Source organism: Pollicipes pollicipes, unplaced genomic scaffold (assembly GCF_011947565.3).
Source record: "Pollicipes pollicipes isolate AB1234 unplaced genomic scaffold, Ppol_2.1 Scaffold_6686;HRSCAF=7923_pilon_pilon_pilon, whole genome shotgun sequence".
Taxonomy (NCBI): Eukaryota; Metazoa; Arthropoda; class Thecostraca; order Pollicipedomorpha; family Pollicipedidae; genus Pollicipes; species Pollicipes pollicipes.
In genome coordinates this window covers 27,364,451-27,434,011 of record NW_023596921.1, presented here as the reverse complement: position 1 = coordinate 27,434,011, position 69,561 = coordinate 27,364,451, and the positions used below count along the sequence as shown (strand labels likewise).

The following is a 69,561-nucleotide window of genomic DNA, read 5'->3' as shown; positions in this document are numbered from 1 at the left end:
CAGTTAATAGGTGGCGACCCCGTCTCCGGGTGTCGCTTGGTAGGCAGGCGGGCGCGCTCCCAGCTGTTCATTGCGGCATAGCGCTGCCATCCCTCGCTGGGCCGGTGAACGTGGTGGGCCCACCCGCGTCTCTCCCGGCGCGGCCGGTGGTGCGCGGCCGGCCGGCCTCCGCCGCCTCCACGGTCAGCTGGTGCCCCTCGTTATGCAGGTAACAGCCGGCCGCCGCCTGGGCCGACGAAGCCTGACGAACGAGCCGCGCGGGCGTCGTTAGTGGTGGCGGCAGAGGGCGGGCGGCGGCCGCCGGTCAGGCGCCTCGCAGATTCACGGTGTCTCACCAATCCTACAAGCAGATCGTTCGTGAGGGCACACACGCAGATCTGCCAGTACCAACACCTGAATACCTCAATGGAGGAGTCCCGGGAGGACGGTTTTGCAACTTCCCTGCACTTTTCTCTTACCAGATCGTTCTCTCAGCCGTGTGTATTGGGGCTGCTTTGGACAAAAGCTTGTATGAAAGTGATATGTACGATGGTGTGCTAGATTTATCTTGAGTGCATTGGTCTGCCGCACTGTGTCGACATCTTGCAATCCGCTCAGAGAACAGCATTTAAGAGTCAAGATCCGTGCCTTCCATGCGGGAGCGTGCTCCAACATCAGCCGTGTGGCAGCTGGTGCGAGACGCCGTTTGCCGGCTGACACTGCTGGGTGCTGGGGGAGAGACGGGGCGTGCAGATGACGGCGGGGTGGCGGCAGGTTTCAGAGCCGTCGCGTGGGCCGGCGGCCGCGGCGCGCGCGGGCCATCGACGCCACCATGGCCAGCTCCTCTCAGAGCTCCTCCGACCTCTCGTCACCGAGCGAGTCGTGCTACAGTTTCGTGCGGCGGGCGCTCCAGGTGAGGGCCCGTCTGATACCGGTGACCGCACCCTGCCGGCATCGGCTCCAGGACGCGCACGACTCCTCAGCTGCGACGCCACCACCGAACTACAGATCGCTGTCAAGAAACTGGGAAACGGTTGGGGGCTAGAGCCGCAGTCGTGCGCACGATGTGCTTCAGACGGGGCAGTAACTTGAAATCAGGATTTCAACTGCGCAATCGATTTGAGTGACACCTTGTGTAGCCACACATTCGTCCATGGCCGCGGTATGCGTGGATCGTACTTGGGAGGGTGTACAGTAGGCACCAAATCGGACGTTCATCAAACCATATTAGCATGCAATGCTCAGACAATCAACTAAACCGCACCCCGTCCTCTAGCGAATAGCGACAGTGAAAAACTGCGTCATTCTATCGCGTGCGCTGGTGTATCATTATCCACTCATTATCGATTGTCGGCATAAATATTTCCGGATCCAGTCATTGTAAATGATAGCCCTTTTTTATTTTTGCATTAGATAAGTGGTGCACAGTTCGATTCATTGCATCGTTGATTCAGTTTGTTCATTGTATCTTTAGCCTACAGTTCACTCATTGCATCATTGATTTACACTTCAGTCAATGTATCATTGATTCATAGGGCACTATGTATTCACCGCACTTTTCATTTGTTTTTCATGCATTGCGTTTTACACCCTAGCAGGCATTTGTGATCCATTCATTATAGCATGCACGCATTAATTGGTGTTTCAATCAATGTGCATTTGCGGCCGTTTGTTCTCGCAGAAGCTGGCTCGGCGTCACGAGATGGAGCAGGGTCCGTCACACCTGCTCACCGCACGCCCGAGCATGCTGGACGCCAAGGCGGAGAACGCGGCGGCTGACGACCACCAGCTGATCGAGATCCGCCTGGACGATGACGTCACGAGCCTGGAGGAGGCGCGGCGGCGGAGCCACACGCTCGACGGCGAGCTGCCGGCGGCCGGCCACCAGCCGCTCAACGCTGGCAAGTCGCGCAGCGTCGGCGACGTGTGGAGCCTGCTGACGGCGTCGATCCGCGCCGGCCGCCGGTCCGACGGCGCTGACGGCCCGTGCGCGCCGCCGGCGCCGGCCGACCGACCGCACAGCTGCCCTTTCGACGGCGCCCGGCTGGAGCGTTCCGAGAGCGGTGCGCCACTCTTCGCGACGGCGCACGCCGCGCGCCCCAGGAAATCGGTCACGTTCTCGACGAGGTCGTTGACGCTGCCGCGCGAGCGGCCGGCTGCCAGCGCCATCACGGAGAAGTCGAAGAGTGACAGTGTGCTGGACGCACGCGTGCGCTCGAGCGAGCTGGCACGGGGTTCGCTGACCACCGTGCCGGAAAACGCGGCCCGCGAGGCTGGCGAGGAGGCGGCCGAGGTGCCGGTCCGCCACAAGCCGGCACTCGTGCGCCAGCAGTGCTGCCAGGAGGCGCCCCAGCAGCCTCGCCAGCAGCCGGCCGGCCCGCCCGTGCTGCCCGTCATCAAGCAGACATCCTTGAATGAGAACCTGATGCGGCGGGAGAGTAGTGATGAGCGCGAGGCCATCCAAGCGCAAATTCGGAAACAGCGAAGTCTCAACGAGAATGCCATTTACGGCAAGCTGGCGCACACTCAGCCGGTGCCTCGCGGGGGTTTCCTCGCCAATTATAAACGGTTGAGGATTATCAGGGATAGTTTGGGTAAGCTGAGCGAGAGCTTGGAGCGAATCACGGAGAACGAGCCGCCAGGCCTGTCGCTGAAGAATGGGATGGTTCAAATGGAGCGTCAGTGGACTGATGAAGGTGTGCTTCCAACAGAAAACGAGAGCACCTGTGCCATTCAGCTGGATCATGCCCCGAAACAGGAACGCCCAGATGGCGTACCTGACGGGGCAGAGCCAGAAATCACCAGCGACGAGACACCTTCTGTAAGAATCACCACGGACATGGACGATGCGCAGCCTGCGGATCCGGTTTCCAAAGCCGGTCTGGTGCCGCCCTGCGCCCGGCTGGACCGGCGCTCGCTGTACCGCTACTGCTCGCGGGAGCGCAAGGCCTCGCGCGAGGAGAGCTCGGACAGCTCCAAGGAGAGCAGCTTCCAGAGCGACACCAGCCTAGACTCGGAGGACAGTTGCGTGTCCGTCATCTTCGTGCCGAAGCCGGGGCAGGCGGAGAGCGGAGCCGAGCCGCGCAGCCGCTCTCTGTCCAGCGAGTCCTCGGACAGCTCGTCGCCACGCTCGCCGCGTTCCATGACGCTGCCGCCGTCGCCGACGCGCGCGGCAGTGCCGCTGTCGCGGCTCGGCGCGCTGCGCGCCCTGCCGCGGCCCGGCGCGCCGGTCGGCGCCGCGCAGGGCCGCTTCCCGCTGCTGGACCCGCCGGCAGGGCACGGCGCGGCGCCGCCGGCGGCCACTCAGCTGGACGTGCCGACTGCCTGCCGGCCCGCCCGGCTGAGGCAACCTTCCCCGCCGGAGCCGCCCGCCTGCCGCCAGCCCACCGGCGCCCACTGTGCTTGGGTCACCTGCCAGGCGGGCGTCGACAACAACAACAGCTCGCGCACGCTGCCCTGCGCCGGCCAGGGTGAGGTCGGCTGCGCCCTGGCCAGCACGCTGGCGGCCGCCGGCCCGCCAACTGAGAGCGTCATCAACAATAACGTCCGCGTGGAGATGTGTCCGCCGGCCGGGCTGGCAATGCTCGACCGACCCTGCCTCAACACCACTAATGAGGCGTCCACGCCGACCGGCATGGAGCCGGTGCCGCGGCCGGGCGTCAGCGGGCTCGTCTCTTCGCTGGTCCTTGACGAGAGCATGGAGATCATTCGCCGACCGGGCGTCCAGGGCGTGCGCGGCGCGGCGGCCGCGCGCCGCGCCGCGCCCTCCCTTCTCACCTTCGAGGTGTTCAACCCGGAGACGGACGACCTGGACAGCGAGAGCTCGTGCGCCAGCAGCAGCGCCAGTAGCGCCTGTAGCGTCGTCAGTCAGCTGGCCGACTGGCCGACGGCGCAGGAGCTGCTGGAGCTGGACCGCGAGATCGAGCTGCAGGCCTGCCACGGCACGGAGCTGGACCGCGAGACAGAACTGCACGGGCCGGAACTGGACCGCGAGACAGAGCTGCGCGGGCCGGAGATGGACCGCGAGACAGAGCTTCATAGGCCGAGACTGGACCACGAGACAGAGGCCGACCGTGAGACAGAGCTGCGCGGGCTGGAGCTGGACCGCGAGACAGAGCTGCGCGGGCCGGAGCTGGACCGCGAGACAGAGCTGCACGGGCTGGAGCTGTACCGCGAGACAGAGCTGCGTGGACTGGAGCTGGACCGCGAGACAGAGCTGCACGGGCCGGAGCTGGACCGCGAGACAGAGCTGCGCGGACTGGAGCTGGACCGCGAGACAGAGCTGCGCGGACTGGAGCTGGACCGCGAGACAGAGCTGCGCGGACTGGAGCTGGACCGCGAGACAGAGCTGCGCGGACCGGAGCTAGACCGTGAGACAGGGCTGCGCGGACCAGAGCTGGACCGCGAGACAGAGCTGCGCGGGCCGGAGCTAGACCGCGAGATCGAGGTGCTGATGTTCCAGGAGGCGACACGGTCGGCACAATCCGGGCCAGGTGAGGATTAAGCCCCATGCACATGTTTGCCAGCGTGGCGATGTGTGGGCAAATGCCGCCACATGATATTTGACAAGGCTTCTGGTGCTTAGATGCTCCAGACGTTTTTCAAAGTACGGACTGAAGTATTCCCCGAGTATGACACAGGAATCTACATCCCATTACAAGTCTGCTTGTGCTGCTTTTTATCCATTCTCTTTCGCCTCTCGCGCATAAAACACACACTGCGTTCTTGTCAGCAGGTCATCGGGTGATTACTAAAGATGCAAAGGCCGTCAGTCAGATGTGGCCTACGTTCTCACACCGCTGACGCCGTTTCCAGGTCCTGACCCGTCAGGAATTGGGGCGCTCGTCACCGCCGGTCATCCCCTGCCGGCGTCAGCAGCCAGCGTATTCGACACTGGCAGCATGGTGACCAGCGCATCGGAGTCCGCGGCCCGCAGGACTAGTGACGTCGCCGGGTGTACTGCCGTGCATTGGGTGTCGCCTCGCGTGGCAGATGACGTCTCTTGTGACGTGTCCGGTCTCGTGACGTCTTGCGAGTTGGGGAGCGACCTTTGTGCTCGTGCAGCCCTCTCCGGTGACGCCTGCATCCCCGACAATCAAGCTTCTCTCGCGGAGACTCCTGGCGCGGTGGCTGACGCCTCTATGGTGACGTCACTGCAGCATGCGACGCTCAGCCATGCTGCCACTTCAGCAGCGCACAAACACATGGCATCGCTCGTCACTGATGTCAGCGTGGACACATGTCAGCACGTGGCGGCGCCCAGCGACGGCACCTGTCTGGAAAAATCCCAGCATCCGACGGCGAGCAGCGGAGCAGGCGGGAGCACGGGCACCTGTCCTGAAACGGTCGCACCGCCGGTTAGTCCGCGCGGTCGCCGCAAGGTGACGCTGGCGCGGCTGGACGCGCCGGCGCTGGCTCAGGTGCTGGAGGAGGTCGAGCCGACCCGACAGCCGGAATTACGGCATAGGATCGCTGGCCTGGCAAGCCGCGGTGCCTCCAGCCTGACTGACGGACCTGGAACAGTCAGCCTGACAGGTGGGCGGGCCTCTAGTCTGAGCTCCGACTCCAGCCTCACAGATGGAGCCAGGGCAGTTAGCCGAACAGGCGTACGGGCTTCCAGCCTGAGCTCAGGCTTCAGTCTAGCAGACGGATCCAGAGCATTCAGCCTAACAGGCGGACGAGCCACCAGCCTTAGCTCAGGCTCCAGCCTGGTAGACGGAGCCAGGACAGTCAGTCTGACAGGTGGACGAGCTTCCAGCCTGAGCTCAGGCTCCAGCCTGGTAGACGGAGCCAGGGCAGTCAGCCTAGCAGGCGGACGAGCCTCCACCGTGAGCTCAGGCTCCAGTTTGGTAGACGGAGCCAGGACAGTCAGCCTGACAGGCGGTCGGGCCTCCAGCCTGAGTTCCGGCTCCAGCCTGACGGACGGACCGAGGACAGTCAGTCTGACAGGTGGACGAGCTTCCAGCCTAAGCTCAGGTTCCAGCCTGGCAGACGGATCCAGAGCAGTCAGCCTAACAGGCGGACGGGCCTCCAGCCTGAGCTCAGGCTCCAGCCTGGTAGACGGAGCCAGAACAGTCAGCCTAACAGGGGGACGAGCTTCCAGCCTGAGCTCCGGCTCCAGCCTGACGGACGGACCCAGGACAGTCAGTCTGACAGGCGGCCGCGCCTCCAGCCTGAACTCCGGCTCCAGCCTGCCCGACGGAGCCAGGGCAGTCAGCCTGGCGGGCGGCCGCGCTTCTCTGGCCTCCAGCCTGAGCTCTGGCTCCAGCATGTCAACGTCGGATAGCTCGCGAGCCGCCAGCCTGTCCGGCTCGAGCGGCCCGGAGCGGACGAGCAGCGTGGAGAGCTGGGCAGCCGGCCCGCCCGGTGCCGCCGCCGCCAGTGCCGCCTGCCGGCGCGTGCCGCCACTAGCGCCGCCTCTTACAGCCGCTCTCCTCTTCGACCGCGCCGAGGCGGCCGCGGTGGCGGTGGCGGAGGCGGCGGATGCAGCAGCGACGACAGCGGCGGCGGCGGCGTGGGAGGGGGAGGAAGAGGAAGGGGAGGAGGCGGGCGGACGGGAGTCGTCGGGCGGGTCGCCGCCGTCGAACCAGGGCGGGGCATTCGGCCACCACCGCTACTACCACGTGTTCCGCGAGGGTGAGTTGGACCGGCTGATCGAGAAGTACGTGGATAATCTGCATATCATCTCATCCTACTACGATCACGCTAACTGGTGTGTCGTGGCCGAGAAGGTGCAGGTGTGGACTATCTAGCATGTTGGGCGGCCGCCTCCGAGTCAGCCTACGTCCCACGGCCCCGGTGTTGCGGTGGCAGGATTCGTCAGCACTGGCTAGATGGTGGCGTTGTCCCATGTGGATCAGAAGAAGAAACGGAACGTGAAGCGACACGGGTATCCTCAAACAAATTTCAAAGGTCTCAGCAACTGAAATAACTGAGCATATACACGATTGTGCCAGCTTCCGTTGAATCAACGGGAATTTCTGTTCGGGACCCGGTTTTAGACGGAGTTTAACCGGTCAGGTCACGCTTGCCATACCGATAACCGGGCTGCTCGGCCATGCGCTGTGTCTCTGCTGGTAAGATCCAATGCGTCTTCGTTATAAATTGTGGTCATGCTGTACGGCGCGTGAGTAAATGCTTACACTGATTGAAGGATGTGGGGCCGAAAAATGGCTGGAGCCTCCGAAAAATGACAATAAGCGGCTGGAATCCTGTGGTACCAAGAGCAGGATGCTCAGCATGAGCGCGTGTCCCAGCTAGAGATATTTTACGCTGAGAGCTCCCTTTGTGTTTACCCTCCAGCGTTGTCAGTTAACTATACCATTGCACACATAAGCCAGGCGTTAGAGGAGATACGCAATAACTTGAGCATAAACATCACGACGCTGAGGGCACGGACATGGGGTCGCCTACTGGACACTCGCCTACACCTACGCCTACGCCTACGCAGCCTGGCATCGCAAGCCGACCTCAGCCTTTTAACAGACCTGGCCTCAGGGCTCAGTTCCTCATTGGCAAAGTACCGTTACCTATGACGTCGCCAGTGTCCACGTCACAAGCAAGCGATTGTACCCCAAGATGTAGGATTTGTTGTGACGCACCTTCCTTTGGCGTTATAGATTATTACTTGTAGATAGCATTTGGCAATGGAGAAGGTGGCCGCGGCCTTTTTAAAAGACAACATGACACACGTCGTGGCGCGCCCTGCTATGGAGACCCAACGACTGCAGACGTCATATCAGCGCTCAGGAATCATGGTGCAACCGGGGTTCGAACACGGGCCCTCCATGTGGGAACTGATGACGCCACCACTCGGTCGTTATGCCCCCGGCCTAGGGCGCCACGTCACGTGAACGACGGAAGAGACACGCCGCCCGGGTAAGCACATATCCGGTCATCAGCCCTCCCTAGCACAGGCGGCGCGGAGAGTGGCCGCCGTCCAAAGCGCCCGGTGACGCAAACGTCCGAGTGGTCGGGACTCGGAGCGTTCGATTCCCGTCACAGGAAGCTTCGCCCGAACATTTCGGTATCGCTGGCACCGGTTTCCATCCATTGGGCAATACAAGGATATTTTGAGTTCTTACGATGGCGCAACCGAGGTTCATTGCACCAGGAGGTAATGTCTAAGCAACACGCCAAGTAACTAATGGAACACTGAAAAAACAATAGTTAGAGAGCATGTTGCAACCGTGGCTTGACATCTCCATGCAAACGGCACCTCCTGGTGCATTATGGGGCAGCCATTTTCAACATAACCCAAGATACGCCAAAACAAGGAGGCTTCTCAACATACGTGACGAGCCTCCCTGGACCCCAACGGCACCCTCTGCCGATCGCAACTCACAAGCATAGCCGACGGACGGGGGGGGGGGGGGCATCGTGCGTTGTCGATGCTGTGTTAACCAGACGTGGGCGTTATAGAGCTGTGCCTGGCGGTTAAGATACGACAGGTCACATGCAGCAATAGCAGAGGTCAGGCTCCGTTCGCAGCAGGGATCATGTACGCCCACCTAGGTCCACGTCTTACCTGGGAGTGTGCTACACAATAGCAGAGGCCAGGCTCCGTTCGCAGCAGGGATCATGTACGCCCACCTAGGTCCACGTCTTACCTGGGAGTGTGCTACACAATAGCGTTTTCGGTCGGGCTTAGTGCTGGCGCCCAAATTCATGAAAGTTTCTTGAAAATCGACTGGGGACTGTCTGGTCATTTCAGTCAGGGAAATCAATTGGTTCCATCGTTAAGCGTTTGCGATGAATGCGCTCTGTGGTTCAAACACGCAAATCTGTGGCGGATAGTGGTCACAGACGACTGGGTTGGACGCCTGTGCAGTTTTCATACCCAACCTCCGTTGTATCGTTGTCAAACCTGTCCACCTCTGTTGAAACTCCGGATTCGCGATAGGGAGAGACCGTTATAAAAATGGTGGCATTGATCACTATTCAGCTAGGTGGTGTCATCACTATTGGCCGGAACTTGCTGGGAATGGACTCATCAGCAAACCCTAGGACGGGGAATGAGTTCTAAAGCCACACAAATTACGTGCCACAACAAAATGGATTTGCACTCCGCGGTGTCACGGCGCAAGAGCATCCAGTGCCGATGTTTGTTCTTTGTTTTTGTCGACATCCGTAACTGTGACATGCTCAATCGGTTGGTTCAAAACACATACATTGCCTATAGCCGACAACTTGCAATCAGACGGAAAGTCTCTGAGCCCCTGGCTTTTCGGCATTGCGAGTTTTCATGCTGAGGGCAACTTACCTTCGGTTTACCGGCATACTGGCAGGATAATATACTGGGCAACGGTCAGGATACATTATGAGAAAGCCTAGCCTTCAAGCGGCGTTCATGGCCACGAGTCACTCACTCCACCGCCTGTTTAGATAGGGTCAACAGCTGTCTCACAGCTGACAGCAGCTGTCTCACCACTGACAACAGCTGTCATACTACTGACAACAGCTGTCTCACCACTGATAACAGCTGTCTCACCGCTGACAGCATCTGCCCTACCGCTGACATCAGTTGTCTCACCACTGACAACAGCTGTCTCACCACTGACAACAGCTGTCTCACCACTGACAGCAGCTGTCTCACCACTGACAACAGCTGTCTCACTACTGACAACAGCTGTCTCACCACTGACAACAGCTGTCCCACCGCTGACAGCAGCTGTCTCACCACTGACAGCAGCCGTCTCACCACTGACAGCAGCTGCCCCACCACTGACAGCAGCTGTCTCGCCACTGACAACAGCTGTCTTACCACTGACAGCAGCTGTCTCACCACTGACAGCAGCTGCCCCACCGCTGACACCAGCTGCCCCACCGCTGACAGCAGCTGTCTCACCGCTGACAACAGCTGTCTCACCGCTGACAGCATCTGCCCCACCGCTGACATCAGTTGTTTCACCACTGACAACAGCTGCCCCACCGCTGACAGCAGCTGTCTCACCACTGACAGCAGTTGCCCCACCCCGCGTGGTGGAGCCGCTGCTGCCCCACCGGTGGCTGGCGACCGCCAGGGGACTCGTGCCTCTACGACACTACACGACCACTGCATCATCGGCTCAATTGCCGTGGAGGAGGATGCGGACCTTTACGACCTGGTGCGTCCGGATGGCCTGTTGGGAAGGGATTCGGGCACGGCGGGCACCGGGGCCAGCGCGTCGGCTGTGCTGCTCGACCTGCCATTCGCCTGATAGGCGGCGAACGACAAGGACGAGAGGCAAATAAAGAGGCAAACGACGCCGCAACCGAGGAAGGGGCCCATGGGGCCTTAGCCCCCCCCCCCCCCCCCGCCCGTCTGGTCACGTTTGAGCGCGGTTCTTTTCCACGTCACTACTCTGGATGATTCTGGAATCTGGTAATCAGGAAAGCTATTTTTGTTTTAGATATCACAGACGCCGCGATGGGTAGTGACCCGTAGAGCCTAACAAGGCCGGCGGAAATAACAAGTAAGTAGTAGTTGGTAAGTAAGTAACTTAATAACAAGGCCGGCGGAAATAACAGGTAAGTAGTAAGTGGTAAGTAAGTAATTTAATAACAAGGCCGGCGGAAAGCCGAGTGAATTCATGTGACACGCTGTTAGCTGAAACAGCTGTTTAACAGCTGAAACAGCTGAAACAGGCACCAGGACAAACCAACATCGGTAGCTCATTGATGTGCTAGGTGCAGCAGTTATCAAGGTTGTATGGTCTGTTACTACGTTGACGGTTCACGGTCCTGTCAATGGATCTGGGACTCGCGCGTTAGAATACCCCACCCCCCTTCCCCTATCCCAAGTCATGATAACCCCGTCTCCCCGCCCACCAGTCGCAAATACTTGCTGCGTCCCTGGAGGCAAGCGGTGGGGGAAATGAGGCAGGGGACGAGCGGCAGGGAGCGAGAGGTAATCATTGGTGCACGCAGAAGGCACAGGTGGCATGGGCCCCTCCCCTCTAACAGGAAGAGCCCGATTTGCAGCCCGAAGGGCTCTCACTGCCCCACTGCCCCCGGCCCGCAGTGCCGGGATATCAAGTGTCTTTCAGAGGGATCTTTGCACCGATTGGGGTCCCCCGAGTCGATGAATTCAGGCGCCATCAGTACCGAACAGTCGGCTCCGCATCAGTTTGAGCCGGAGTGCCCATTTCCGAACCATGGGCAAGGCTGGACCTGCAGTTTACGTTAGTCGGCGCTCTTAAGTCGATGAGGTGCCTCTGTGTCCGCCAGGGACCCCTGTGTCGATCAGGCGCCCTTGTGTCGACCAGGGGCCCGCAGTGCCTATCAGGGGTCCAGTGTTGGTGAGGGGCCCCGAGACGCCCAGGGAAGCATGTGCTATCGCCGGAATGGCAATCTGTAGGCACCCCGCTCTGGGGTCAAAATGACCTCTGGCCCTGCGTCCCCTGGCCGGGAACGATTAGTTGTTCCCTAGTATACTACCACGCATCCCCTTACCCGAAAAAGGTAATGGGTATCATTTCTGCTCAACAGGGGGATTGAAATAAGGCCAAAACTGAAAAGGCTGTCCCATGTTTTACTTAAAGACGTCCATCCTTTCGCTGAATCGGCTAGTGAAATGATTTGCATAAACGAGTTTTGGACCTGCGCGCTTACAATCTGAGAAGCAAGAACACCGGTGGCCGGGGTAGCAGCTTCCGTCAAACCGACAAACAGAATCGCTACATTTCCTATGTCAGTTCCCCCAACAGATTACAGCACCGGTTCGCGGTGATGAAAATGCCTCCCGTTCCCCACTTTTACCAATCCAAAAATCGCACAAGTGAAACATGCGGCCGGACTTCCTTCTAAACGTACGGATTAAGATCCAAAAGCGTGTAAAGCTGCTCTTTTCAGAGGCGTCGCCATTTTTCTACGCACGTTGGCCATCGCCTAGCGTAGGTCGCGGCGCCAACTCCCGCGGCCTATGGAGACTGCGACGTTGGGCGTCCGGCGTCTGTTTCTAAGACACTTCGGGGCGCTGGCTGTGGACTCCGGTGAAAGCACAGACGCCTCTGAAGACTGCTGTCCGCAGAATGATGTCCAGCCGGCACACCGCACAAGCGTGGCACTGAATGCCATGTCCGTGGTGTCGGACACGAAGCGAGTGATGTTCTCTGGCCGCCGCGTCGCACGAGTTACATATTATGCTCCTATTCCCATCGTGGTCAAGAATACAATAAATATTGTGGTTATCTCTTCCGTTGAATTTATTTCAATTCACACTTAAAAAAGCAAGCAGAAAACATCTAGGTCACGATAACTTGTCGACAAAGAGAGTAAGCCGTAAACATGAGGAAAAAAAACAGCACTTAGTCCGAGTCTAGAAACACGTCTGCTCTCTTGTTTGCAAAGATCACATGACTGCGTTTGGCAAATTCGTTTACGTTACGGAACGGCAGCACTGCCGTCCTACGTACCTACAAAGGACTTAACAAGATCTCGCCCTGCTCTCCTCATGAAATGGCTCCAAGAGAAGAGTCGCGCTGATTTGTCTCATAGTCTGCTTTCTTGATTTCATTCCTCAGCTTGTTTGACGGACTGTCCATCAGGATCACAATGTTCAGTGTTACACCAGATCACCATCAGGGGCCATGTTATGTGATCAGCGATCATACGATGTCCGCAGGTAAGCGTTGAATCAAAGTGATCTGTTACACCAGTTTGTTCAACCAAATCAGCACAACCGCTACTTCCAAACATCAATAAGGTTTGCAGTCATGGAAGTCGGACGAGCAGAAACACTACGCCCATGTGAGGTGACGTGACATTTGACCCGGTATGACCTCTTCCATTAGTCCATTTTAATACGACCATTCTGAGGTGCAAGAACACTTTCGTTTGTCTGGCGCTGATAACAGAATCGCGTAGCCATCAATGAGGATGGTGGAGGGCCATGAACCCGATCAAAAACTTGGATTAGGCTATTTTGCGCGATCTGTGGTGTCATCAGGGGTACTATCCATGGCACCTAACGGATTCCTGGGGGCGTCGACCAGGGCTATCGATTGCTGCTCGAACCATTGCGATAGACGTGCCATCTTTTATTGGTGTCACCCTTTGGCGGCGCAAAACTAACGGTAGCCTGCCTGCACATACTTTTTTGTTACATGACCACAATACGGCGGCCGAAAACAGACTTATAACCAAACTGAAAGATTGTGACTTGATGTCTATTGACTTAATTGTCTTGGTGTCCACTTTTTAACACAAGTGGGCAATCAGCCGCCAATGCAACATGCTCGCTTGATGATGGTTTCAGTTTGTTTGGGACATCATTGTCTAAACGTCTACTTTTTAGCACTGATATTGGGCAAACAGCCACCAACACAGCATACTCACCCGATCATGGTTTCAATTTTTTGGTCATGATAAGGCGGCTCCAAAAATATTTGTGATGACACCCGAAAATGGCGGTCGTGTGCATTCGATGGCACACGTGTAGGGCTGTCAGTTGCCAGTACAGCACACTTGTCAGCTTTTGTTTCGATCTTTTCAGCAGATCTGATGACAGTGCATAACTCAATGCTGGCTGGTCGATAGGAGTGGTGGTTTGAACAGATACGGCATCCAATTTACAACACGTTTGCTTGTCCGCAGAAACTATAACTTTGCTCCAACGATGTCATCGTGGGACACTACCGGCCGGCAGCATGAAATTTGCATTGGTAGATGTTATCTTTTTGTTCAAATGAGCCCATGACTATAAACCGCTAACGGCGGCCGGTCAGCACGTAGAGTGATGACCATCACAAGGCGGCCCGGAAACATACTTATAATCTAACCCGAAGATTGCGATTGTGTGCATCTGATGACGCTCGTGTAGGGTTATCAGCTGCCAGTACCGCACACTCGCCCGATTTTGGTGTCGATTTTCTAGTCACCCCCTCCCCCCTCCGATAGCGTATCACTTGATGAATAATGAAAACGAACAGTTACAGCGCCCAATTTGAGCCAATTTTACTTGTGCACGGAAGGAGGAGCTTCGCCGTGACGTTGCTATTTAGACAAGACCTTTGTGTATAAAAGTACCCCGAAGACTGCGATTTCACCCCCACTTATCGGTCGACATAACAACGCTGATTGAGAGCCAATTGACGGGCGTTTTGTCTGCAAATCGTGCTCACGAATGCCGATTATGAGCGACTCGACAATGATCTCTTTCTTGGCCTTGATCAGCGCATAGACAATGGAATGACAGGATTTAAATGACCCTATTTTGACCTTATGCATTCCAAGGTGACCTTAAAATACTCTCCCTGAAAAGTCCCCCATATTTGCAGGCGTGTGGCTCAGAAATTAGAGGCATTAATGTCATAGAAGGGCAGGGCCGTGAGCTGCATCAGAAGGTCTTCAATGTGGAGATTTCAGTTTATACCCTTATGCAAACGTGGAGCACTCCCCTTAAAGAAAGTGGCCACCTTAGGGGTATATTTCAAAAGCGTGCCATAGGGTAACCTTACGACCTGGTGCGTCTATTAATAGCGGTGGGTGGTGCCACTGCAGCGCCGTCAAGGCATAATAAGTATGTTAACTTTAATCATCTTCGAGTCTAAATCACACTGACAGCGCGTTGTAACACCACTTCGCTTCCTACCTGCAGTTGCGGCCACCGTCGTCAGGACAACCGTCGTAGTGTCTCGACTGGTGCGAACAACACGTTAGTGATTGGTCCAGCGGTCGGCAAAGCGCCTGTTACCGAGACGCGCGCCGATTGAAGTTTGGGCCAGTACGTCACTATGAACTATGTGGTGCCCCCATTGTTCTCATTGCAAAAGATTAAGTGCGCCTCTAAAAGAGTCACTGTAGTAAACACCACAGGGGAGAAATCAAAGACACATTGCAACGTTCCGTTGAATCCGCGGGATAATAGCCCCATGTTGCATTTCTTCTTGTCTGAAGAGAGTGTTTCAAGCTTTCATAGAATTCATCACATAAACCTATTGACGTATTAGTATGTTGCAAACGTTACCGAACACACACGTTGGTAAATAGCAAGTGCAATATGTTACTTTCATGGTGGTAAGCAGGGAGTCTAATGAGCTTTTTCCGCAGGAGCAGCTGCTTCAAATCGATAATGTGAGCAAATCAAGAGGATTTCGAGAAAACTGGTACAAACTGGTATATTAATAAAATCATATGCGTGTGATCTAACAACATGTGAAAAGTGCAAAAAGGTGGGATGATGCTACCTTTAATCTCGGTCAACCTGAAGCTCAACTAAGTTGCTTGCTGCGAATGCCTTGGCATTCTACACTGCTTATTAACCCCGTTCTGAGACGTAGCCTCCTATGGCGAGGCTCATGGCATCGCAGGTGTGTTCACGGGGCTGAGTTGAAATAAAAGCGTCACTATATAATGCGCATATTGTATACAATGTGCCACCAGATGAACTATGTGCTGCCGTTACATATGTGCATACGTGCGGGAGTGTCGATTCCTATATTTAAGGTGGACTGATCCCACCCCCTCTCCCTCGATGCTAACCAGAGCCCCCTTAATGCTCGTCGGAGCCCCTCCCATCCCCTGAACGCATATGACCAAAACAAGTGAAATACCGGGCCAACAAAAAACAGGAATCGTCTGAAGTTCTGAAAGCTCCGTTCAGACTCTGAACTGGTGGTTAACTAGATAGCTAAACGCACCACTACCCATAACATCATCATACATCATCATTATCACCATCAGGGCTGCGCACGGGAAGTCATTCCTCAATATCAGAGTAATTTCGGAACAGACAAAATCTATCTTCTTATATCAATTTTTCGATTAGGAACACAAACGAAAGCGTCCAAAATCCGTGGAGGAATCAGGATTTGTGAGTAGATTACGTTAACTTCATTGGACAGGCCAGCCCGCCTCCCCTCCCCCCTCCCCCCCCCCCTCCCCCCCCCCCCCCCGCTGCCTAACCGAGTTTAAAATGTGGCATTCCTGCATACGTGCGTGCATGCAAATAGAGCAAAACACATTTGCATTTGTGTTGGACTCTTAGTCCAATCGCTGAGTGAAATGCCCGCTGTCCGACAGATTACAGATAAGTGGATGAATAATGCGATAAATCACGCAGTAGCAAATCTTAGGAGCGACGTCACCACATAGTCTGCGCCAATAAATGCGAGGGCATCCGAGCGGGACCACCTATCGTCGTGTACTCACTTGCAGGGGCGTTAGACTTCCTAAATCCTTGGGGGACGAGCCGAGGGCCCGAAAAGCTAACCTCTATCCAGCTTTGTTCTTGTCAAGGAATTAAGCTCCCTTAACCTTGACAAGGACAATTTGTGTTCTTTTTTATGTCATTTCTTTACTGAAAGCTTGTTGTCCTTGATTTAAGTCATTTGGTCATAAAAGTCCAATTATCTCTCACAGTAGTCATGACTAGCAAGCAATCCTCAAAGAGCCTAGGCTCTGTGTGATAGTTACCTTTTCCCTGCGCATTTTGTAACGTTCAAGCCAAAATATTGGGGAAGGAAGGAGCCAAAATTGGATGGCTCAGCACAACACAATGGAGGCCGGGATCCTTGGAGTACAAATACAACGAAACGAACGGAACAGACGGAATACAACGGAACGGAATACGAAGCGACACCCCCGTCCAGGTACTACTTTACCGTGCGTTAGATGACGCTGTCGTAAGCCATTGTGCCAGTTATAGGTGGCGGTAGGCTAGATGCTGGTACAAAAACCAAGCTCCGCTAGGCGTGATCTATGGCGTGCGAAGAGCTTTTCGAAAATCCCTTTTAAAAGGGCTCTATTCACCTAAAAAGCGGTGAGAGAAGTGCAAAGTGATATGTCTAGTTGATTGGGCAACCTCTTTATTCTTAACCCCATCTGTTAAAACCTGCCGTTTTAGAATAAATACGTCGCGGTGGACCTCAACCATGTGCGCATCTGCGTCTAACGTGGCGCCACCTGCGTTTCGCATGTCACCAGAAGAACCGGGCATAGGTGGCTCACCATATCCCCGTGATGAAACTTGCGTCCAACTATATGTAGGTACTGACTACAATGAGTCAGTTGCAAGGGATGTCCCACACGTAGTGGGGGATATTACAATAAGTTCCCAGCTTCCCCCGTCTTGCTAGGCCACTTTTCCCTTGACATATACGTTGCTCCAAATGCATTTTGTTTTGATTGATATATACGCAACAAGGCCACGCATGCAGCGACTATGAAGAGACGTGCACTTAAAGGAAATGCTCTGGCCGCAAAGCCCAAGGGTAATAACTTGCCTTCTTGTGTCACGAGCTAATTAACCATTCAGCTTCAAATTCGGCACGTCAGAAACGGCTCAAATATTTTCTTATTACACTAGCTGCGAGCGTTGCAAAAGTTGTAAGGCATGCTGGGACAGCGGGGTCATAGGAACGTCACCAGTACGTGGGCCACCCAAACGTCTTTTGAAGCACGCAGCGCCATCAGGGTCTGTAGAAGCGGAGGCAGGGGAAGCGAGGGGGGGGGCAGCCCTACACACCTGCAGAAGATCGACATTGACGCCAAGGCGTTGAATGAAAAAAGAGGGAAGAAATATCGCGTTCCCTGCCCGAAAATCCTCAGAGTATCTACTGGAGCTGGTTACCGCCAGGAACGTGTTCACCGCCACCCATCCAGCCTTCCCATGGGCCGCTCAGGCTAAGCAGACCTGCCGATTCGGTGAGAGCACTAATCTCCGCATCACAACTCGGCAGGCGTGACGTATAAATTGCTGCAGTTGAGCTTTTGTGATTTCGTTGAAGCCGGCAAACAATCCTTTACTCACCATTCACATTGTTGGAAGATTTCAACAGCTCCCTGCCATTGTCACACTTCACGGTGACCAGGCTGGAGCAGGAACTCCATTATGTTTGCGAGCGGCCGAGTGCATTGACACGGATAGTGTTGAGACATTGCCATCGCTCCTGTTGTAATGACTTAAATATCCTTAACTGCACTTTCTTCTGTGTAAAGGTGTCCTGTATAACAGAGTAGGGTGCAAACTACTTTTTGTTGCAACACAACTTTTTGGGGCCAAATTGCGGCCCATGGATCCGTGTACACATGATTCAGGGCTAAGCAAGATATAAAGATCATTCTAGATCATGCACATGCAGGGTTTTTTCAAATGTTCTCAACCCACTTGGGCGTTAAAGCGTCCCAATTTTAACCGTTATGCATAAGAAGATAAGACCGGTGTTGTGCATGGTAACCGTGCCTCGTTCAGCTTATCCTGACTCATCGCCATAAGAGATAATACAGTTTGGAAAGGTCTGATCATGGGAATGGAATGTAAAGAGGGTGAAACGATGGATTGGGTACCACTGGAGCCACATCGTCCCAAGGAAGACAGCAGGAGACTGGCAGCTATAGTGTTGAGATTGAACTACATTACACGTATGTAATTACGCATACATATGTGCAGCGAACCATTCAATACGCCGACACTGACGTCATGCATGACGGCGACGCACACCGGGCCGTACGACTACCAGGCACGCATCGTGACGGCTCGCTGGCAGGGATTGTGAGCAAAGCCGCGCTCCCAGCGGTGCTGAGATCTGCTCTAAATACCCGCCGCAACAACACTGTGATGGGCGTGACACGTCCGCTTCAGCAAGTGATTCGCGGCACACGTGTTAGCCGACTGGCGCCCCGGTCTGTAGTCAAGGGTGCTGATGGTGAGACGAGTGGTCCAGCGCCCTTGCAAACACTAATTTGTTAAGCTATTTAGAAGGATTTAGCCACGCTGCCTTTTTAAGTTCAGTTTGAACTGGTGCTGGAACTAGTTAGTGCCTCCAGTTCCGTGAGAAGTTCAAAACGAGATGAGCAGAGGTCACCAGTCTCCGCACGATACGTGAAGGACAGCTCAAGCGTGGTCAGATAATGTCACCAACGCTGGCTGACCACAGGTCCGGAGGCAATTCATCAAGTCTGTTGGGTAACAATGACAACCAGAATGCTTTTTACGTGCCGACAGAGGCGCCGACGCGAGCGATAGGTCACATTCTCCATACTTAGCCAGCACGGCCCTGGCTGGTGCAGGCACAGAGCTCGTCCAAGCGGCAGCCACCGCCTGATAAAATCGGCCCTATCGGATTTTTCTATCCAGAAACTTTCCAGAGGGAGAGAGAGAGAGAGAGAGAGAGAGAGAGAGAGAGAGAGAGAGAGAGAGAGAGAGAGAGAGAGAGAGGGAGAGAGAGAGCGAGAGAGAGAGAGAGAGCGAGAAAGAGAGAGAGGGAGAGAGAGAGAGCGAGAGAGAGCAAGAGAGAGCGAGAGCGAGAGAGAGAGCGAGAGAGAGAGCGAGAGAGAGAGGGTGAGAGAGAGAGAGGCCGCGATATTACGCACGAGGTTCCTCAGCGTAACGTGTGCACGCCATGCTAGCGGGCGACCGGCAACAGAAGAGGGTGTTGGCTGGGGTTGGAGCTGATCGCGGCTGGACGAGAAGATGCCGGGCCAAAGGATGTCAGGCCAGAATATGCCAGGGCAAGAACCAGGTGGCATGAGGCAGTTTGGTATCCAGGTAACCACGCGAGCGTTTAACGACGAGAAATGACTGGGATTCACATTGTCCTCGTGTCTCCTTTCTATATGCATAGAAAACGGAAATCTTTGCGCCAATGGCCTTTTGAGTCGTTCGTGCATCCGATCATAAATCTCTTGGACGATTTTCTGGTTCTGATTTTCCGTTTATAAACAAGCACACGCACGCGTTTTAAGCTCAAAGAAGTTACTTTTGTATTTTCACTCTACCGTGCCGAACCAATTTAAACTCTTTTGCTGGTGAGTCGAATTTATGGTTAGGTTTCAAATCTCAGAATCATTTTTGAACGCGACGCATCCAATTTCTCAAGAACGGTCCGGCATCCCAGATGATGACTGTCGTCGGCTCTAACGTTTTGTGCTGTCTGGGATCACACACTCCAGGCCGTTTACTGCACTGACATTTCGCCCATTGACGGCCTGTGTGCGGTGTGCGCTAGGCGGGCGCAGATACAACAAACACAGCCGTCCCAGCGCGACGGGCAGAGCAAGGCGGCCGATCGACGCATTCCGGCCGTATTTAGGCCTGCGGAGGGCTGGGCCGCTCTGCCCTCCAAGGCCCCGTCCCCGGCCGCGCGCCTTGACCTTAGCATGCGCACGGCAGGGCCGCGCGCAGGCGAACCGAGCGGCGGCCCCAGCTCGCCGACCGTGAGAGGCGAGTGGCCGCGGCCGCCGCCGGCCCGGCCCAGCTATGCTAATGGACGGTGCCCGAGGCGGCCGCGGCCGGCCGCGACCGCCGAGCGCCCCGAGCGGCCCGGGTCAGCGCGCCCCCGCCCCACCCGCCGCTGCCGCCTTCGTCCTTTTATCGCAAACTGTACTGCGCAAGTGGGGAATTGTTCAATGATAGCTGACCGGCTTTGTTATGTTAATACCGCATTCCGATCTGTGGAACGCCGCCGCTCATTGGCTGGCCGCGCCGCGCGGCATGACGTCACCGGAGAATGGAATGCCCGTACGGCCCAAGATGGAGGGTGGTGCGGGCACGAGTACGTGAGCGCGGAGTGAAACAGTGAAAATCGGGTGGAAAATGCCGCGAAAACGGAACGGTGAGATACCCCTGCCAGATGGGTGGGACATGGCGCGTGATGTGGACGGAAAAATCTACTTCATCGACCATACGACCAAGAAAACGACGTGGGTGGACCCGAGAGATCGGTGAGTGTTCACTGGCGGCCGCCAGGCGGCGCCGCTGTCTGTGCGCTGTGGTATGCGGGCCCCCGAGACAGGTGCGTGGGGCGGGGAGGGGACAGCCCACGGCAGGGGGTCCTTCCGATGACCTGATATGCGTCTCTCGTTGTCCCAAAACAGCTGTTGTGGAGCGGGACGTATCGCGAACGTGGCAGCGTCTGGGTTTGGGAACCAATCGTGATCCGTTATCTGGTCCAAGCCAGCAGGGCCACGCTTCTGGCCGCCTTAGGCCAAGGGTGGCGACCGACATATGACCAAATTTCCGCTTTAAACGTTGCTTTGCGTAACATTGTACACAAGTTCATGTTGACCAAGCATGATTTGTCGCTAGGATAGAACAGATTGCCGAGTTGGCAGCGGGCCAAATTCCGCAGGTTATGTTCCTGTGGAATTCCAGTTGCGTAGCGGTTACTGCGCCAGGGTCGCGCCTGGTTCCAGATGCAGCAAAGCTCTGCTGTGTTAGGGCGTCTGCGAGGAATGGAACCCTTCGCCGTCACTTGGCGGCGGTGCGTGACGCTGAGGCGGTCGGTTTTGTGCTATGAAATTGGAAACTTTCTCTGGCAGGACGGCACGCGCTCCGCGTAACCGCGGGCCGGCGGTCCGAACCGGGCGCAGCTGGTGCCTGGCTCAGCAGCAGCTGGCGGGCAGGCCGCCTCTGGAGGGCACTCCAACGCGCAAATCACACAGTCCAACACGTGCGCGATTTCGCTCCGCTGTAATGGATTCTGACTCCGGCCTCGCCCCGCGTGCTGTTGGTTTCCAGCGCTGGCTCCCACCGAGCACAGCACATTGTGGTTCAGCGGAGATTCCAGCTCAATGGGCTGTGTCTCAATTGTGGAATCGATTCCTATGCATATGACTCATCGAATGTTATTAACAGCTGTTAATGAGGTTCATCTTGTACATGTACTTTCGGCGGAAATAATAACATTTTACCCGTATGTGGTTATGCCAGCTTGTCCATAATTGTAATCGCTACGAACGACTCGATTCCGAATCCGATTCTGACATATTTATGAAGGAATTTGTTCCACATTGACTCAAAGAGCAGATGTCTGATTCCAGGGTCAGCGCTGGCTCCACAGGAGCACGTGGCTGCTAGCAGCATTCCAGCTGAGTTTCATTCATTCAGTCATTCAATCCAGTCCAGTTCCAGTCAGACGTAGACGTACCAGTTGGTACGTAACATGAGTTAGATGTTGCAGCAATGGTTATTGCTTTGTGTTTCGTGCATAGCAAGCAAGCTTCTTTTGGCTTACGCGTTCTTACGAGCGTGAAACACCCACGGTGGATATGCTGGTCCAGACCGATGGAAGCAGGATTATAGTTCATTTTGTCGAGTCGCGGGCTGAGGAATTGAGCTTTAGCGTGTGATATGTATTTACCCCCCCCCCCCCCAAAAAAAAGAGGATTCATCTGCCGACTGGGTCCTTGCGTAGACGCCATGAACAGCCTCGACAGACTTTCAAGACCACGGCGTTCAAATGCATGGAAAGTGAAGAGGTTTGTGATTTTCGAAACGCGCGAACCAATCATTAGCAGCCACCGGGCAGCCGAAAGCAGCGAACCTGGTCGCCGATCAACTACCCAAGATGAAGCAGTTCTGTCGCATGAACGTGTCGTTCGACGGTTTGTGGTGCCGCTGGAGCGTACCCCGAACCCCATTCACTGCGTACGTGGTGCTGTCATGGGCCTGGCAGCTGGGAGACGTGGGAGTTATGCCCTCCCAGTTGGAGGAAATTAGCATGGTGGCTGTGGGTGTCGTTTGGAAACAGATGCATTAAAAACCTGGATAGCTTCCTCCCCCCCCCCCCCCCCCACCATGACTTGGCTGGCGGCTGGGAATGTAAGCAGGGACCGAACCGTAAAAGGCTATCAATTTAGCGTGCGGAAGAACTCAAGTTGTTCCCAGGTTGCGTTGTGTGTTTGTTTTATGTCCCGAAGTAACGTTTGGGCAGTCAGAGCCTGATACATAGGGCCTAGTAAAGGCCATTTCGAACGAGTGACATTTCTGGAGCGCAATGCAAAGTCATGCTGTGGCGAAACCTTAGGATAGTTATGTGTGATGATAATACCGGATGGGTGGATCGCTACATCACCAAGGCATGGTTAGCAAATGGATTGTAAGTATTCTCGAGTTCAGCTTACCCAGCCAACGTTTCGGCACGGTATTGCACTGCTTTTCTTCCTTTGCAGCCCTAGATTTCATTTTTAAAATAATGGTCTTAAGTGCCCCAATGCATTTATGTGATACCTTCGTGATACCCTTCGAGACTGTGCCGGGGATTTCACATAGTTTTTGTTCAAAATTGGCATGAGAGGGTGGGAATGGCACGGCAAACCCTCGAAAGTTCCACTACGGCCCCCGTAACATCCCTCTAAGACCCACAGCAACGCCCATTATTAAAAGTTCTGAGAATAAAATCATTTGTTTCACATAAATGTCATGAGAATGGCGTACATAGGTGAATCGCATGCCCGTGGCCCCTGCTCCGTTGCTCATGCTTAAGCTTGTGTGTGGATTACGTGAGAAACCGTTCCTCTTTACGGCTGCTCCATTATTGTGACTGGCTTTTGCTAAAATTTTGACGGCCTCAGCGAAAAAGCGGCTCCTTGGCTTCGTGCGGCCACTTGGTGGCTGGTTTCATTGTTGGATAATTGCTTCGCTATCGTTCCAGAGCCGAAGTTTGCTTTATTCTGAGATGGGAAGTGTAGGGGCAGCCAGATGTAGAATAAATACATAATGTTCTGATGGAAGCAAATTGCCATAGCAGTTGGCTCGACCATAAAACCCAGGAACGTGCTAGAATGTACCTTGTTTTGTAAAAACTAGCCAGCGCGCGCTTTAAATATTGCATGAGCACAAAGCATGTCGCTGGTACAGGAAAACCACTGCCGTCCCTGTTCGATTGTTGATGCTGCATTCCTTGCACGGTGATACAGCATTGTATCTACGTATGAGCAGCTTGTGCTTGACGGCGATAAAGGAGCTGATATCTTGCAAAACCGTAAAGTTCCCTAAGTTGGCAGGAATGTCAGTGCAAGGCCTCGCTCCCAGCTTCAGTATCGCCTCAGACGAGTCTCGCTGGGGCCCAGTGTTGCTTTTGATATGTCCATCGTGTTTAACACAGTTTGCATGTACTTGCATTGCGATTCTAATTCTACAAATTTCTGCTAAGGCAGGATATAAGCGTTGCATACACATTATTATCACACTGAATATTCCACCTGTACTAGTGTGCATTTTTATATTTTTCGAAGCTGTCATGTCGACTCGGTCCATATTTCTCAGATCACGGGAAGTGCTTTACCGCCGCCAGGTGCAGCATTGACAACAGAGGAGCGAATGACTGTTTCTTCCTCCGTTGTGGAACACTGATTTAAATGTGCATGTGTTTTGTAACCGACTGACGCTAAGCCTCGCTCTCTTTATTTGTGTCGTGCAGGAAACAAAGTGACGTCGATTGTCTTGTCCCCGATTTCGACCGGAGTAGCCGGGATAGTCTGAGCAGCTTTACTTAGTGAGATACCTGGAGGGCAACACTTACAGCAGCAGCTATTCGGAAATGTTGGAAAGAATTTCCTATGGATCTCCAGGAAGTTAAGGCCATTGTTGCAGAGATTAGCTGTTTTGGAGGTTCGTGAAGTTCTAGCAGCCATATTGTAGCATCCGCAGTGTGATCATATTTTCGGCCTCTATAACTGAGCATACTCCCATGTTACTAAATGGCCATATAGATTTGATATTTGATAATGTGTGGAAATCAAACTATGTGTACTTGCATAGCTCACTGTCCTTTCCATTTGAATTACCGCGTCCAGGATTTTTCTTTTTCGTTGCTTTTGGCGGGGAATGCTGGGACAAAGAAATAGTTTTAACTGTATGTTAACTGACACAGTGTCTTCAGTTTGGTTCGCCAAACAGCGGACCGTCGTGCCCCAGTGATGTGCCAGGGTCAGTCTGTTTTCTTTTCATTTTATGAAGTTTAGGCATATTCTACCCGTACTAAAGATTCTTCCAAAACTACTGGGCATCCACATTTGGCGGCAGCCGGCGGTATGCAGTCAAATAGTGATCACGATTTTGGTATGCAGGGAGTTTGTCTGCTTGAGCTGCGTGCAGTTGTGACTTACGTGCAGTTTGGTTTCACACAATCAAACACTTCATAAAAAGAAACGCAAAGACAAAAGATCGTCGGTGATCCGTCTAGATTTTGAGTGATTCCCCGCGAACGTCTTGAGCCGCGTCTGCGCCACAAGGCGTTGGTGCCGAGCGTCGAGCACCGTGAACACTGTCCGCCCCTGATCTGCGTCAGCTGCCATTAGCTGCCAGACGTCACCCTTGTCCTACCGGTCCACGCCGACTCGTCGCCGGCACTTTGTGCTCTGTGGATGGGGAACACGGAGTCGCGCCCGATGACGGGCGGACTCCGGGGCCGCCGCTTCGCCCAGAAGGCATTGCAGTGTTGGGCGCTGATAATGCATTGCGCTGCCGCGTCCTTCTTCTTCAGCACGGTATTTTCTGTAAAATAGTAAAGTCAACATTATTTCTGAATGAGTACAATAGTATCGTACCAGCTCAGCCCGCCGAGCGGCAGCCCCTCGGGATCTAAGGTCTGAGCCACTGGTGGACCGTTTGTTGCGATGTAAACAGAACTGGCCACGGTTCACGAGAGGTGATCAGAATATGCGGCGAAGCACACGCGAATGCTTGCTACATGGCGGTTCCAAATAAGTGCCGTTTCAAAAATCTGGCTCGGATTGGTTTTTGCGGGGTTTGCGACTTACCCTCATAGGGTCTATTTCTTCCACTTGCCATAATGACTTTGCTAGTTTTACGCTCACTTACCACGTACCTCAATCATGGCCTCTCATCTCATCATGACCTCAATGCTATGCAACAGCGTCAACTATTTAATATAACGTGTCTCAGTTATAGGGCACGTATGAGCTTCGACTATCCTCTGCGCTGATCTCCCCGTGTAAGGCTCTGGCTGATCGACTACCACTGGTGCATTCGGGCTTAACGACCTGTGCACCCAAAACTTGCCGCCTCCCGCCGGGACCAAGTGACACGTTTCTTCGAATAACTGCGGAAAGTCAATCACGACTGTCCAAACCTGTCTGCCTCCCAGCCTATCATCGATTGTATGTTGCAAGATGTTTACAAACCAAATGCTTTGCGCATTGTGCGTATTTTCCTCCTTACTTCCTCGTAATTTGAAGTCCTTAGATCCCAGCATTGACCCCAAATATGATACGTTTAATACGAGGAGATAAGGCTAAGAAACGGAGACATACTTGTGTGATTGTGGATGGAGTCGGCAGTGGGCTCAGGAACCAGTCAGGCGTACGTTGAGTTAAAGTCAAATTGGTTCTTGGGAATATTGTGGGTCGGAGTTATGACTGAGTCAACTACGTTGTGTGCAATCACATACTGGTATGGGTGCTGTATGATTATGCAGTCGATGCGCCCCAAGTCAAATAAGCAATCAATCACATATCAGGCGTGCAACACTTAAGAAACAACCTGCGCTCAGTCGCACAGCGTACGTAACAACATTTACTAGGATTTTAACAAACGTAAGATGTGCGGCAAAGGGAACACGAAATATCTGGCAGTCTGATAACCAAAGTATGTGTTCTGTGCAAGCTGTTCCGATGGCGAGGTCACCCCCTGGAGCGTGGTCACCGAACGTCACTCGGATCAGAATCGACTCCGGAATAGAGCCAGATATCATCGATCAGAATCGATTCCGGAATAGAGCCAGACATCATCGGTCAGAATCGATTCAGGAATAGGGCCAGATGTCATCGCTCAAAATCGATTCCGGAATAGAGCCAGATATCATCGGTCAGACTTGATTCCGGAATAGAGCGAGATATCGTCTGTCAGAATCGATTCCGGAATAGGGTCAGATGTCATCGCTCAGAATCGATTCCGGAATAGAGCCAGATATCATCGAGTGGGCATGAAAATGGTCTCAAAGTTGTTCTTCGCTGCTTTGAGTCTGGGTCAGCTCCAGATATTTGAATTTAAGTTGCATGACGGCGTAGTCTAAGCGCCAGATCCCCCCCCCCCCCCTCGACGGTTCGGCCGTAGTTGATTTTGCTGGGCGGGAGGTGTGGTCAGAGTGGGCCGTGCTTGGCTGGAGCTTTGGGTACAGAGCCGATACGGCAGGTCCAAGTGTGGCAGTCCTCGCCAGGCCTGGTCGAACGTTTCATGTTCTGTTAAGCCAGGGGATGAAGCTAGACTCGGTCAGCTATGTTTGCAATAAGAAGATGTAAGTATACACTCCATCGTCACAAAAGATTATTCTTCGTTGTCCTGATCGCTGCCTCTGAAACAAGGCTAGGTTTGTCATGGTATCATCATGCAAGGCTGGTATTCCACAGTTAGTCCAAGAGACTTGTCGCTCGTGGACACGGCAGCGGATGAGGACTTTAACCTCGACAAATTATTGCAGCCAAGTGCATGGGTGACTGCGATTCGATTGTAGCCCGACTGAATGAGATCAGCGAACGGAGCTCAGTAGCACACTAGTAGGTGATACATCTGAGCACCCCAGCTTTCTCAGATTTGAAATGTGATAACGATATTAGCAACGGTATAGTAACAAAACCTGGCAAATGCAGCATGCGAGAGATCCCCCCCCCCCCGAAAAATGGGCCTAAGTTTACTGAAAAAGCTCCATATATAGTTAAAAAGGGATTGGACATTTAAATCGCCGCACGCCCAACCAATGACGTGCTTTATGTCCGCTGTATGTACATTGCGGTCGCTTCCAGCGAACCGTACCTGATAATACTCCCGTGGGGACGTTGTTGGGTTGTGTATCATCATTATGACACAGCATCGCGATATCCAAAGACGACCCTCGGACCCCTTCCCTCCATCAACATTCGCCGGTGCTGGGGCGGACTGGTAGCCGTGGCACCAAGCTACGATTGGTAGGCTTGGTGCGACGGTGCCACGGTGCACCAAGCTACGATTGGTAGGCTCGGTGCCACGGTGCCACGGTGCACCAAGCCTACCATTGGTGCCTGGAGAGGCGGAGATGATCTTGGTGTATTTCACGTAGAAGTTGGCCTTCGGTCGCACACATATCAGTTGTACGTATATGGTTTGGCGCTGCGCCGGTGTGCCCGCCATACCGACTCAAGCGGCGACAACCCCCCCCCCCCCCCCCCATTTACAGCCAGGGACCAGGAGGCCCACCGCTGGTCCCTGGGGTACAGTAACGCAGTCCCTCAGAGGACCCGAGCCAGTGTGTGCGGGAGGGGGGGGGGTGGATGATTGGTCCCAACGATACCACGTCCCGGGGAAGGCCTCTCGGCGCGGTCGGAGCAGCAGCGGGCACGGACCGGGCCTGGGAGCCGAGCCCGCGCCCCCTCCCCGACCGGCGCTCTCGGCCGCTGCCGCCGGCCGGCGCCGCGTCCCCGCGCGCCAGCGGCCCCACGCCGGAGCTGGCCGCCGGCAGCGGCCGTGGCAGGCCCTGGCGTGGGGCGGCGCTCGTGGGCCGGCTCGTGGAGGGAGGGAGGGAGCCCAGCGCCCAGCCGTGCGGGCTCGTCAAATGGGGGACGTTCGGGTGGACTTGCCGCTCTTCTCTGAAGGGTCCGCTGAAAGGCGACGGCGGCAGGCGCACAACCGTGTTGTGTTCATCTCAAGCGGGGGAGTTTTCGGCTGTGGGTGGATGGGGGCTCGTAACATCAATAATTTCTCACTCTGACCTTTCCGCATGCCCTAGTTTTTATTCGAATTTTAGAATTTGGCCGCAGGCATGCACACTTGGTATAGTTATGGAGGCCCCTAACGCAACTGTGGCGTAGGAAAACAGGTTACGCATCTACTCCCACGGTTTTCCTTTGTCTGAGATTATGCCCTCTGACACCCGGGCGCCCCTGGAATTTTGATACGCTGACTCCATCCAATCCTGTTGTGAATCCAGCTGAGGAAAGTGGGAGCTTAAGTAAAATCCAGCGAGCTTGCATCCGTGTATGGTGGGCGCGATGGTCAGCGATCTGCCGGAGCCGTCACTCCGGGACCGCGACCTCTGCTCGGAGCGCACCCCGCCCGGCAGCTCTGGAGGAGGTCCTGCTGGCGCCGCCGCCGAGCCCGGCCGCTGCCGGCTCGCCCGCCGCAGCTGGCGACGGCGCGGTGCAGTGACGGCCCGGCGAGGACGGCTGATGACTGCCGCGATCAGCAGCCTGGCTGCCTCGGGTCCGCAGGCGTCCAGATTTGCATGCGTCACCTTGGACAGCCACTGACGACGATCTGTTCTCGGTTGACCTCCGCTCAGCAATGTGTGCCGTCAGCGACCGTGGAGATCGCAGCTAGGCAAAGCCTGCCGCGGTGCTTCCTGTGCGGGGCGGGGATCTCCCACAGTGGGTTGTCGGCGTCTGATGTGAAACAGGGCCGGGGAAGATGTCCACGCACGGCGGAGGCAGCCAGCGGCGGAACGCTCGCGCTCTCGGCGCTGGCCGCCGTGCTGGTCGCCGTGGGCCATGATGGATGCGGGCGCAGCGCCGGGCCGGCCGACCGGCGCCGCATGTTCAGTCGTGCACGGTCGGCTCGATATCACTGGGCGGCCAGGCGGCGGGGCGGCTCTCGGACGGGCGATTACCTCAGCGGCCGGGTCTGGGCCGCTGCCATGTGCAGCAGCCGGAGGTGTCGTCCCCCCCCCCCCCCGCCCGGCCGGCGCGCCGCCGCCGCGCCGACTCTCGGTTTTGACGGCCGCCGACGGGGCGGGGCGCGGCTGGCTCGGCCGCTGTTGGTCCGGCGGCCGACGGCGGCTGCATGCCGGGGATGCCGTGACCAGGCCGCTGCCAGACGGGCCGCGACATGCGCACCATAACCGGCGGCGGCTGCGGCCCGGCCCAGGAAAGTTCGCCTAACGTGCTGGAGGATCCTCGGCCGGCCGTCGTTCGCTCATGTGCCGTGCGCCCCCCCCCCCCCCCCGTGCCCCTCCCCTCCTGATGGTATCGCCGGTCACGGTACTCAGGTCCGGCTGGGGCATTATGCAGCGCCGTGGCGAGCTGGGTGCCGGCGCCCGGCCGGGCCCGCTCCACCGTCCCACTCCTGATGCATTCGCGGCGTCAGCGAACACGTTCTGGGTGGGGCACCTATCCTAATTGGACACGCTCGTGATGGCAAGGGTGTCCAGAAGTGGACAGCCGGCGACTGACGCTGCAGGCCGGCCAACGCCGGCGGATGAGCAGGCGCCGACTCTCCTGACAGGCACCCGCAGTCCTGACAAGGACCGGGCGGACATGGGCGGAAGCTCGCCCTCCAGACGCGGCCTGGCGCCGACAGAGGGCCGCTGTTTTGACACGGGCGGGCCCTCGGCGCTGCTACGCGCTGCCGCACCGTCGGCCGACTAGAGTGCCGCGGCTCGCTCGCCGGCTCGCGCGCACGGTCGGCGGCTGCACTCACAGCGCCACCAGGGCCCCGTTCTTGACGCGAAAATGCTGCCAGATGCTCCGCCCCTTCAGTTAACAACCTATGACGTTTCACAGCTACGTCATCTACGTCATGGAGAACGCTTCAAGTAGCTCCTCAACACGGTGGCTAGTAAAATCAGCTGTTTCGCAACATTCACAACATTCGCAACATCACACAATTCGCAACATTCGCAACGAGAACATTACAGGCAGAGAAAGGCAGATCATCGCCCTCGACTCAGAAAGACGGTACATTATTTCAAGCGTTGCGCGAGGGTAACCATCCGCAATCAATTATCCCACGGACACGAAATTCCACAGGCACTGGTAACTGAACGCCTAAACTGAACGCCTTAACCACGCCTTATGCCAGCTAAGATAAACGTGCATGTATATTGAGGTCACCGATATATTTTGTTACGCATGGAAGAGTTTTGGCGCGTGTGGTCGCAGGCAGGGTACAGTTCTGTTCGGAGCACGTGTGTAGGGAGAAATCTCATGGTGTGACAGGTTGCATGAAGGAGAGTTTTACATATAGACACACAGACGAACAGTATCCATGGAAACATGTGACGCCAGGTTATGCGGTATATTTACATTGCAAAGCACTCAAGGCATAGATAAACTTTCCCACAATCATACTGTCTAGACAAACTATTTATGTTACAGGATCCAGAAAGTGACTAACACAGTCACTTTCTGGTGCACTCGCCGACGTTCTCGCGTCGACGACTCGCGGTTCTGGCCCTGCCAAAGCGCCAACGTAGCGCAAACAAAACAAAATTATGTACATGGCGTGGTTCCAGGACATGATGACGGAGATTTCAAATCGCAGTTTCGTATCTCGCGCAAGATTTTTTCCTCAAAATCTCTTGGCAAAGCTGGCTCCTTATCATGACAATCATGGCCAGCGCAGACGCAACCAGAAGCGTCCGTTGGAAGACGTATTGCGTGCGCTGCATTATCTTACCGAGCCAGTACCCCACCACTCCGCGGGCGACAAGTTCGGAACTTCAAAATCTGGGTCACACTAATATCTGACAACATTTGGCAAGTATGTTGCTGCCGCGCGCGGTGACGCCAGCGCGTGGCCAATAGGAGCGCGGCTACATGGAACCATCGCAGGCTTTGCAGCGTGCGACTGCTCCCCGGGTGTGGTTGCAGCCATCGACGGATCCTTTCTCTTCATTGATGCGCCCAGCAAGGAGATAGCGGTTGCTCATAATACGCACAAGCATCGCCAAACAGTACATCTGCTGGCTGCTTGTGATCACCGCGGCGCACTCACTGATGTACTTGCAGGGTTGCGGGATCCGCCCACGATTCTCTTGTTTTTTTTTTCTTCGGAGAAGGCCCCCCTCTGCTGCGACCTCAAGGAGCATCTGCGGCAGCTTCTCCCATCTAACACACATCTCATCAAGGACAGGAACCCCCCACCCTTTTCCCCGGAGATCATCACCCCTTCCCGAGACAACGATCACCTCAGCCCCACTTAGCGCCACTTTAGCAGACCATACAAAAAACACGTCAAAATTGAACTTGCTTTCAGCATGCTGAAAAACAAACTGCAGCAGCTAAAACATTTAGAAGTGAAAAACATGGGCAGTGTGGCTGAGGTTATCATTGCATTGATCATTGCACCATGCATCAACCATTGCTTTATGCATCATGGGCATGGGGCAGGGGATGACAGTGCATTGCATTGATCATTGCACCATGCATCAATCATTGCATTGTGCATCATGAGCATGGGGCAGGGGAAGACATGGTGCCTGCAGAGCCCCACGAGGCAGATCAGGCGGAACGGCCCGATTTGGTGTGCTGTTGCTTTCTAGCATACCGAACCTGCAAGTGCAGTGCATTGGCATCACAAAGCGACAGCACATGACTGACCACCTCACGGCAAAGATGATGATGCATGCAGCTTGCTCCAGTTTAATGTTGTAATGTGACGATTGAGAAAGATAAAAGCAGATCGGAAAGAACAGCCGCCTCATTGCATTCAAATCGGCACAAACACACTTTGGGAAACAGACAGTTAAAGAGCAGAAGCAGTCTAGTCAGCAGTTAAGTCAGCAGAGCAGAGCAGCAGTCTTCGGAGGGAACATAGACTGAAAAGATCGGAGACTCCATATCTAGGAAGACGACAGTTTGTCTACACCCAGTTACTGAGACTACTTTGGGCAACACACAGTATGGCAATTTCATTGTTTGATTGCCTAGTGCATGTCAAATCTCACCCACAGGTGTTAACGTTTGGCACATAACATTTTAAGAATTAAGTGTTCACTGCCGTCCATAATTGACCATTTAGGTTACCTTATGAGGGTAAAACTTAATTCGAACAATACTTAAATACAAGATGATGACATCTATGGCATGCATCGATTTTTTTACAACTCACCCACTTTGTCAAATGCAGCAGACAGAGCCATGGCCATACTGAATGTTTCTTCGGCAAAGTATGCATATATACTGGCCACATTAAGAAGATTCAAGGCAATTACGATAAGGACAGGCCATAGCTTGATGTGTTCCGAAGAAATTACTCAAAATTACGCATATGACTTTCATCATCAATAAAAATGCTCAACTATGACAATTTTATACTCCTGTCTTGCACTTTCACATGCTTTAATACCAGTAGCAATTAATCAGTGAAATTAACCTTACATTCCTGTTACCTATTAATGAGGTATGCTGAAATACATACCAGTGCTTAATCTGTTAACGTAAATCTTAGGTATTGTCACCATGACACACTGTTCAGTAACGGTTCCAAAACCACCATCCCTATGTTGTTCATAATCTGTCAGGCATGCAATGAAGGTAAAGGACAGTGAAGAAGTGACAGAAAATAAGTGCAACCATATCAATAACATAATTTTCGTGCAGCATAACAATAATGCTGACAGGTCGCACAACTGCAAGTTTGTTTGGTTCACCTATACCAACCTATGCCTGTGCAGTCTGATAATTCAAAATGATCAATCAGACCTATGAAACAAATCAGCTTGCATTACATTAATACTTTCACTGATATAATGCAGTAGCACCTGGGCAAACGAGGTCAGTTACAATGCATTTAAGTGTGCACTTATGAACGAATCACTAAGCAGGCAATGATGGCTGACACATCAGTGTACCTACTGCGCCTCGGCCAGGTATGCCGTGACCTGCGACTCCTGACAAAGTATCATTAAGGGAAAGCAAACAAGTCTGACTAATGCATTTTTCAACAACAGTAGTAAACTACTCCATGGCAATATCGTAACTCAAAAATGGCAGATCTAGGGGGCTCGAGGAAAACCTCCACATCCACTCCACCCCATCCGCAAATGCGTAGTGGGCGTTGCTATGCGTTGCTATGTAAATAACCACGAGCTACCGCTCTTACTTTGCCTCTCGGCCAAGTGAGGAATGGCTTGGGCCGTGACGTCATAGGTAAGTCGGCAGCTACGTCATCCACCAACTGGGCTTACTCGAAGTAGGGGATGCGCTTCCATTTGGTCATGAAGAACGGGGCGCAGGGGACTCCGGACGGCGCGAGTTCGGCCACAGCTCAGCGCGGGGAGAGTTTGGCGCAAGGATGTGCCCTAATGATAATGTTTCGAGGCGTCGGAAGCATGTTGACGAGCGCATCAGCGCGCTGGGTATTTTTTATAGGCGGCCTGAGGCATGCATTTTGGTAGACGAGGCGAAAATGAGAATGGCCTGTGGCTATATCTGTCTGCAATGTATGTGCTTCAGCTGGCATGCGTTAAATGACGCTGGCCTGGCGGGCGGGCCGGCTCCGCGCAACGTATCGCCACCATTTCGGACACCGTTGCCAGGGGCCACTGCGTCGCGCCCAGGGCGGAGCGGTTCAGAGGCACAGCTGGCATCGGCCTGCAAAAGAGCTGACAGCTGCTCACAAATTCCCTTTGAAAACGCGACGCCGGTGAGCATTGGCAAGACATCACTCTGCCCGGCTGCTCCTCAAACGGGGCTGTTCTCAAAAGCGTGGTCATTGGGCGCCCCTGGAGGACGGCATCGGGAGACGGCGGGCGCTGGCTGACGGTGCGCGGCGGCGGCGCTGCAGCCGCGGCGGCCGTCCCATCAGCAGCTGTCAGCGCGGCGCCCCGGCCGGGGCCCGCCGTCTGGCGGCGCCCCGGCCGTGTGAGGCGGCCTGCATTCCGCCAGCTGATAGCGGACCGGGGCATAGCTGGCCGGCCACTCACGGCTCCGGCCGCGGCCCGTGGCGTGTGTGGGGCCCGGCCCGGCGGCGCGGCCGCCGTCACGGCCGCAGAGTCCGTCTCGCCGCCGACGTCGACACCATCCGGGCAGGCGCCCTGTCGTCTGGTTTGGCTTGGTGAAGGCTTGCTGGTCGTGGGACGGGCTCACGCAGCAATGTGGAAAGGACGCGTTTGGCATGATGGTTCAGGAGCATTCAGAATCGCTGGTAGTTAGGATCGGGTTTGTGTGTGTCTCTAACTCCTCTTCTCACCACTTCACACTATATTATTTCCAACGTCGAGGAGGAAGGTTGGCAGCTGCCGAGCACGCGTTGTGCATGTGTTTTTCACGAAGCGTCTGCCACGTCCGAGCATGACGAAGTCGGGGTTTGACTCCTCATCCGGAGTGTCGGAGGGCGCTGGCCTACGGGCGGCGTCAGCGGGGCGTGCCGTGACCTTCAGCAGCCTCGCGGCGACCCGGACCGCGTGGAATGCGGCGCTGACTCGTCGTCCCTGTTCCAGGTACACCAAGCCCCAGTCGTTCTCAGACTGCGTGGGCAACGAACTCCCACTCGGATGGGAGGAGGCCTACGACAAGAACATCGGCGTCTACTATGTCAACCACGTGACAAGTGAGCGCTGGCGAGAACGGAGGCCTCACGTGCCCTCACCAGGCGCTGTGGCATGCGGTCACGAACTGTGTGCCGTGGTATGCAGAGGTGGTCATTCCCGGCGCGACAGCCCCCCGGGCGATTGTGAAAATTGAGTGCAGTGACGTTCGCAGAGCTTGTATTTGCGCTGTCGTGTGGCCAGAAGGCTTTCAATGTTCCGACTTACGGCTTTGTGTTAAATCAATATGAACTCATTTGAAGCAGTTGCCGAGGGTATCAGCAAAATGCTTGTGGAGGGCTGCGTAACCCAAGGTGCTGAATATCCTGATTGGTCGCAGTTATGCACGTAGCATTTGTAGTGAGGTCAAAGTGAGCATGGCATTGTTGTTGCATGGCTTTGTGAAAATGCTGTTTTTACGATTTCTCGAACACCACAAGGTTATTGTACCTGAAAGGAGCGGAATGTAGCCTCATTCACCAAGTAATGGTCAATCGAACTTGTCGACATGACCTCCATGACTTGTTCATGACATTGGTCGAAAGGAACGCTGACAAATCGTTCTTCCCTTTGCAGAGAGCACGCAAATTGAAGATCCCCGGGAAGAGTGGAGAAGGATGCAGGAGACGATGCTGAAGGATTATCTGATCACGGCGCAGGAACACCTGCAGGCCAAGCGGGAAATCTTCAACATGAAGCAGGAGCGGTTAAAAATCGCTCAGGAAGAGTATCTGCATCTGAACAATGCCATGACCAACCTGAGCACGTCCAAAACCAGCGGTGAGCTGGCTGCGGCAAGATGTTGTCCATGTTGTCGATGTGTGTGCGGCGAAAACGAACGAAAATCCGCATGTGCGCAGGTTTACGCATGCAGGGACTTACATCACCTCGTGACTTGTGGTGGCGAGCGAGTAAGGGGTCTGGTTCGCTCTGGCGACTCGCGAACAAAGCGTGGAATCTCTGTGTGCCCCCTGGCTGTGTGCCCCCACAGCCCGGTCAAAACCTAAACCCTCTTCCCTGCAGACTTCCTCCACCGGGAAACGGACCCGGGCAATCGAACGCATGTTGGAACCGTCGTGCGGATGGGCCTGCCGTACTCGGCGCATTTGCGTCCTCGCATCGCCACGCGCGTCCGCACGCCTGACACACCTGTCGCCTATTTCAGTGTACTCACACTCGAGTCAGGGCAGCGTCAGCACCAAGTACGACCCCGAGTCGCTCAAGGGGGACGTGGTGGCGGCGCGCGGCCGCGTCCAGAACCTGCGCGTCGAGCTGGAGCGCATGCGCACCGAGATGGTGTTCCGGGAGCGGGGCGTGGAGACTCTGGCCCAGTGAGTGAAGCCGCCGGCCGCCGGATGGCACGGCGGCCCGCGTGGGCGCCACGTCACACGGGTCCGCCCTCTCCCGAGCTGCCGGCTCGAGCGAGTCAGGGCTGAGTGGACCTGCCGGCCCGCGCGGGCGCCGCGTCACACGGGTCCGCCTTCTCCCGAGCTGCCGGCTCGAGCGACCGGGGGCTGTGTGGACCTGCTGGCCGAGCGCAATTGCCGTAGACGTACAGCAGGCTCGAACGCTTGTCGCGCCGTCGGCTGATAGTGCGCGCGACCCCGGGCCTGAAGGAGGTGCGGCCTTTAGGCTGGGTTTGGGCAGGTCCGAAGGCACTGGTGAAGTAAGTCACGCCAGTTGACACAAGCCGTGAAGTGTAACTGTTTGCTTTGATTGGACGGTCTCACCACGTGCGGCGCTGGTGTATGAGTGTCCCTGTGTTCCTCTGGGCGCGCCACGTGCGGCTCTGGTGTATGAGTGTCCCTGTGTTCCTCTGGGCGCGCCACGTGCGGCGCTGGTGTATGAGTGTCCCTGTGTTCCTCTGGGCGCGCCACGTGCGGCGCTGGTGTATGAGTCTCCCTGTGTTCCTCTGGGCGCGCCACGTGCGGCGCTGGTGTATGAGTGTCCCTGTGTTCCTCTGGGCGCGCCACGTGCGGCGCTGGTGTATGAGTGTCCCTGTGTTCCTCTGGGCGCGCCACGTGCGGCGCTGGCGTATGAGTGTCCCTGTGTTCCTCTGGGCGCGCCACGTGCGGCGCTGGTGTATGAGTGTCCCTGTGTTCCTCTGGGCGCGCCACGTGCGGCGCTGGTGTATGAGTGTCCCTGTGTTCCTCTGGGCGCGCCACGTGCGGCGCTGGTGTATGAGTGTCCCTGTGTTCCTCTGGGCGCGCCACGTGCGGCGCTGGTGTATGAGTGTTCCTGTGTTCCTCTCGGCGCGCCATTGACGGCGCTGGTGTATGAGTGTCCCTGTGTTCCCTTCGGCGCGCCATTGACGGCGCCGCCCCGCCGCCGCAGGGTCGAGCTGAAGATGACTTCGCTCCGGTCACCGTACACGGTGCCGGAGGCGCAGGCCATCATCGAGGAGCTGACCAACATCGACCGGTCGCTGACGTCGGGCGAGCGCGAGAAGAAACAGCTGCTGCAGTGTCTGTCGCAGCTGAAGCATGAGCTGCAGCGGCTGCAGCCGGCCGAGCCCGGCCTGGACGACGCCGCCGACGCGCTAGCCGCCGCCCAGAAGCTCAGCATCGCCTCGCAGACGGATCTTTCCGGAGACGTGAGTCGGATGACGGCGTGAGGCGCCGGTCTCGGCCCGTCCGCTCGTGGAGTGCGGCGCCCGGCTGAGCCTGCCCGCTCGGCCCGCCCGCTCGGCCCGCCCGCTCAGCCCGCCCGCTCAGCCCGCCCGCTCAGCCCGCCCGCTCAACCCGCTCGCTCAGCCCGCCCGCTCAGCCCGCTCGCTCAGCCCGCCCGCTCAACCCGCTCGCTCAGCCCGCCCGCTCAACCCGCCCGCTCAACCCGCTCGCTCAGCCCGCCCGCTCACAGCGTACAGCTCCCGTCCCCAACTGTACCAGCCCGTCAGCTTGTCTCGGCCTACCTGCTTGGCTCAGGTCAGCTCCCTCCCCAGCGTGTGCCCTCGCGGCCCAAGTCAGCTCCCTCCCCAGCCTGTGCCTGCGCGGGTCAGGTCAGCTCCCGCCCCAGCCTGTGCCTGCGTGGCCCAGGTCAGCTCCCGCCCCAGCCTGTGCCTGCGTGGCCCAGGTCAGCTCCCGCCCCAGCCTGTGCCTGCGTGGCCCAGGTCAACTCCCTCCCCAGTCTGTCCCTGCGTGGCCCAGGTCAGCTCCCGCCCCAGCCTGTGCCTGCGTGGCCCAGGTCAGCTCCCGCCCCAGCCTGTGCCAGCCTGCCTGCATGGCCCAGGTCAGCTCCTTCCCCAGCCTGTGCCTGCTTGGCCCAGGTCAGCTCCCTCCCCAGCCTGTGCCTGCGTGGCCCAGGTCAGCTCCCGCCCCAGCCTGTCTCAGCCTGCCTGCGTGGCCCAGGTCAGCTCCTTCCCCAGCCTGTGCCTGCGCGGCCCAGGTCAGCTCCCTCCCTAGCCCGTGCCTGCGCGGCCCAGGTCAGCTCCCTCCCCAGCCTGTGCCTGCGTGGCCCAGGTCAGCTCCCGCCCCAGCCTGTGCCTGCGCGGCCCAGGTCAGCTCCCGCCCCAGCCTGTCCCAGCCTGCTTGAGCGGCCCCCGCCCCGTCCTGTTCGTGCCGTGCCTTGGACTGCCCGCCCCCGGCATCTGCCAGTCTGTGCGCGCCCAGCATTCATCTGGATGGTGTCTCGGCGTGTACGCACGCGTCACTGTGTTCCGCGTGTGGTCCTGTCCGTCTGCCTATCTTGCCTGGCGCAGTGTGCACACAGCCCTGGGAGGGACGTCCCGTGGCCGTTTCCCACAACGGTGTGATACGTGTCTGCGTGACCCTAAGCTGCATGTCTGGTATTTAGGAGGAATTCGTGGATTGACGGCGCCGATGCAGCTCGCTGCGGCATGCGGTTCCCGGGTGGCAGTGAAGTAGTTGCTCGTTTTATGGAATTCTAGACGCAGTGGCATGGTTGTCACGGATTAAGATTAGATATGTGGTTGTGCGAGGGTTCCAGTGATCGCTGCTGTAGAGGACCCCCTGGGGATGTCAGAATCCGGGTATAGTTATGAGCGGCTTTCGTTATCATCGGTGGCAGTTTGGGCTGCAGCAGTGCGACATGCAACACGATGTAGGTGCAGCAGTGCTGCAGCGGTCGCTGTACAGTGCTGCAGCATTGTCTCGGGCGCTAGCTGTGCCGCCCGGCGGGGACCGTGCCGGTCTGCGGAAGCGCCGGCGCTGTGACGGCATGAGCTCGGGCAGCAGCTGACCCGCCTCCGGCGGCGCCGCCAGGTGCGGCCGATCGGTGCGCGTCTCGCCGAGGTGGCGCGACTCCGGCTCCAGTACGAGGAGTCGCGCAAGCAGGTGCAGACGATCCAGCACCAGCTGGCCGACATCGAGGACCGCCTGCAGCCGGAGCAGACGGAGTCGGACAAGGACAGGTGAGACCGACGCCTCCCACGCTCGGCGGGCTGCCCGGCGCGGCACCCAGCCGGACAGGGGCTGGCTGCGGTGGAGGGCGGCCGCTTACGCTGCTGCACCCGAAACGACCTTGCTGACGTGCGCCTCCCGCTGGCGCTGCCGCTGTGTTACGTGTGTCACCGGCCTCGTCCGCCCCGCCGTCCCGACGCCGGCAGCGGTGTCGTGTGCCGGCGCGTCACCCGCTGCCGTCGCGCCGGCAGGCTGCTGCTGATCCAGGAGAAGGAGCAGTACCTGCGCGAGCTGCAGCGGCTCGCCTCGTGCCAGCGCTCGGTCGAGGAGGCGGACAACATCCAGAGTCGTATCTACCGGCTGCAGATCGATATCCAGGAGGCCATGGAGATGTCCAACACGATCATCGCCGACCGGTGAGCCCGCCAGTGCCCGCAGCTGGCTTGTGCGCTCACACGCCTCGTGTGGTTGGGTTGCCATAACATTTATGTTGCTGCCAGGGTGCGCATGCGTGGGACAAATGAATTGCCGTCTTTGATGCGCCTGTGTGGAGAGAATGGCAGTCACTTCGCTTTCTTGCTGGAGCGGTGTGATCGTGTCGCAGTGGATGTGATTGGCTGCCGATAGCCTAGCGTCAGGCCCGCCGTGTCGTGTCGTGTCGTGTCGTGTGCCGTGCCGTACCGCGTGTGTCCGCTGGCGCCGGCAGGCTGCGTTTGTACGAGGACCGGCAGTCGCTGCTGACGGGTCTGCGCGACGCCATGACGCGCATGGTCCAGCTGGAGACGCAGCTGCGCAGCTCAGCCAGCAGCCTCAGCATCAGCAGCAGCAGCAGCCTGGGTAGCCTCAGCTCGCACGCCAGCAGCCTATCCAGCCTCAGCTTCACCGACATCTACGGCCTGCCGCAGTACGCGCCCGAGCCGGCCGCCGCCGCCTCGGGCGTCGACATGGCGTCGTTGCAGCGCCGTGTCGAACGCCTCCTGCAGGCTAGCGACGACAACCTGCAGCCGGCCTCGCTCAGCCCGCGCTCCTCGCTCGAGTCCGTCTCGCCGCCCGTCTCGCCGTTCGAGGCGGGCGCGCCGCCGCCGGCGTACGAGCCGGTGGCGGGCGAGGAGGCGGCTGGACCCGAGCCGCCGCTCTCGCCGATCCTGGAGGCCGAGCTAGACGCGGCGGGCGTCGAGCTGCGCTCCGTCTCGGCCGCCGTCTCCAACGAGTCGGTGGCCGGCGACTCGGGCGTGTTCGAGGCGAGCAGCCGCCGCCTGCTGGCCAGCCTGGAGACGGCGCAGCTGCAGGTGCGCCTGCGCTACGCGCTGGCCGACGGCCTGCTGTACGTGGGCGTCGAGAGGGCGCGCAACCTGTCAGCGCTCGCCGTGCCCGAGGGTCTCGCCGTGTGAGTACCAACCGCGCCCGACCGGCCACCGATCGGGGTGAGGGGGCCAGCCGGGCAACCGGGCACAGGGCTGGGTGGTGGCTGGAGTTGTGTCAGCACGGGACGAAAGGAGACTGGAGGCTCTGTAGTCAAGTGTTCAGTGTGTCATCAGATTAGTGAAAACGAATAGCTGAGGACTGTGTCGGAGGTGGGAATTATGAACAGCGTAGGAGCTTTGGATTACCCTTTGCCAGCGTGGAATGAAAAGTGACAGCTGACATCGTCAGCCACCACCATCACCAGCGTGCGGACCTCTCATGCAGAACCGTGAGTTATGTTGACCCCTGCATACTCGCGCCTGCTGTCCCTATGCCCCGCCCCGGAGCTCTGACGGCCGGCTGTCACTCCCCTCAGCTATGTCAAGGTGGCGTTACTGCCCAACCCGCCGGCCGGCTTCTTCGCCTGCTGCACGCACGCCGTCCGAGAGCTAGAGCGACCTACGTTCGGCGAGGTGTTCCCCTTCCCCATCCAGCCGGAACGGCTTGTCTCCAAGTCACTCAAGATCAACGTGTGGACGGCCGAAGAGCCCGACCAGACGTGTCTCGTGAGTGGCGGCGCGGCTCAGAGCACGGCGAGCAGCTGCCGCCGTCAGCCGACCTGCTGTCGTGCTCTGGCGTGCCATGAGATTGGTGAAAACGGATAGCTATTTGCTGTGCTATTCACGTAGCAAAATAGCTGATGAGTGGTGAGGGATGAATTATGTATGTCTGCCGTGCTGGCATGTCACGGCGCCGAACAGGGGTCATAGCCGTATGTTTTATGCGCATTGTCTCAGAAGTGTGTTCTTCGGCGCACGTAAACCGTCATGTAATGTAACTGTAACGCGAGTATGTGATCATCATGGGATCTGCGGCATGGTGCCTTGTGCCGTGTGTCTCGAGGTTGTATCCGCACGCCCACGTCTCCCAGGCGGCCTGGTGACCGCGCACCTGTCTGCGCCCGCGAGAGACCGCCGTGTCCGGGCTGTGACCGTGCGTATGTGCGTCCGAGAGACTGCCGTGTCCGGGCTGTGACCGTGCGTATGTGCGTCCGAGAGACCACCGTGTCCGGGCTGTGACCGTGCGTATGTGCGTCCGAGAGACTGCCGTGTCCGGGCTGTGACCGTGCGTATGTGCGTCCGAGAGACTGCCGTGTCCGGGCTGTGACCGTGCGTATGTGCGTCCGAGAGACCACCGTGTCCGGGCTGTGACCGTGCGTATGTGCGTCCGAGAGACTGCCGTGTCCGGGCTGTGACCGTGCGTATGTGCGTCCGAGAGACTGCCGTGTCCGGGCTGTGACCGTGCGTATGTGCGTCCGAGAGACTGCCGTGTCCGGGCTGTGACCGTGCGTATGTGCGTCCGAGGGACTGCCGTGTCCGGGCTGTGACCGTGCGTATGTGCGTCCGAGAGACTGCCGTGTCCGGGCTGTGACCGTGCGTATGTGCGTCCGAGAGACCACCGTGTCCGGGCTGTGACCGTGCGTATGTGCGTCCGAGAGACTGCCGTGTCCGGGCCGTGGCCGTGCGTATGTGCGTCCGAGAGACTGTCGTGTCCGGGCCGTGACCGTGCGTATGTGCGTCCGAGAGACTGCCGTGTCCGGGCTGTGACCGTGCGTATGTGCGTCCGAGAGACTCGTGTCCGGGCCGTGACCGTGCGTATGTGCGTCCCCCTGCAGGGCAGCACGCAGGTCAGCCTGGCCGAGTTCAGCGCCAACGAGACGTCGCTCAAGTGGTATAACGTGGTGGCGCAGCCGGACTCCCCGCGCCCCTCCCACTTCCATCTGGGGTGAGTGGCAGACGGCGCTGCGTCGCCGCAGCCTGGGCGTCGGCGCCGCACGCCCGGGACTGGTCCGCGCCGCCGAGCGGGCCGTCGCTCGGTTGGGGTCGGTGGAGCGAGTTTGTAGTCGCAGTTGGACAAGCACGTGTTGTGCAGGTCGCTGGGTGTGCAGTGTAGAAACGCGGGGATTGTAGTATCGCTCTCTGCCACTCGTTCTTGTGGCTGGCCGTGGCGGCGGACCGGTACCGGGACTACTTGCGCAGGAGCGGCGCGCTGCCGCCCCGCGCCGACCGCCGCTGCTGACGCCTCACGCCTGCTGCTCGCCAGGTCTGACGCCCTGACCATTGGCGAGCCAGCGGCGGCGGCGGCGGCGGCGACCGACGCGCGCGACGAGCCGGCGCCGCTCGCCTCGCAGGCCTCCACGCTGACGGGCGAGGCGCTCGAGTGCGCCCTCGAAGACATGGTGAGTGTCGCCGCCGCTAGAGAGCACGCTCGGTGGGGAGCCGGTGCTGGCCTCTGGCCGGCTGTGTCGCACTGTCACACTGAGTCACGCTGTTTCGGGGCGCCACGCTGTGGTGTCAGCGGAGATGTGCTCGGGTCTGGCCCGCTGCCGACCATCCTGTCGTAATCCTGCGTCAGCTCTGGCTCATGCTCCTGTATTGTGTGTGGAGTGATGTTTTCTGAAGTATTACCACTTCATGCCGGCTGTGGGCAGGACAGTTGGTATTTTTCAGTGTGTCTACCATTGAGGTTGTTTTGCTGATGTCTCCCCGCGCGTGCGCTGTCTAACTGGCCCCGTCCGCCGGACAGTCGCTGCAGGATAGCGGCATGGCGCTGTCGGCCGACACCGAGGACAAGGAGACCAACACTGAGTGCGTGTTCGGACCGGACCGGTCGGCGCGCGCCGCCGCCGCCGGTGGTGCCGCCTGCGCCGGCGCCCGGCCCAAGGCCGCCACCGTCAAACGCTCGCAGACGTTCTCGCCGAGCGCGGCCGTCAGCAAGAGCCAGGTGAGACGGCTGACGCCGCCGGGGTGGGAGCTCCTTCACGGCCCCTGTTTAGGGGGCGTGGGGGCGTGTCGTCGGGAGGCCGGCCGGACCGGTGTTCCCCAGCGCGGCGTTGTCCGGGCGTTTTCGACGCGTGCTCCCGCCGGTGGTGGGGAGTCGCCGCTGCTGGTAGCGCGCTGCTAGGTTGGTCTAGAACTCCAGACGTCCAGGGCTTGTGTTGCAGCTGGTGGAAAGTCACGCTGACCGCCGTCCGATGGAACGGTGCCGGCCCTTGTCGAAGTGTGCGGTCGCTGGACGTCGCGCCTGTTCAGTCTGTGCATCCGTGCGAGCGACGGCGGAGGCCGACCACTTGGCGACGCCCACTTCAGCACTCGTGCCGGCCTGACCTCGGTGAACGCGGCGCATCGGCGCCTTGTGCCGCTGCACGTGCCGTCTGCCGCGCCTGACCGCTCGGCGTCGTTTGCAGTACGTGTGCCGGCTGAACCGGTCCGACTCGGACTCGGCGATCCCGACGGTGCGGCGCGGCGCCAGCTTCCTGCGCGGCGCCGCCGAGCGGCGCTCGCTGCGCTGGAAGCTGGCGCCGACGGCGGCCGCGCCCGCCACCCGCCGCCGCTCTCAGTCGATGCGGCTCCATAGCCGCACCTCGCTCGACCTCGAGCTCGACCTCAAGGTCAGTCTCGCTTCCCCCGCCCCCCCCCCCCCCCTCCCGTCCTCTGGTTGCCCCATAGCGAGGGTTGGGCTTCAACGATAGGCTTCGGGCGGGTGTGTGCTGCATGTGATATGGCGTGTGAACATTTTGGTTTTGAACGCACGTCACGTTTCCACTTGAAAGTGCGGTGGTGTTGTTTGCAGTGGGCTCGTATCATGCTGTTGGCTGCGTAGGGCTGGCTTCTGCAGATGGCTGTTACGATGCCAGTTGATATCTTAATTTTAGGTCTTCTCGTGTTTCAATGGCTTGGGAGCAGCACTGTCGTGCGAAGGCACTTACGTGGCATTGTATTGAAGTTACGACTCTGGACGTGACATCCAGCTGCCTTCAGCCGCACGTCGTAAGCCTGTCGTTCGGCGCGCTCTGCCCAGCAGGGCACCGCTGCGCGTCCGGCGGCACCGCGCCGCGCGTCCCCGGGCGACGGTGGTGTGCCGCTCCCCCGCCTTGGAGCGCGGCCACGTCTGGAACGCCCCCGCTCGGACCCTGCCCCCAGGCGCAGCAGATGAAGCTGCAGAACATGCACGAAGAGCTGAGTATCCTGCGCTCGCTCAAGGACAAGATGGAGGAGGTGCGCGAGGCGCCGGAGAAGCTGCGCGAGAGCGACTTCGTGGCAGCCGTCATACGGGAGGTGAGCGTCCAGCGGCCGCCCCGCTGGCCGGCCGCTTGTACGCCGGTCGGCGTGGGCGTGCTGACGGGGTGGCTCGACCCGCTCTGGCGGCCGGCGCACCTGCTGCCCATTGAAACTCGTGATGTGTTTTCAGCGGTCTGTGTCGACAGGAGTCCGGCTCATTTGGGTCCGATGTAGTCTGCAGGCTGAAATACGTCGGATCGTGTGTTTTGTGCAGATGGCAGGGATCAGAGCTCCTGTCAAGCTTAGGTTGCCTGCGGGGACCTTGGCTTCACCAGTGTACTAGAGATGTTCCGTTCAGCAGGCGTTTTTCGGCTAGATGTGGATAGATTTGCGCTCGCCATGTGACGCAGTGATCCCTGTGCGCTCAGCCTCTTCCCAGCCTGACCTTCCTGGCCAGTTTGCAACTGACTTCCACTGACGGGCCATTGACGCGGTTTGTGTGACGCGCCTGCCTGTTCGGCGCATAGTGCCGGGAGATGTCCGGCGCCCCGCCAGCTGGGCTACGAGACAGCTTGGGCAGTTTGTTAAGCCGCCCATAGTGTGACTGAAGCGTCGCTTTCCCGTACACAGTTTGAATTACCCCACGCCTGCTTGTGGTTACCCGGCTGGGACGTGCGCGTTGCGACGTCAAGTTCCAGCTCACCGGAAGACCTGTGTTGACGGTTCCAGCTCACTGGAGGACCTGTGTTGAAGGTTCCAAATCACTGGAGGACCTGTGTTGACGGCTCCAGCTCACTGGAGGACTTGTGTTGACGGTTCCAGATCACTGGAGGACCTGTGTTGACGGTATCTGCGCACGTGTCTGCTGTCTGGCCCGGATGTGTGTCCGTCGCTGCTGGAGTGATTTCGCGCTGCGCCCGCGTGGCTGTGTCCGGCGCGTCGCCCTGCCGCGCCTAACTGGGACGCCTGTCGCTGGCAGCTGGAGCGGACCTCTCCGTGCGACTCGCCGCAGACGCCCGAGGACAAGCGCGTGGAGAAGTTGATGCGCAAAACCTCCAAGGACGTGTACAAGCTGAGGAGGAGCAAGTCCGGCACGCCCGGCAAACCCGACATGGAGGCCTTCAAGTGAGTCCGCCAGCCCCGCTTGACAGTGTACACCGACATATGTACCACCGACATGCACATGCGCATCCTAACTGGCAGCTTCACCAGCTGTCCCCACGCACCGTCCCCTCAGTCCCCCCCCCCCCCTGACGCGCCCCTCATGAATAGGTCACCCAAGCAGCCGTTCCCTAGGCGAACCACGCTCGTGAAGGACAGATATTAGCATGTAGTTGGGTGTTTTCCAATGCCAATGCAGCTCTCAGTGTGGAATAAGTTGTTCAGTGCATAAGCGAGGAGCATTATTCACGGAATAAGACAGTAGTATTAGCCTTACTCCTCGGAGAAAAACCAGGAGAATGGAGATATAGTTAAGTTGATATTTCTGCATCATGCCTTTATCGAGATGATAGCAGAAGTGGTTTGCTATTTGCTAATTTCTGCTATTGTTTTGATAAAGGCATGTCGTCGAAATATCAACCCAATGCCCAAAACTTATCAATTCTCCTGGTTTTTCTCCGAGGAATAAGACTAATGCTACCGTCGTATCTGGGGGTGGAATGATGCATTACCGTTGTGTTGAACGGAAGGCACCGCAAGCGTGATCCGCCAGGTGACGTTGGTTTCCAGTCGTGTTTTCTGATCATGGTATGGTCAAGGTTGAGGACTGCCGTGATCAGTCAGGTGTATTGAGAAGCAAAGTGTGTTTTGCTTGCAAAGTACGAGCTCGTCTAGGCTCTGTCACGATTCCTCGGTGAGAATCAACTGCACCGTTTTGAGAACACAACGGGGCACGCCAGCGCGGCTGGAGTCTCCTGGCAGCAGTGGCTCGGGCGTCGTCCGTTTCTGGCCGACCGTGTCTTACGCTGGGCTGTCGGGTTCAATCGCTAACTGAAAACCCGGGCAGTTACCGGTCTGCCCGTCCCCGCTAGGTTCTGAAACAGTCGTGAGTGCTTTGGGCGCCAGTTCACTGTTTTGATTGCTCTGGCGCGTTGTTGATGACGTGCTGCCCATGGTGTGTGCTCCGCTGGGCGGGTGCGGCCGCCTCGGCTGACGTTGCGGCCGTCCGCCGGCAGGGAGCGCATGTTCTTCTTCATCCAGACGTCGCCCTCGTGTCCGGTGGCGCCGGCCGACGAGCGCGCCATGCCGGCGTCGGGCGGCGACGCCGAGGCCGACGCCGAGCCTCCCAGCAACCGGAGCACGCTGAAGCGCGAGCAGGCGTGCCCGTACGACTGCGACACGGCCGACGACGACGACGACGAGGGCAGCGCCGAGTCGGGCCGCTCGACGCTGACGCGCGGCGCAGCGGCGCCGGCGCCGGCGCTCGGGCTGCTCTCGTCCGAGCGCGTCATGCAGCAGCTGGAGGAGGCGTGGCGGCGCGACGAGACGCCGCCGGCCGCCGCCGCCGCCGCCGGCGCCGGCGCCGGCGCCGGCGGCCGCGCGCCCCAGCCGGCAGCGGCCGCGTGCGAAGCCAGCCCGGCCGGCCGGCCGCAGCAGCGCTTCACCTACGTGGTCGATCGGGAGTTCGGCGTCGAGGTCTAAATCAAAATGCAATGCTCACGTAGACGAACGCAATAATGAGATTCGGTAGCGGAGCTGTGTCTGTTGCCTTACGGAAATGATCATGCGCGCGGTCAGGTGACGAGCCTCTGTACTAGCCGCATCGTGCCACAAGTGTATTCACAATCATGTTGCCTAAACTTTTTTACATTCATCGTTTACAAACGGCTTTATGTAGAGCTGACAATATATGCGCGCGTGCGCGCGCTGTTCTGGGCCTTGGCGGCGGCGCGTGCCGGCTGACGCTCGGCCAGCAGCTAACGGTCTGTCAAATCTCAGGTCAGTTCTGTGAGGCGCACGCGCGGCGCCGTACAAAGGCGCCGCCGGGCGGACCGGCGGCCGGCCGGGCTGCTCTCCGCTCGCACGGCGGCCGCGATTGTGCGCGTCGCGCCACGCCTTCGGTCCTTTGCCATTGTAAAAAGTAGGTGACGATTTAACTCAGTAGCGTGTTTATTTCCGAGAATATAATATATGAATATATGAAGGAGACGCGTGCCAGCTGTGTTCGCGGGCGGGCGGGCAGGTTCCGTCTTTGGATGCGGCATCACGAGGCGAACAGGCGGTGGCGCCGGAGGCGTGTCGGTCGCCGCGGCGCGCGATAAAGCTCAGAGTTCATGGTCGGCAGGCCGGGCCGGCGCTCAGGTCCTCTAGGTCTCCTCAGGTCTCAGCTCAGCCTCAGGTCCAGGTCAAGTGTCGTCGAAGAGTTCGTCGACCTCGGCGTAAAGATCGTCTGAAAGAGGGGGGGGGGGGCGTCATTTGAGCTCATCGGCGCCCTTGTTTGGGCGACGCCACACGAACAGCAAAATGGAATGAGGAGGAGGAGCATAGACTGATGCCGCCTAGCCCCTGAGAACGAAGTGCGACGCTCCTTATTACAACCCACCATAGAATCGAAGGAATGGCGAGGAACTCGGCGGTATCTTTTTAAAACGGCACCTGGCCCTCTGCGTCCGCAGGCCAGTCAGCCTGACCCTCGCCGCCCGGCACAGCCCAGTCACGCGTCTGAGTGCCGGTGGCCAGTTCCTGGGAGACGGGCGGGCAGATCGATGCGAACCGCGGCCTCCCGACAGGAAAGGATTCCTGCTCGGCGTGGTCCCTCTCCCTGCTAATGACACAGTTCATGGCCTGTCATGAGCCGTTATGTCTGTGGTGGTCCGGCCCACGAGCGGGGGGCCTATTAGCGACAGCAAGCCTCGCCAGCAGGCATCGGCGGCTCACGAGAGGGAGCCTCTGAGCGGCAGCACGCCTCGCCAGCAGGCATCGGCGGCTCACCTTCCTGCTCCCCGCTCTGTATGAGCGCCTCGGTAGAGGCGCGCTTCTGACTGTGACGCATGGCATTGTAGACGCCCGACTTGTTGGGCGCGATGCCGCTACTCAGCCGGCCCGGACCCAGCAGTGCCTGGCGCTCTTCCGCCGCGCGGCCGCGGTCGGGCGGTGTGCTCGCGCCACGGCTGGTCGCCTCTTCCCGCGCCCGGCCGCGCGGCGCCGCCTGGCGCGGCTTGGGCGGCAGCACGGTGGGCTTCCCTGGGCGGGTGGGCGGCCCGGGCGCCAGCAGCCGCACGGCGCCGGCGATAGTCGCCTGCTTCCGCGCCATCTCCGAGCTGACGCTGATCTGGTACGGGATGATGTCGGCCGGCTCGGCGTCGCCCGCCGACTGCCGGTTCAGCCGGCGGATCACGTCCCGCACGTTGCCGCCGGCCGGGCTCGGCCCCACCGCGTCCGCCGTCGAGCCGCCGGCGGGCCGGGCTGGCGGCACCTCCGTGCGGGGGCTCTGGGCCGGCTCCGCCCCGCCGCCGCTGGGCGGCCGGGCCGTGGCGGGCGAGGCATCCGGCTCGGAAGCGGCCGCCGGCACCGGCCTCTGTTGACGCGGCGGCACCGCGTAGTGGCCGTCTGCCCGGCCGTCGCGGCAGTCCGGTTCCGAGCCGCCCGACGAGTTGCCGTAGCCCTCGTCGGCCGGCTCGTCGCAGCCCTGCCGCTTCATTGGCACGGGGCTGAGGCGCCGCGGCTGATCGTACTCCACACCCGACTCCAGCACGTTGTAGAACGGGTCGGACGGTGGCGCCAGCGCCTCAAGCTCGTCGTAGATGTCGTCGACGGCTACCGGCGGCGCCGGGGCCCGCTGAGGCGGAGCCGGCGGCGGCGACGGCCGGACCTCCGGCGGCGTGGGCAGGGAGCGCAGCCCGGCTGTCGGCTGCGGCGGCGGTGCCGGCGCTGGCTCCGGAGGCGTCGGCAGCGGGCGACCGCCTGCCCGTCGAGGCGGCGGCGGCGGTTGTGTCGACGGTGGCTGATTGGACGCCAGTTCAGGCGGCGGTGGTGGTTTCCCGGTCGGTGGCTGGATGGGCGCCCGCTCGGGGAGAGGAGGCGGCGGCGGCGGCGGCGGCGGCGGCGGCGGCGGTAAAGGCTGAGACTGGACGGGTACCTGAGGACGGGCCAACGCAAGTGTCCGCAGCGGTAAGGCAGGTGGCTGGGTGGACTGCGGCGGCGTGGTAGGCACCTGCAGCGCGTCAATCGATTCGTAAATATCCTCCTCGACGAGGCGCGGTTCCGGGCTCGGCAGCCCTTCCGCCAGGTCCACGTCAGCGTAGATATCGTCGGCCTCGTTATTCAGTGCGTCCTCCTCGACTGACGTGGACGCGGTGGCCGCTGGCACGCTGCTAGCGGTGGCGGAGGTGGAGGTGGCCGCGGCAGTGGCGGCGGCAGCGCTGGCGGCAGCAGCGGCGGCAGCGCTGGCGGCGGCAGCAGCGGGCTGCAGTCCGGGCAGCGCGTGGCCGGCTTCTCGAGGCCCGCCAGTGCCGCCTGGCGCGACCTCCGACGCCGCTTTCTCCAGCGCCCCCTTCCACTGGCGGGCGTCCTTGGGTGTGAGCGCCAGCATCTGGTGGGTGCGGCCGCCGGGTCGCACCAACTCGAAGCAGACGGGCCGGTGCTTCTCCTTGACGTCGGCGGCCGGCGGCGGATCGCGCACCTCGTAGTCGGCCAGGTTCACCGACAGCTTTTGCATGGAGTCCGAGTCGCGGACGAACAAGTAGAGCCGCGGCCCGATCAGGCCGGCCCAGAAGCGCCGGTACGGCCACAGCTTGGAGTTCTGACGCATTTCCAGCGGGCCCCAGCGGCGCGCCGCCGCATGCGCCTGCACCGCCGAGATCGGCTCCGCGCCTACCGAGTCCTCGGAGGAGATGGACGCCACCTCCGGGTCAGCGGCGGTGGCCGGCGCCGCTCCCGGCTGCCACCGTGCTGCAACACAGGCACAGCGACGTGCGTGTCACGTGCATTCGTACGCTGGATGCAAAATGACCGCCGTTGTTGACGCGCCCGGAAAACCCGATTATCAACCAAATGTGTATTCGTAGGCGATAGACAGGGTGTTAGCGGAAGGGGACTCCACCTCGGCTGTCGCGCGCAGGCGTGTTGGGCTGACGGTATGATCTCTGGTCGAAGTACACTTCGTCTGGTTGTTACCCGGCTGTGAATGTATGCGCACGAGCTCGACTTGGGAACTGTTCCAGCGTAGTCTGAACCGTACGCACGCGATGCGTCTGTCCGACAGATGTACTCTGATTCGTGCGGTGTGAACTTCTGGCGCGGGATGCTGAGACTGTACTCCTAACTGCAGGGTGACTCGTACGGTCCGGTTTCCAATGGTCATGGGTTTGTTGTCATATGAATCATGGCGTTTGAAGCAGTTACACGGCTATGAGTCTGCACTCCAAAGTGTACTTTGATCGGCCGATAATCCCGATAACTCCCTGCTGCTCTGTGAGTCATGTGTTGACCTCCTATCAGCAGTTGGGTGGGGTGAGTCTGCGATCGCGCAGTCATAGTCGTACTCTGCCCGAGGGCGCCGCCCGTTTTCGGACGTCCGCCACGGTCCATGAACCTCAATCATTGCGCAGCTGTACGGACGCCGTTTACCAGCGAATAAATCAGCTCCGGTGGGAGCGTGAGAGCGCAAAAAAACTACGCGACAGTTCGTGCGGCCAGAAAGGAAGGCTCGACTCGTGATAAAAAACGATACGTCTGTGATGCGGCTGAATCACGCTTCAAAACTCGGTGGGGAGAAGGAAAACTAGCGAGCGAAGACACGTACCACTGGCTAAGAATGTCGCTTCGTGGCGCTCGCTGGAGAGAATGGGAGGACCTCTTTTGACAGAACGATTGCCCCTGCCCCCCCCCCCTCGCCGCTCCCCCGATGTTGGCGTTTCGCCGCTCTATGGTCTTAAAAACATTTTCCAACTTTTATCTACATGTTTCCCTCATTTTTTAGATGGGCAACGTTGATGAGACACAGTGACGTCATGAACCATTTGATATACTCATGAACTGAGTATAAAATACCACTTTGTCAAGGTCTGTTTTAGCTGCGATCATGAAGGAAATTCAGGGATACGAAACTGCACGACAAAACAACTGTTCAAACAATATTCCCAGCAGTGGCTTACGACTTGGTTACAAACAGAGACTAGTGTACAGATTTAGTCGAGTGAAATCATCCGGAGAGTAAAAGGGAAAACTGCTGGTGGCAACCCCACTGCAATGAATGCGACTTGAATGAGATTCCCACAGCGCTAACGCAGACGTCACTCACCCTGTCAGACGTCACTCACCCTGTCAGACGTCACTCACCCTGTCAGACGTCACTCACCCTGTCCTGCTGAGACCAGGTAATCTCCCATCCGCCCCCACGGCTTCCTGAACCTGGGGAGGTAGGACTCCGCTCTCCGGCGCGCTTCTCCGCCGGGCGTGACTTTGTCATTCCCAGGCGGAGAGAACGCATCCCCTGAGTCGTCCGTCTCGCCGACAGGGGCGGCCACGTCAGCATACAGCTCTTCCTGCGTCGGCGCGTCCACCTCAGCGGTGTCCGCGTACGCACTGTCCTCGATGATGGCACCTTTCAAACCGAGAGTGATCCCGTGCTGCCCCCCAACCGATGGTGGCTGGCTGATGTCTCCCGCATCGTGGTACAGCTCATCCGTGTCTTCGTAGAGGTCCTCTTGTGTCGGCGATGCGGCGCCGTCCGCGTCTACGTACGCGTCCTGGCCGAGCGGTGAGATGTCGCCCGTGTCGTCGTACGTGTACGCCCGCTCGGACTGCGAGTCGTCGCCCGTATCGTCGTACAGGTTCTCGGTCTGCTCGGGCGGCGGCCGCAGACTCGGGTACCGCTGCAGCAGCTGCCACAGCTGCCGGCGCAGACGCTCCAGCTGCAGCCGTCGGCTGGTGTCCAGGCCGCCGACGCTGCCGCCATCTCCCGGGCTCGTCAGCAACAGCGTCAGAAACTGGCTGACACCTGGCGGCCACAGAGGGAAAAAGCGTGAGCGATTGGGCGACGCTCTGGGTCAACGTTCACCTTAGGTAGGAAAAAAAGACATGGACGCCCAGTGACCGATATTGACTTGGTAATGGCAGTGCGAAGCCCTCTTTACAGACACGTGTCTGCTCCCAGCAGCACCGACTTGAGAGAGCATCCAGTCGTCTGTTGGCTTCCACGCCAAGGACAAATGTGCTCGCGGCCGAACGCTCGGCGGGGCCTTTTCCCACCCCTGGCCCCAACCCAACGGTGCCAGGGGGCGGCAACGCCGTCACCCCGCCGGCGGCGTTTTTCCGCCGCGCCACCGCGTCGCCGGGCCGGGCGGTTCGGCCGCTGCCAGATGTGAGCGTAACAAGCTCAAGTGGTGGGGCTGACCCAAGGCTGTGGCTGGCGCGCGCCGCAGCGGAGACAGCCGCTCTGCAGGGTGTCGGCGCACCGCTGGCGCGGCGCGGCGCCCACGCCGACCCCGTCAGTCGGTCCGGTGGGGGCAGCACGCTGCGGGCTCGTCTCCAGCGTGACGAAGCTGCGGTCCGGTCTGAGTTCCATCAGGGATGACACCTCTCGAGGCCGATCACACTAGGGCTGCTGTTTAATCAGGGCTGGAGGTCACCGGCAGCAAATTCGTTTGGTGAGTGACGACTCATGCACTGCAGGAACGTAGACAAATCCTTCACGATTTGTAGGAAATAGGAGCTTCATTCTGTCGGTAATCTAAAATAATACCACACATCGTGAATTTCATAAGCACTGCTACTGCTACACTGCTGCCCACGATTAGACAAAATAGTGACATCCGTACCAGAAAACAGAGGTGAAGCTTTCGATTCAGTTGGTAAAGGAAATCCGGCCAAAGCCGTACAGAAATCAGTTTTGGGCGTATTTTTTGGGGTGGGTGAGAGTGAAGCCATTTTACACTGCTCAACCTGACGTACGGCGCGAAACTACCCCCGTCGCAAAATACTACTAATTCGATGCCTGCGGGGCATTCAATGGCACAATAAAACACATCAAAGATAGTTTGGATCAACAACTGTTTAACTGCCCAGCGCTGTGCAGTTTATTGACGGTAAAAACGAACGTGGCTGTCTGCATATGCACCAGCAGTCGGCAAAAATTTTATTTGGATGCAGAGCTCCGAATCAAACGTAGGAACCTTTGAGACGTAGCTGGATCTCGGGCTCCAGCCAACACTCATGACCAATGTCATGGCCAATGTTTTTACTTGAGCCGCACATTTCACGTACCGGGAAACCCTACACAGCCATTCATTCCACAAGCCATCGAGCATTATCTGGTCGTGACTTTGGCATCATCTTGAAATGGAACCAGCCACAATCGTCAACGCGAAGGTGAGTCTGGTCAACCAGCCGGCCCATCCGCTGACCAGGGTCGGCCCAGGACCGTCTGGGAGACACACACCCCGCGGAGCGCCGGCCGGGTCAGGTGCGCCACGTGCTGCCCGGTCTTGGGGTGGCAGGACCGGCCTCTTCTGACCCGGGACGTCTGGGGGACACACACCCTGCGGAGCGCCGGCCGGGTCAGGTGCGCCACGTGCTGCCCGGTCCCGGGGTGGCAGGACCGGCCTCGTCTGACCCGGGACGGCACAGAAGTCGCCAAGCTGGTGGCTACTGCTCCACTGTCTGGCTGATGCCAGTCACTTCTTGTGGCTCGTTAGTCGGCCTCTTATCGCGCACAGCGTCTACGAACCGGTCCCTGACACGGACAGCCGACACCACCTTTAACGGTCCAGTGTTTGGAGAATCCCCTGCCTGGAAGCTGTCACGCGCAAGTGGACGGCGTGTGGGCGATCGTATGGACGTTAGCATGGTGTATAAATGCAGCCGTTATCTTGATATTGCAACAAAAACCGTAAGTTCAAGCTCATGTACGTGTGATGCACACATCATATAGTTATTATCAGGGATGTTTATCTATGCTTTTTCTGAGGTCCTGGTTTTCAATGTTGATTCGTGGCGCTAATATTGGTTTAAGCTACCAACATTTTTGTCAGAATGCTGCAAAAACTCAAGAAAAAGCTATGTTATATGCGTCATAAAATATTATGGTGTGTGGATGCAGCAAGAGCCCTCTTTGAGCATTATGTCATGGTCGTGACAATTTTTCCGCTAAGAGAAAGGGCCCTTTTAACCAACGATTACCAGTTATGGTTAGATCTGTTAGGCAATGTACATTTAGGGTGAGGTTAGGTTTTCTGGTCCTTGGGTCTGCCTCTTAATGGTCAACGCAAATCGACGCCACTGAATGCCAACAGCATTCGTTAGTAATGTGTGTTTTCACGCATATATTCGTCTCAGCAGGGGTGTATGCATGATTTGGCAATGGGAAATAATGCAACTGCTTACTGAAAACCCCATTTAACACGTTGTACTCTCGCCAAATGTATTGCGCGGCAGGAGAGTAGCTTCGCAATTTAAGATGAGGGGGAGAAGGCTGAGAGCAGAGAAATATGGTAACCACCATCAAAATAGGTGACAGCATAGTTTTCTCCCGGCTTTTTGGCCAAATTTCTTCTAAAAGTTTCAAGGGCTGGAACCCCCAACTGAACATGAAACTACATCCCTGTGATGTGGCGTAAAGAATCGATATTTTCAATATTAAATCTACTCATTTTACCTGTCTATCCAGATCTGTTAATGGTCGACATTTGCCGGTGCTTTCTGGTTGCATTTGCCCATGCGCGCCAGACTAGTGCGACGCATACACACATTCAATACAATGGCAGTTTGGCTCTACCAAATCAAGTGGCTTCGCTGTGTCTAAGGTAAGACGAAATCCTTAATATCGATGCTTTCCGAAAAATACTCCAAAAACATTCCGTATCATTTCAGGGTATGACTCACGCCTTGTACTTCCATCCTCTATTAAACCAGTCGACGTTACCAACATACAACATGCAAAGTATTCATTTCAGCATCTTACGGACGTCCCGGTAACATGGCCGGGCGCTTCAGAATGCCCGTGAGATTCTCTGTCTGTCACGCCTTATTGGCGCCATTAAAGCCACGCAAGCCCCACATCCATCCAATCCGCTTTATAGCATGGCTCATGGACTGTCTCCCAAGTCCCAAACACGTTTTAAGTGACATAAACTCTTCAACCTTCCAAAGCAATTTACGGCATAGCTCACAAGAAAACCAAACACTGCCGTCATTTGCATACGCGTCACCTGCGTCTGGTAGGCGATTGTTTACAAACGACTACATCGCGACGTGGCAAAATGCAACTTGCCACGTCGCGAACCGGCCACGCCGCCAAAATAAATATACATCGCATCTATACCGCTTTGAGGCATTTGGAACATTTCCAGAGCGCGATGTGGCGATTTTAAAATGGCCACAGGCCGAAATGGGTGTGTCACGTCCGTGATAACTGCAGTTGAAGACTTCACATATAGCGTTGGAAAGAAATTGCACTTTCAAAGGCATGGCCAATATTTCCCATTGCAAGGACTGTAGATGTCTTCGTCGCATAAGCCTGGCGCCAGCAGGCGTGGAAACGTTCGGTACAAACGATCGCCACTAGAGGAAACTACAAGAACTTGGCATATGGACGGGCTTGCACCAGTACCCCACTTTTCATCGATTGAGATGCACAGATTTTGGCTGAGTATAATCTACCTTCATAATAAACGGTCGGTTACATAAATGTACTGCCAGCAGCAGGCGAATGAATATCCCGGACAGCAGTCAGAACACTAGGGATGTTCACGACGTCCGAGACATTCGTTCAAGCATTTTACGGACGTGCTAATAACATAGCCGCGCACTTCAGAATTAAGGTACTTGTATGCAAGATTCTACACGCGCCGCGACGCGCCTTATCGGCGCTACTTAAACCATGCTTATCAACCGAACTAGTGATATAAGAAGCACTAGTGAACTAGTGACGTAGTGACAACCGAACCAGTGACATTCATGGAACTAACAGATTCGTGCTGCGTTGGTGTGTCACGCGGAAAATCATCCGCATTCGTATCATACACCCGCACTGCGCAGACATCCTGCCACTCGCAGCTGCAGAGTGCACGGTTTACTTCGGACATCTCACGCTTGGCATACGATATGCATGTGCCCGTGTTTTTCGAGCCTGCAAACCAGCCGGTCCTGTCAGTCCAGCCGCTCTCCTCGAGGCTCAGTCTCAGCGCATGGCTGGAGACAGACAGCAGCACGCCGACAGGTTTTGGCTCAGCTCGAGTCTGCAGGAGGCCCACTCTCTCCAGCGACATATCAGCATCACGGGTCTGAGCGAGGCAGCTCACGTCTGGACCACAGATCGTGGCTTTCCTGACGCCCTGTCGGGGCTGTCGGGGGCGGGACGGGCGAGCGGGCCGGACCCCCGCCGACGGACGGTGACCGCCCGAGCCTTCGCTATCAGGAGGCTGGCTTCCGTCGGCGGGCCCGCTTCCTGCGCTGAACAGCGCCGCCGCGGCGGATGGGCTGAGCGGCGCGCCAGCTCCGGTGACGATAACGCGGCCAGCACGCCTTGGCATGCCGAGAACGGATCCTGACGCCCTGACTCGCCCAGTGTGGTCGGCGTCAGATGCGGCTCTCGCGCCACGGCGCGGGACCGCCCCTCCCCCGGTCGTGCGGGGCACAGACGTCGGAGCTGGCGTCCGCTCCACGGCTAGGGCTGCCACACCCAGTGCGCCGTCTGGGCCGCTTACGAACGGCGTGCGTTCGTCCCCCCCCCCCCCCCGCCCCCACACATGTCGGGCGGATAATCCATCCGGCTGCACAGGCCCGGTGCACTGGAAACACGGCACACCGGCCTACGGATACCGCAATATCTTTCCGGGCCGACGCTGATTCCGCTCTAGTAGATATGGGCCAATTCCGGAATCGGTTCGGACCGTGCATTTCCGAAACAAGCCTTAGACCATGCCGATGAAAATATAAAAGTTTGAATACAACATCGTTACAAGTTCAAAATCTGCACTGTTCTATGACTAAAAGATCGCATAAGGCAGAGGGCTACAGCCAGGGTTTAACTAGGGGGGGGGGGGGGGGACGCCCTGTGATGCGTCCTGTGAGAACACATCACGACGATTGTCATATTTTGCGGGGAGACATCTATGGTGAAAAACAAAGAAATCTAAGCATAGAAGGGTATGGATGAAGACTGCCCGCCCACTTGGCTGTGCCTCTGATACACCAATGTTATACGCTTTAGCAAGAAGTGGCATGTTAAGCTTTGTTTCTTACACGTATAACGGCTGTCATGAAACGAATGGTTTCTACTCACGGTTTACATTTGAGCCAGCTCATAGCTGACACTTTCAGGATTGTGGTTGACTGAACCTCGTCTCGGACCCAAAAAGTTCTTAAAATGAACCTGCGCCACCTGGGCTCAACGCAGCTTGGTTCATTCTAAAGTCGACGACAGTTTCATCCATACTGAACCACAGACGGCTTCGCCCATAGTGAACCACAGACGGTTTCGTCCATAGTGAACCACAGACCTGGATGGATTCTGTCATCGGCAGATAAGAGAAGAATGACAACGAATATTTACAGTTCCAGAGTCCATCCATATCTTCTGCCGGCAATGCACTGAGATCGACGATTTTCACTTGACATCGTGTAGGCAGTCTGGCGCCGGCGTCCGCCGAGCCGCCGGCGCGGGCGGTCCGGTCCGCAGACCGGCATCCGCCGAGCCGCCGGCGCGGGCGGTCCGGTCCGCAGACCGACGTCCGTCGCATCTCCTGCCCCGCTGGCTGCGTGTGCGGCGCCGCTCCCGGCCACCGCTCGACCGAAGGCCGTCCGTCCTCGCTCGGACTGCATATCGGGGCAACCATCGACGGCCGATCGGCACTCCCACTCGCCGCCGCCGCGGCCGGCGCGCTGCGCTCACGTGCTCTGCCAGAGGCTGCGTGCTCCGGCGCGCTGCCCCTCCCCTCCGCACCACCCGCGAGAGCCACGCGTGTCGGCCCCCTCCCGCCCTCCTGTCCCCGGCCAAAGGGGGGGGGGGGCGTGTCGCAGGGAGACACCGTTTGCAGGCCCCGCGGTGCTCGCCCATGCTGCCGAGGGAGCCGCCGGGCCGGGCCCGGACCTCCGCATCGTCAAGCTCACAATGGCGGCACGTGGCTCGTGACGGGTGAGTCAGAGCCCGCTTGTGCGTCCGGCCAGCGCTTGGTCACTCCGACGACAGGCACTGGGTAACCGCACGAAAGGTGACCATGCTGCAGCTAGCTACACATGGTAACTCACCGGCAATACGCCAGACAAGATCGGCTAACAAAAAAAAAAACAAACACCAAACAAAACAAAAATAGAAAGGCGGCCGCCGGGCGCGGAGAATGTCTGTCATCGCGGTCCGATCTGCTTCTGACAGCACACCGTACATTTTTCATTTTCTAGGAGCCTGCTTTCTCTGATACCCTTTCTGGCATCATGGGTCGGTTGTTGTTTGCTGCCAGCTGTGTATATTTATGTAAATGCTGTCATGTTCAGCTGTGACATACCAGTGGTATTATGAAACGAATAGAGTCTACAGCTTTTCCATTGCTGTACCTAATATGCACATGTAAAAACGAAACGTCTTCTTGGTTTAAAACATTGATTCGCAAGATGCTGGTCAATACGTCACTCCGTGAAAAAAGCAGTTTATGACTCCTTCATCTACGTTGCGCCCATTAAGAGGGCGTCAGTGGCGGTTTCCCTGTATGAAACAGGCAACTGGCGGAGACAGAAGACCGCAATGTCATCATCCCCGATGCCTGACACCAGCCTGGACTGGGAAAAACCCTCGCGGCTCTGTTACCTGAGCAGAGGCACGCTGCTGACGCGTACTCTAGCTCCAGGCCAGGTGACGGCACGCGTTACAGCCCGGCTGCAGTTGCGGGTGTGCTGGCTCGGCTGAGGAGCCCGGACTGAGCCGCGGAGCTCTGCTGGACGGCACCGGCTGATGTTCGGATCAATCTTCCCCGTCGCGGGAGTCGCGGCCTCGGAGTTCCAGAAAGCGTGGACGGCACGCTCTTGGCCGGGTCATTCGCCAGCATTACACGCGCGAAATGGACCAATGCCACTTTGGTGGTGAAAGAATGGGGATTGGACGGCAGCCAACATGACGAACTCAATAAACGTTTAAAAAACTACCATGTGTCAGTCGTAGAAATGGTTCACGTAGCCCATAATTGATCAACTGGCGGCAGACAGAAATATGGATGCAGTTTAAATCATCTTACGACAATATCTGTAGGTCGTGAACTCTTCTGAGTCAAAGCGGCATTTCAAAATTATACATGTCTTACCTGCACTACTTAAGTGATTGCAAAAGTCCGGGGTGTGGGCAATGATCTGTACTGGGAGAACAAAGCTCACAGTTTCAGCCAAACAGCTCGTTCCGATCATCTAGTTTCAGCTCGAATCCGATCAAACAGCTCATTTGGTCTAGTCTTTAAGCGTCTTTAACGCGTCGTCTTTAATTGGGCAACGTCCCCATATCTTTGTCGATGTGTTTATGTGTATCGCTGAGGCCCCGCGCATCAACATCAGCAAAAACCTGCTTCAAAGCTTACGGTCATACCAGTTTTGGAGGCCGCTGGGTTCAGGCCCCAAGCTCGGAAGACATCCGCATCGAGAACGACATAGGATATTCGCCGCATCCGTACCACATGTGATACGGATGCGGTACGGATACCACATGCCGCGCGGATACCATATCGTCAGCCTCTGCGCAGGCCGCGGATGGACCGAGAACATGCCACCAGCCGCAGTCGGGAGGGGCGGATAACGAGAGCGGCCGTCAGCGCAGGCGGCACAGGGAGAGCTGGGTAACCCGGAACGACACACGTCAGGAGCCGCCTCAGGGGCGCAGACGTCCTCACAGCGAGGAGAGTGTTCACATGAGCAGCAGCCTCATACAGTCCAGCCAGCACTCAGTGAGCGTGGAAGGTGGACATTGTGCTACAGTTGTATCAATCAATGAGCATATCATGTGTTGCACTCTAAAGGATTTATGTCGCAAGTGCTTCAAACATGTAGGAAATACACTGGCTTCGGTGCTTAGAAGCCTAATTAATGGACTGAACGGCGATTCTCAGGTACATCTGTAACAACATCCACCGAAATCACGCGCCGTCCTTGGAAAAACTATGGTGGCCATTACACTGAGGGCCAGTCGCATTTACCTCAGGCTTTCATGACAGCTATGACATTTAGGGACAATATTTTTTTACAGTGTCCAAGTGCGAGTTTCAAAAGTGAACTCCACTCCAGCGAGCGACATCGCCGACACCGCCGGCATGCGAGCTGACTACATATCCGGGCGACGCGACTTTAACGAACATGAAGAACGAACGAGAGAACGAACAGGAGTCTCTCAGTCACACAAAGCGTCGTGCTCTGTCGTACACCAGTCGTCGAGCGGACACTCTATGCCGCACATCGGCATAGTCTGCACAATCTTGAGTCTGGCGGTACAAGTCTGCCTCACTGGTCGTTGTCATTGGGGCTTTACGACGCACTCCACCGCCGAGGCTACGTGGCGTTTGCTGTCTCTCACCCTGGCAGGAAGGTCGGGCACCGCGGGGAATCGAACCTCGTACCTCTGGTCACCCAGGCGCTAGCTTAACCACCGCACTATCGGCAACCAATGCTGCCCTACTGGCCATGTCTGTGACGGAAATGGGGATTTCCGCCCCCGCCTCCCCCCGGCGCCCTGCCCTGGTATGTGGTCATGCACCTCGCCCCAAAGGGGTCATCAATTAAATCCGGTGAGTCATTTGGCGACCATTAGCGACGTTCAAGCGACACAGGATGACTCGCTGCCTTCGTGGCCTCGGCCTGTTCGGGCTGTGACTCCAGAGCGCCCGCCGCACTGATTGGACTCGGATTATGCAGCCTGTAGCATACAGAAGCTGATTTCTTTCGATGCTTGGATCATATGTGGGGGTAGTTCACAAACACCTTCCGGTGGCCAGCAAGGTTCTGTCTGAAATACAGAGATGCCTGCCGACGCAGGCACGTAGGTACCCTCCATACCTGTGAGAATAAGAGTTATAAGACGCATTGCCTTTCTTAACATAAATGATTGCAGGCATGTCAGAGGAGCTCCGACCAATCAAAACATGTAACTATTTCAATTTGGTTGGTTGCTGCCTGCTTTAGATCCAAGACCAAACTTACGTTTCTTATATATGTGTACCTTTTCTGCGACATTTCCGTAGTCGTAGACCCAGACTGTGATACATACCAACACGCACCGGACCTCATGGCTCATCCATTTCCCCTTTGCGGCCGTCGTTCCGCTGCGACCGTGGTGGCGCTGCAGCGGCGCGTCCGCAGTAGACGCAACACAGCACAGCAGTCAGAATGGCCCGGGTCTGGTCATCAAACACTGCTGCACATTGAGCCGGCCCCCGAGCGGCGCCCGGCGTGCTTGGCTCGGTGACCCGACGGGCCGCCCTGCCGTGCAGCTGCGCACCGGCGCGTCCGAGCCGCTGGGCGACATCCCACCGGGGCGGCCACCTGAGCGGCGGCGACCCCGGGGCGACGGACCGGCGCCAGGGGGCTCGGGTCGCCCGCAGCGCGTCCGAATCTGCACCGCCCCGGCTCGCTCTCGGAATCTCGGCGTTAGCGCCGCAATGGGGTCACACGTGCCTGGGAAAATGGGACATTGTTGTCACAGCCACGGCCAGGCTAATTTTCACGGTGAACGGCGCGTAGCAGCCTCGACTCGTTCCAATGATTGGTGTGTTGCCTGAGCCATACGTAACAAAAGGCGCCGTTTTTGCCGCACGTCTCGCGCAAGCCGAGCGCCATGTGGCGCTGCGGTTTTGCAGAAATGCAAAAAGGCATGATTTCACTTGCCGTTTATGGTTTGAGCCATGTCCGTGACGTCCAAAGAACGCGAGCCTGAGTATGGCTAACCCATTGTTTAAGTGCGCGTGACCCGCGGCAGGCTGCCGGAAATCCCATTGCAGGAACCAAGCAAACACTGCGTGACTTGTATCGCAATGCGTATTGGTCGCCGTGAAGACCAGACATGGATGCATCCAAATCCTGCACGGATTGACAGCTGGCAACCAAAAACGTTCGGGTTCCTTTCCATCAGCTCTGCGATTTCAGCAGCCGCGTTCAAGGTAATCTCAGTCGGGGGCGTCAGGATAAGACAGCTCTCTGGACAAATTCGGCGGATTCGCCCCCCCCCCCCCAAGTCTGAACCACCTCGATGCTCGCCACCGTGACAGAAGTGCACTGAAGGGCAGCAGCCAGGTGTGCACTGTTTCGTGTGCGCCAGGTGTACATTGAGAGCCGTCAAGGCCTGGGCACGGCCAGCCCTGGATGCACATAGCATCTCTGCCACGCCTCTACTCTCCTCTCCTCTCCTCTCCTCTCCTCTCCTCTCCTCTCCTCTCCTCTCCTCTCCTTCTCGCACAGGCCAGGAGGCCCGCCCTCCAGCAAGTGGCCAGGGCCGGCGGGGAAGTCGGCAGCGTTGGCGGCGGCGGCTGATCGTGAACTGGGTTCCGTTCTGTCTCGTTCCGTTCTCTTCCGTTCCGTTCCGTCCGTATTTCCATGGCGTGCTCCGTCGGGTAGACTGCCGGCTGTGGAGCCGGTGACACGAGCCGTGGCCCAAGGTCACGTCCAGTGCACCGGACCAGCACGGTCGTGCCAGGCACGCCATTGGGAGCGAGGCTGCAGGCCAGGTAGGTCTTGATGTCAGCCACTGGAAATCCTGCGTTTTCAGCGACCCGGGTCTTACCAGGCCAGTCACGCCTTTGCCAGGGTATTTTTGCAGCCACTGATCGTACAACCGTGAAGCTTTTCGCGACAAACAGCGCAGCTTTATAAAAATGGCTAGGGTGCTGTATTTGAAATCGGTACCCGAGCATGCCCCATTGGCCGCTTTCGAATAGATTGCTGGAGCATCTATGGCTCAGATTATGTTGAGATACGCTTATGAGTTGTCGGTATACTCACCTAAACCCTGTCATTACTTCCACATCAACATATGTGGTAGCCGAGACATTACGCCAGCTCATCAATCCCAAAAAACTTCCGAGGGTGCGAGGTTTGTGCGCCATAACGCGCGATGCTTTGCGCAATCATTATTGCCAACACGAATGTTCGTTTTCGACTCCGTCAGCAGCTGTCGGCACCGTCGGCACCGGCACCGTCGCTGTGACGCCGTGGCACCGGTTTCCAGCACCGGACCTGTTGTGAACGCGTGTGTTTTCAGTTTTGTTTGCGATATGAAAATATGGCGGTAGTGTTGGCATTGCAACGTTGGAGAAATGCGCCACCTGATACAACAGCTTGAATTTCAACTGAAATATGTGGAATATGGATATACAAATATGTGTAGCATGTGCTACGCAAGTGTATAATCTTGTTTGTGGCCAATATACAGCTAACGTATCTGCATATATCGAAGTGCTTTGGTAACATTTTCCAAAAGAATAAATCATGGCAAATTTCGAAATTTCGTCCACCAAAATTGTCAAGCACAGCCAGACCCATAGCCAATAGATTTTGCAGCGATGCTGTCAGCGAATTTGGGCTGAAACGCTGAACATCAGCGCATTCCTGCCTGCCACACTCAAGCACAGTCATATTCGGATGTGTTTCCAAAGCTGGGCTTCATTCGTTTACGATTAACATCATATGCATGGTAGTAAAACTCACGCATGCCATTAACTCGCTCGTCGTACACTTCGAGAGGTTGCTTTGGTGATTGCTGGTCAATTCTCCGTGACCCCCTCGATGCATTTGACCCATCTGGGGGCACTAACGCCACATCTGGGGGCACTAACGCCACAGGTTATCACGGGGATGGCTCCACTCGTCAATCACGGCACATCTGGCGGCATCAGCCCGCCGACGAGAAAATCCCAAACAAGCCCACCACTTCAGAGCCGGGACTGACCCTGCGCCGAGGCCGCAAATCAACGTCCCCGGCGGTGTCCGGGCCGCTGCACTGCTGGCCGTTCAGGGCCCTGTCACGTCCGCGGCTCAGTCTCTTGTCCCCCGATCAGGTACCGTTCCCGTGCTCAAGGGAGCAAAGACGGGAGACAGGCCCGGACCGGCGCCGGAGCGTGACCCCAGTGTGATCTCGGCTTCCGGCGTCAGGGCGGACGCTCGGACACTCCGGCGCCAGATGGGATGGAGGGGTGGGGGGGGGGAGGGGGGGGGGGCTCATGTTGCGCCGCTGGGGTCGGGGCTGGCCCGACCGCCGTTATCCCCACCGCTGCGTCGTTCGACATCCTGCTCGAGCCCGCGGCCGGCCGCCGGACGGGCAGGGACGGCAGGCACGGGGAGGGGGCGCACTGACTGACAGTCTGGAGGGGGACTGGAAAGAGGGCGTGAAGGAAGAGGCAGGCCACACGGACCACACGTGTGCGTGAGGGAGATGGCGCACTATTCTGAGGTGGGACATGGAGCGCTTTGACGGACATTTGGAGATGGGGAACGGAGCGGACGGACGTGGCGCAAAGACGGGAAATGTCAGAATGGCCATCGTGCAGGAAACGGGCACCGTCGGCCATTGGTTGATTGCGGTTTTAGGGCACGTCGACAGCTGTGTTCATTTTGCGCCCATAACAATGCGTTATTTAATTAGCGTAGAGAGCATATTGTGGAAAATCCTATTTCCCTCAGAAAGGCGAGAAGCCTGCCGCCTAAATCACGCACGAGTCGTCACTCAACGCGTCACGGCCACTGAACGTCAGAGAGAGATGTCGCAGGCATCGGACGGGGAGCTCATGACCGCCCATACACGTGCAGGATCGCGTGCACAGCAGATTCAGACCCTTTGACCGCTCCTATTAGGAGTCCTGCCACCAGACACGTGAGATCGCCGTGCAGCACCCCACGGCCGTGACACAGCGCTGTCCTCTCCACTGGGAAGAGGTGCCGCCGCCGGCCGCCGCCGGCCTCCGCGCGGCCTTCCAGTCAGTCGCTCCGAGGGCTGTTTGACATTCCAGAATGTCGCCAACGGCTCACTTGGGCAATGACATGACGCCAGCATGTAAACAGGAATGGCCGGTCCACGCGCTGAGCCTTCCCCTCCCCCTCCGCAAATAGATCGCTCGCCAGCTTCGCGTGAGTCGCCGATGGGGGTGGGGGAGGGGGCGGGGGGGGGGGGGGCGTGACAGGAATAACAATGAAGTGCAAACCTCTGTGCCGCAGCCGGTGTCGCGCCGATCACTAAGTGGCTGCAGACCGGCCGACCAGTAGGTCAGCACTGAGTGGTATTTTGTCATGATAATGAGAATCGGACCGGCCGGGACAGCCGCCCGGGGAAGTGTCGGAGGCCCCGGCCGCCGGAGGAAGTGTCGGAGGCCCCGGCCGCCGAGGGAAGTGTCGGAGGCCCCGGCCGCCGGGGGAAGTGTCGGAGGTCCCGGCCGCCGGGGGAAGTGTCGGAGGCCCCGGCCGCCGAGGGAAGTGTCGGAGGTCCCGGCCGCCGGGGGGAGCGTCGGAGGCCCTGGTCGCCGAGGAAAGTGTCGGAGGCCACCTCGCCTCACGCCGTCATTGAAACCAGAGATGAATCTTCAAACTATGCGCGCCACATGTTCAAAGCCGTATGAGCTCAGTGTTATGAACTCACTCGACCCGTATCTTAAGCCTCCTGCTGGGAATCAAGCAAAACAATCGCGACCTCAGTGAATACGATACGACTGACACTTTGCAGCCAGCCACAAAGGCGTACACCTTGAGTAGCCTGGCGCTAAAGGTGATCGGACCAAAGCCACAGTACCACGCGCCTCTCGCGAACTGTCTCGGAGTGCATTCCTGACCGGGCGGGGCGCTGGCCGCCTCCGCCGGTCACAGGGCGACGAGTTCGGGTGACTTCGACACGGGCCCGGCCGGTCGTGACGCCCTGGAATGCGGCTCGCCGACGGCACGTGTGTCGTAACACGCCGGCCCGCCGGTCAGCACCGAGGTCTGGCCGTGGGAGCTCATGTGTCCGCCGCGGGCTCCAGCGTCGAGGTCGGCGGCTGGACGCGCTCGCGTGATGCTTTAGAGGACGGGCTGACACCGCCACGTGATCCTCCGGAGGACGGGCTGACATCATCATGTGTTCCTCCGGAGGACGGACGAACACGAGGCCGCGTGACGACGGGAGGACGCCACTGACAAGGTCACGTGACTACCCCCGGAGGGCGGGCTGACATGAGGTCATGTGGCGACGGGAGGACGAGGTTGACAGTCATGTGGTCCCCCTGAGGGCGCCGCTGCGGTTTCTTTACGTGGCTGATGGAGTCGACAGCATTACATTTCTAAGCGGAGGACGGTTTTATCTTTTTAAAACGTTTACTAGGAGCTAACAAGGAACCCTGAGGAACTTACGGAGTGGTCAAATGCTCTAAATGACAGGACTGGCAAAATCGTGTGGCAAGAAACAGACGCTGGCTGATGACATACCGCAAAACGGAACCGAGCTCACGGTTAAGTCCTCGAATGCCAACGCAAGGGATCAGTGGATAAACGATTGATCAGATGCGTCACTATCTGGCTGGAGCCAAAACACAATGCATTGGAACGTTGTTTGTAATCGAGCCTTGCGAACAGACGGCCCACAAAATTAAGTAAACAAGTAAATACGTAACTGATACTTGCTTCCGACGAGCGTTGTCGGCCAAAACAGTGCCGGCATGGAGAATCCCTCACACTGCCAGGGTATTTACCCTGCGAATGTGTCCTCCCATTCGCCTTCCTAATGCGCTCCCCAATGGCCGCCATTTGAATGTGCAAGCCCGTGGTATGATTAGACCACCATTTGCACGGTCATGGCAAAGTGGTACTCATTTGAGGTAGCTGCAGCTGGGTCACACTCGTATTGCGCGTCAATTCTGCCCACACGATCTGCATCTGTCCAGTCGTGGGCGGCGAGCTTCTCTAGAGAGGGAAGGAGCAGGGTTTATTGTTTTGTCGTTCCTTGCATGCAACGCCATGGGCTAATGCTAGATTTCCGGGCGAGGGGTCTTTAAACCTGAAGCACAATACATCATCTCAAGTTAAGTTCAGAAACACGAGAGGCATCGAGCCTCAACTAGATGGATGGCAAGTTGCATACACACTTGCAAGGTCTGACAACAACCATAGATTTTAACCACAGCGTCTCCTAGAATGCCCCAACAGCAGCCGACTTTTTCCCCAGTGCCTCTTGGAATACCTCGACAACAGCAGCCGCGTATCACCGCAGCGCGTGCAGCAGACGTGCCTGCGGCTTGCTCGGCGGCCCCGGCCGGCGGCTGGTACTCACTGCAGACGAACTCGCGAACGTCCGTCTCCATGGCGCGCGCGCCGGCCGTCGCGGTCTCGTCGGTCTCGTCGCGCCGGCCGCCGTGGGCCGGCACCAGCGCCACCACTCAGCACCGTCCGCCTGTGTCTCTCGGCGGGGGGCGGCCGGTACTCTATCCGGCTTGCGGGGCGGCAGCCGTCGGGTGACTCCCGCCACGAACCGCGCCGCCCGCCCCCGGCCGAGACGCCGCGCGCTACCAGGCGGCGCCACCCGCGGCGCTAGTTACTTCAGCTGCCGGGAGAGGACTCCGGCGAGACGATCCAAAAAGGCCTGCGCAGTGGGGATGCATGGAAGCTACCGACAATTGCCCGCGGACAAGGAGCCCTTCACATCCGCACCGTCCTAGCTTGATACGCAACTTAAATGCATCTCATTATCTCCAATATCTTTGCAAAATAACTTTGATCTCAGCACCCGCGCTTGCGCATTAGTTGTTCAGTGAACGTCAACGTTCTAGATCAGTTGTGTCCAGTTTTTAGTCGTTCAGTGAGCGCCAACGTTCTGGATCAGTTATGTCCAGTTCAGTTCACCGACCTGACGTCATCCGCCCTTCCTTTGTCACTCAGAAGAGCGCAATGTTCAGGAAAAAGGGTTTTAATGTATTCCGATGCAGGGTGAGTGCGATACTGTCTACTTTTTTACCTTTCTGTAAAATCCAAAATTCTTAAAATACTTCGGTAGCAATGGTACGGCTCAAAAAGAACTGTACATACAGCTAGCGGCGTGCGTCCTCTGACAGTACGGGCGGGGGTGAGGCGTATGTTTTGAAAGGGAAGCCGACGTTGTTTGTTGACCTAAGCCAATGGCTGCGGCATTCTGGGGCGACGCAGGTGCACGCAGATCAGATCTGCTGGTGAAAGATCTGCTGGTGACAAGTTCGTTTATTGTTCAACAATCGTGTTTGCACTCAGGCAACTCATATCCGACGTGGCCGCGAAGCGAACATCACTTTCCACGCTCCTATTTCGGGCGGCAGTCACGACTGTAACAGAATCACACTTTCTGGATTGGACAGCACGCGTTCCGGGTCGGGCAAGGATTCAACCGGCACACACAACTCTACCCGAAGTATTATGAGGGAACCTAGCCAGACACGCAGATGGCATCTCTCTGAAGGATAGTAACGGGGCGGCACTGGCTGGCCCAGCGCCGCCGCAGCCGTTCGGGAGGCAGCTAGCGACGTCACGCTGTCCCTGTGACCAGGGCTGCGCCGCTGGCACGGTCAGGGCGTTCTGATCGGTTCCACTTTGTAAGCCCGCTGCGGCGGGGCTGTCTTCACCGGCCCCAGTCCAGTACAAACGGCTAGCTGAGTACGACAAAACGATACAAACAGTAACAAAGCGCACGCGGGGCACCGGGATGTCACACCGCGAACGTACAAACGGCGGGACAGACGACACGGGGGCGGTGTGCGAACGGAGGGTTGGTCACACGACGCAGCGCCCCCTGGCACGGACGAGCGGCGCGGCGGCGCGCCGACACCCCTGTCGGTCGGACGGGCGGTGACGCCTCCCGGCCCGCGGCGTGCTCCACACTGGCGGCCAGTGGCCAGTGGCCAGTGGCCAGTGGCCAGTGGCCAGCGGCCAGCGGCC

At 57.7% G+C, this 69,561-nt stretch overlaps 4 protein-coding genes across 9 annotated transcripts in view; 2 read left to right on the top strand and 2 right to left on the bottom strand.

Annotated features, from left to right (window-relative positions):
* The window catches only part of fid (class I SAM-dependent methyltransferase fire dancer), a 57,696-nt gene extending 49,965 nt beyond the window's left edge, over positions 1–7,731 (top strand). The window contains exons 6-13 of the mRNA XM_037231720.1: positions 754–892; positions 1,661–1,795; positions 1,868–1,944; positions 2,002–3,080; positions 3,255–3,841; positions 3,875–4,452; positions 5,342–5,411; positions 6,570–7,731. Of these exons, the coding sequence (XP_037087615.1) occupies positions 754–892; positions 1,661–1,795; positions 1,868–1,944; positions 2,002–3,080; positions 3,255–3,841; positions 3,875–4,452; positions 5,342–5,411; positions 6,570–6,731 (2,827 nt within the window). The 3' untranslated portion in view covers positions 6,732–7,731. The remainder of the gene's footprint in view (positions 1–753; positions 893–1,660; positions 1,796–1,867; positions 1,945–2,001; positions 3,081–3,254; positions 3,842–3,874; positions 4,453–5,341; positions 5,412–6,569) is intronic.
* Positions 7,732–20,398: 12,667 nt separating this feature from the next.
* Positions 20,399–45,871, top strand: kibra (WW and C2 domain containing protein kibra). The gene is made up of 15 exons (XM_037230719.1): positions 20,399–20,622; positions 34,833–34,942; positions 35,496–35,699; positions 36,085–36,250; positions 37,254–37,512; positions 39,140–39,288; positions 39,529–39,693; positions 39,984–40,664; positions 41,058–41,247; positions 42,357–42,466; positions 42,785–42,920; positions 43,268–43,465; positions 43,929–44,132; positions 44,665–44,799; positions 45,722–45,871. The coding sequence occupies exons 1-15, from the start codon at positions 20,495–20,497 to the stop codon at positions 45,869–45,871; spliced, it is 2,985 nt and encodes a 994-aa protein (XP_037086614.1). The 5' UTR covers positions 20,399–20,494.
* Positions 45,872–47,300: 1,429 nt separating this feature from the next.
* LOC119107293 (nascent polypeptide-associated complex subunit alpha, muscle-specific form) lies at positions 47,301–68,097 on the bottom strand. Its single transcript, XM_037230718.1, has 4 exons — positions 67,931–68,097; positions 52,043–52,684; positions 48,676–50,634; positions 47,301–48,133 (listed from the first exon to the last, which is right to left on the bottom strand). The coding sequence occupies exons 1-4, from the start codon at positions 67,959–67,961 to the stop codon at positions 48,090–48,092; spliced, it is 2,676 nt and encodes an 891-aa protein (XP_037086613.1). The 5' UTR covers positions 67,962–68,097; the 3' UTR covers positions 47,301–48,089.
* Positions 68,098–69,551: 1,454 nt separating this feature from the next.
* Positions 69,552–69,561, bottom strand: part of MRP (Multidrug-Resistance like Protein 1) — a 51,344-nt gene continuing 51,334 nt past the window's right edge. For all 6 annotated transcript variants that reach the window (XM_037230713.1, XM_037230716.1, XM_037230711.1 and 3 more), the window contains one exon: positions 69,552–69,561. This exon is cut by the window's right edge and continues 272 nt beyond it. The gene's annotated coding sequence lies outside the window, so the exon portion shown is untranslated.

Coding starts and splice junctions, on each gene's coding strand:
- kibra (XM_037230719.1), top strand. CDS start 20,495: ATGCCGCGAAAACGGAACGGTGAGATACCCCTGCCAGATGGGTGGGAC. Junction 39,289..39,528: donor ACGGAGTCGGACAAGGACAG/GTGAGACCGACG, acceptor TCGCGCCGGCAG/GCTGCTGCTGATCCAGGAGA. Junction 41,248..42,356: donor AGCCCGACCAGACGTGTCTC/GTGAGTGGCGGC, acceptor GTCCCCCTGCAG/GGCAGCACGCAGGTCAGCCT.
- LOC119107293 (XM_037230718.1), bottom strand. CDS start 67,961: ATGGAGACGGACGTTCGCGAGTTCGTCTGCA. Junction 52,685..67,930: donor CGTTCGCGAGTTCGTCTGCA/GTGAGTACCAGC, acceptor TGTGGCCGCCAG/GTGTCAGCCAGTTTCTGACG. Junction 48,134..48,675: donor ACAGAGCGGGGAGCAGGAAG/GTGAGCCGCCGA, acceptor CCCCTCTTTCAG/ACGATCTTTACGCCGAGGTC.